The sequence below is a fragment of the Anolis carolinensis genome, chromosome 5 (assembly GCF_035594765.1).
Source record: "Anolis carolinensis isolate JA03-04 chromosome 5, rAnoCar3.1.pri, whole genome shotgun sequence".
In the NCBI taxonomy this organism is placed as follows: domain Eukaryota; kingdom Metazoa; phylum Chordata; class Lepidosauria; order Squamata; family Dactyloidae; genus Anolis; species Anolis carolinensis.
Window position 1 is genome coordinate 22,916,588 of NC_085845.1, and position 72,089 is coordinate 22,988,676.

General features: G+C 39.0%; 1 long non-coding RNA gene across 1 annotated transcript; it reads left to right on the forward strand.

Moving 5' to 3' along the window:
- Positions 1-26,200: 26,200 nt before the first annotated feature.
- Positions 26,201-59,563, forward strand: LOC134299113 (uncharacterized). Its single transcript, XR_010006247.1, has 3 exons — positions 26,201-26,417; positions 56,175-56,249; positions 56,638-59,563. It is a non-coding gene; the product is annotated as an uncharacterized LOC134299113 (long non-coding RNA).
- The last annotated feature ends 12,526 nt before the right edge of the window (positions 59,564-72,089 follow it).

Consider the following 72,089-nt stretch of genomic DNA (forward strand, 5'->3'; position numbering starts at 1 on the left):
GAGCATTTAAAATCACAAGCTACAAGACTGATAACAATGTTTCTGTATTGGGAGGAGGGAGGAAGATCATATAACAACAATGCTATTTTGATATCAATTTTTTATTTATATTATGTACTATCTCAGTTGCCAGGTCCTGCTTGCTCAGACTCATAGTCTAACCCCCTGAAAGGCTCAAAAGTTAAGCAGTCACACACTCTCAGCCATAGAGTAAGACACACACAGTCAGAATAAATATAAATCTTCGTTATATTCCTTATATTTCTTATGGTAAATATTGTGGCAGTGTCTTTCAGGGCTGTGCTTTTGTCTTATGCCCAGCCTTATTCATTTGAGGGATTGTAATCCCAAAAAACTCCATGAGAAAAACTTGTTTAAATACAATTTGTGATGTGTCCAGGCATATAACAACTATGATAATTTGTGCTTTTTAAAAAAAGGTTTATACTTCAATTTTCTCCTAAACTATCAAGTAATTAGTTACCAGATTAAAGGTATTTTATGTGGTTTCTAAAACTTTGATAATACGTATGGGTCACTGATCTTTATTTTTAGATATGCTAATTGGAAGTGAATATGTACACACACACACATATATAAGCGATATTTCAAAATGCTGTATCTCTGCTAAAATCACTCCATCTGATGAGGTGGTGAGTTTCTCCCATATCAGAACCATGGTGAGTCTACCAAATTTTAAAAGAGATATCCAGGGTATTAGGATAAGGTTTCATACCATGGATATCTCCTTTACTGTTTAGACTGAAACCCAGTGCAAGTCCCCTGTGCCACTGATGGGAGCCAACATCTGGGCAAGCAGATTCAAATGACTTTAGTTGATCAAATCTGTTGTATTTCTGTCCTATATCTACCATGTCAGTCACAAGGCATGTAACTGTGAATTAATGTACCAGAAAACCTAGATGTTGAATTGATTTAAGGTGAAAAAGAGCATCAGATCCTTTATTTTTATTATAAAAGTGGCAAGTGTGACAGGTTGACCTTCACAATGATGTGCTATTTCTGGGAATTTGAAAAACTAACTAGCCAGGTTTCAAAAGTCATTTTGCTTTAAATTCCTTGGATGTTTTTCTTGAACAGGGACCACTCGATCATTATATGGATTATCAGAAATCTCAGTTCTGTGAGTGATGGTTCTCATACAGTGAAAAGGAGGTTGCTTACACACAGGAGGGAAGCATCAGCAGAAGTATATGAAGTTATTGAGAAAAAAGACTTTAAAATGGTGGAAACCCTTAAGACAAACTAATGAGCACCAAGGATGCTCAGTAGCGCAGACTGCTCAATTATTGCATGATGGGAACACATACAAACTTAGTGGGAGAAGAAATGGAAAGGAATATTGTGGAGGAATATATGAGGGTTACTCACTGGAAGGACACAGACCATTTCTCACTGCAGTATTTTGCTGCAAATTCCTACTATATGAAAACTCTTTGGCTTCCTTTGGAAATGCCTTGTACAAAATCATAGAATTGGAAGGGATCTCATGGGCGACATAATCCAGTCTTCTGTCTTTCAAGAATGAACAACTAAATCATTTCTGGAACAGTCCAAAAACTCAATTGAATCACTTTCAAAGAAGGCACATCCACCAACTTTGAAGGAAGTCTGCTATACTGGTTGAACAGCAATTAATGTCAATTTCTTCCTGAAGGTAAGCATTGTTCAACAGTAACAATGTTGAATATATCAATGACAGGTGATATATTCATCTTTTTTGGAGGTCATGAATGTGTATCATTTCCCCGCAGGAACAAATTTTGAATCTGATGACATTTCTGTCTTAGGGTACATCTACACTGGAGTTTGACACCACTAACTGTTGTGGCTCATTGCTGTGGAATCATGTGTGCTGTAGCTTAACAAGGTCTGTAGCCTTTTCTGCCAAATAGTTCTGAGACCATACCAAACAACATATCCCAAGATTCCACCACATTAAGCAATAATGGTTAAAGTGGTGTTGAATTGCGTTACTTTTGCAGTGTAGGTACATCCTTACTGTGAGATGATCACTTAATACATAGCACTAAACAATCACCTGCATAATTTTAAAAAGTCTGGTCCAACATATATAACATCAATGTTTATTTATAAAAACCTGTCATGCAAAGATCGATTCAATCTTTAATTTAGGAACACATTTTTAATACTAGCAGTGAATTGTCATGCAGAATTATAGCATGATAGATAATATAAAAGAAGTATTGGACTTGTAGTACAATAATTACCTTGCTAATACTGAGATGGATACAGTGCAGTAATTCATTATTAATTAGACTCATTATTATCAACATTAATTTGCCTTTGATCTTGTAAAAACCTGATAGATAAAATTTAAAAATCTAGCTACAGAGGAGATGAGGACATCGCTCTTCCCAGAAATCTGCTTGAATGAAACTCTTTTTTCTTTTACAGACTCCAATGATAACATTTAAAGTGGTCAACTTTTGTGCTGCAGCACTTGCTTATTACCAAAAAATGACATGATAAGGGAATATTTACCTGTATTTAATCATATCTATTTTTATTTAATCTTGTTATCAATAATATTTGTTTGGTTCTACTTGTTTTTGTCTGTCTGTCTGTCTGTTTATTTATCTGATTTGTTTGATTGTAACACATTTATTAATATTTTACTTGGCAAATTTCTAATTTCACATGGAGAGAAATGTTGAAAATCATTCACACTTTGAATATTTTGGTGTCACACTACTTCCCTTTAGAAAACGTTATGAAATCCATGGGGTAACCATTAATCAACAGGAAATTTGAAGTCACATATACAGGTATGATGAGAAAGAAAATGAAAAATGTCTAATCATCCATACCTAGTATAGTACAACCCCCACACTTTTGGTGGATCCCACTTGAATGTACAGTGAGAACAGGAAACCATGGATAATAATGAATTCTATTTAAAAGAATGACTTACACCAGAAATTATCATTATTGTCTTTCTGGAGAATGTAGAAAAGAAATTCTATTGTCAGATGGATGGAGGGGGGGGGGTCATCAAAATGATGGAAAAACCCTTTACGTTTTGTTATGACGTACCTTTAAAATTTAAAATGGAGAAAATGCTGGAACTCCAGGCTCCATGCTTAAACTACACTTGTATTTATAAATTAATCATCTAGTAGCAGAGATGGAACTGAAGCCAAGTCTTCCTATATTTAAGTCCAATTTGCTTATGAGTGGATCACAGAAATGGCTAGCTTGCAATTACAATCTAACTAGCAGTGTGCTTGAAACTGATATCAGTGGGTTTGAGCCTACCAAACTCCTCTAACTTTGGATTAGACTTTATTCAGAATTGGTAGCTGAGAGGTGAAAGAAGCATGGTATTCATATTTGATTTCCAAAAATCCTGAGGTATTACCTGGCCTCTTTTCAAACCTCTTCAAGCACCAACAAGACTCAGCAAGTGTTCAGATTTATCCACTTATTAACATTTTACCTACTATGATAAAATACCCGAGACATTATATCTCATTTTCAGAATGTCCTTGGGTGAAAGTGGGAAAAATGCAGTCACATTACACTTGCAGCCAGTGTAGACCACTGCAATAAAACACTTGCCAGTACAGCTAGATGAATCACATTATGCATAAGAGTATTAATATTAAAAAAATCCCCATATACTATATATTTAGCTCTATAGTGCTTTGTCGAACTTTTTTCAATATTGGCTTCCAACCTCTTAGGCAAGTTGGGATTGAATTTAAGAATGACACTATTGTTTATTATCCTTTTATGACATTTTTAAACCATCTTTTTCAGTTTTAAACTGACATGCCAGTAATGCATACTTGGAACTGGATCTTCATGAACTCTGATATGAACTTCCTGGACTACTGTAAAGCTTGAAACTTAGTTATCCACAATTGTACACAATCATTCAATGTTTCAACACAGCTCTCAGTGCAAAAATGCATTAAATCTGAACTCAAAATACAATCAAACTGCACACATGCACACATATCTATGCATCTGTTCACCTGAAGTTATGGATGATATATGACAATCTATAAACCAAGATTATCTTGTATTACACAGCAAGGTTGACTGTGAATGCCTAGAACGCAGTTCATACTGTAGTGACTGGATTTTTCCTTTATGCAATAGCTACTTTTGTTAGCTAGCCCTTGGACTTTCACACTTCCCCATCATATAGTTCCTTTGTGAGTCTGAATATTCTGAAGAGTCATTGTATCTCTAATTTTCTTCATCAGTAAGAGGTCTATTATTTGCACAAGAGATCCATAAGGCATAACTCTTTCATATTTGAAGTGTGCTTTGAATTCTGTGAATTGAAGGGGCTCTATTATTACTACTCTAAATAATAGTTAACCCCAAATGCATAGCCTTCACTTCCCTAACCTTCAGCTTGACATCACTTTAGTAACATGGGATCTTTTCAAACATCATATTTTGAAATAACAAGAACAATGTATATAAAGGGCTGCAGAAATGAGTTTTAAAAATAATGCACATATTCACCAAACAAAAGTGCTTTGGAAAACTTTATTGACTAGCATTTTGAAGGTCACATGCATACAGGCATTCAATATAACTATCTTGTCTTTGTTTATAACTGTTATGCATAGATTTAATGAATGATTGTGCGGTTTGGGATTCTTTATGGTCTATAGATGTCCATCCTTTTATAATATTTTACTTCGGTTCTTTTAAAAATGGTAAGCTCAAATTTTATGTATTTCTGTATATGTATTTTTTATTTTATCATGCTATGTCATCATCCAAGTATGCAAAGATAAATGGCAACTATCAATTTGCTTCTAATAAGTTAATTCATTTTTCATGGGCCTAAATACTATGGCATCATACATTTCAAGTGTGTGGATCATAACTAGGCATAACTGTCAACTTCATATTGATATTGAGAAACAGTCACATCTCTACACCGTGGACTCACAGAAATGTCAAAAAGTCAGGTTATCCATGATCCTTCCAGTTGTTTTGACTACATAACTGCATTTGGCAGGTTATACCCTTGATGCAATTTTCAGCTCAGAACACACACATTTGTGGGTGGAAGTGATCAATACCTCTGTACTGTCACGGAGAGATCCTTTCCTGGTCAGGTCTAGTATCACAGCTACATCCTATCACTGCAGGGGTGGAGGACCTATTAAAATGGTCCACCCTCAAAGGCTAATGGATCCTTTGAGATTCCAGGAGGCCTTAGAGGGTTCTATGTCTGGCATCACTGACAATCCTGTTGAATCCCTGGTCAATACATGGAATCAAAACCTAGCCAGGGTTATTGATAAAAGTTCTCTCCAGCCCATTACAAATCAGGCTCCCTGGTATACAGAGACCCTTAGGGAAATGAAATGAGAAGAATGGCTAGAGCACAGATGCTGGAAAACTCATGGTATAAAGGCACCTTTGCTCCTATAAGATGGCAAGACATGCAGCGAAGTAAACTGTCTTCTCTGCACACATTGCATCTGCAGATTCATGTCCAGTGAGCTGTTCAGAATGGTGAGAGGATTAACCCAGGTGTTCTTCCCTCCAAATCCATTGCTAGAACCTTCAGTAGCTCACTATGATGTTTTGAACAACCATTTTGCAGATAACATTTTCATATAAGAGCCATCTTAGGCACAGTTATTGGAGGAGAAGCCAACAATGAGGTGCTTAGCAACTCTGTAAGTGGGATTGCACTGGATCAGTTTTAATTGGTGAGTACTGCTGATGAGGACAAGCTGCTGTAGCAAGTAAGGAAGACAACCTACTTTCTTGTTCCTGGTCCACCTTGACTGGTCATCCAGGGAGAAGATGGAATTCGATCTCAAAGGCATCAAATTATTAATGCATCTCTCAGGAAGGGAAATTTTCCATCCTGTTTAAAAGGAGCAGTAGTTAGACCGCTGTTGAAAAAGCCCTCCCTAGATCCCCTGGACTTTAATAATTACAGGCCAATGTCTAACCTTCTTTTTTTTGAGCCAGGTGATTGAGAAGGCAGTTGCCCTCCAACTCCGGGCAGTCTTGGATGATATACATTTCCTTTAAACCATTTCAAACTGATTTCAGAGCTGAATTCGGAGATGAGACTGTTATGATTACTTTAGTGGATGATTTCTGTCTCAACACTGAAAGGGAGGATGTATCCCTACTGGAGTTTCTAAATCTAAAAACCACCTAAAGACCTATCTCTTCTGGCAGGTTTACAGAACCAGTTTTTAAGCATAAATTTTAATTGTGTGTCCTTTGTTTAATCTCTATTTTGTGTATTTTAATATGTATTTTATAGAAATATGTTTTAATATCTATGTTTTATAGAAATACATTTTAATATATGTATTTGTGGTATTTTTACAATGTTTATGTGTTTTAATTATTTTGAAACCCACCTCGAGCCATGAAATAAAATTTATTATTATTATTATTATTATTATTATTATTATTATTATTATTATTATTATTATTATTAATGGCTATTGAAATTGGCTGGCTCCTGCATCACTGTCTGTTTATTTGAGATATTTGCAGTTTTACTGCCTTTTGTTAGTTAGTCAATCCATGTTAAGAGTCCAATAGAGTCCATCAACATGGTCATTAAAGATACCACATTTATGAACAACAATGCTGTCCTTATGAGCAGGCATAAAGTTTCCCTTTGAAATTTTAAGCATTATAATTACAAAACGTTTAATGCAGGTTGGCATTTTTTAACTGTATTTATTAACAATAGGAAGCCAGTAACATAAACCTATGGGGAGGGATATAGATTTCTCAGACTGGACACATTCTCATAAACTTAATATGGCATGTCAGGAATCAAATACTGTATAGCATGTTATTGGTGAAATCAAAACATTTTTTGTCTATGGGTGCATCTACATAATAGAATTAATGCCGCTTGACTCTATCTTAATTGTTATGGCTCAATGCTATGGAATCATGGCAGTTCTTAGCCTTCTCTGCCAAAAAGTGCTGGGCCTCACCAAAGTACAAATCCTAGGATTCGATAGCATTGAGCCACGGCAGTCAAAGTACTGCCAAACTGCATCAAATCTATAGTGTAGTTGCAATAGCTCTAACTTTTATGCATAAAAGCATTTCCGTTTCTCTACAGTATGGCTATGGAAATCTCCATATGATATGAAAGAAATGACTGACTGGTTTGAGAAGATGACATGATGAAATATGATTATGAACATATTTTGGAAAGGGCTGATGAAACTGATTACTAATAAAACCATCAATTTCTATAAATTTGTTCTGTTTTCTCCTCTCTCAGCTTTCATCCAGGGTGCCTAGCTAAAATAATCCTTTCTTTTGGTATTAATACAATGGCAAAGCTTCCTTAGGCTTTTTTTGGGGGAGTCCTGTTGATAGTCCCTGGAGTCAAAATAATTGGGAAACCATCAGGAAGGAAGAAAACAAAGAAGAAAACCCATTAAAATCCAGAGGCTAGAATTAAAGCTACAGAAGTACAACAAAACACTCTCAGTATGAAAAAAATGTTGTAATCCCTAAAGCACAGCAGAACCACAAGTTCAGATACAATATTAAGTATATGAGAATTGGGCAAGAAAATTGCTTGGATTCTTGCAAGCCAAGGCCAACATGAATCACCGATTATGGAGATGCAGTATGGTTCCTTGAGCAAAAGTTAAGATCTCTGTAGAAAAAATACAATTATTTTTTTTCTGTCCCAAGGGAGCGCTACAAAAGAAACTAGAAACACAATTACAGTACATTATGATGTTTGTTTTGTCCAATTGCTAGGACATTTAGTTCTCTCCTAAAATAGGATGGGCTATAGAGGCTGAATAAGCCAGTTCTGAGCTCTCAGCTTAACGTATGTCTGAGTAAGCTGTCAAACCAAATAATTTTCTTGGCTCCAAAATAATATAAAAAAATAAAATAAAAGCCTTCTTCAACTTGCTTGAGGATTTAAAACTTGAAGCCCATTTGATTCATCATTTTATTCTAGTGGAATAAACATTTGCTTTCAACATCAGTTATAGGCGAATTTCTTGTTTTTTCTCTTTTAAATCTTTCTCCCAATTGATCAGTGTTCACTGCTCACCTTTTGTATAAATTGAGTGGAGGCTACCAGCACATTACATACATTTTCTATAGATATAAGTAGATTTGACAAACTGATCTAAACTTACAAAATATGCTATCTAAACATAACATCTTGCCCACTTTGAATAATGTTTTCATATTATATTGCTTGAAAGAAAAAAAGAAAGAAAGAAAGAAAGAAAGAAAGAAAGAAAGAAAGAAAGAAAGAAAGAAAGAAAGAAAGAAAGAAAGAGGGGGAGGGAGGGAGGGAGGGAGAGAGGAAATTGAAGTCTATGTGTCCAGTTTTCTTTTGGAAATTTCATTCATGCAGCTTCAGTTGTTTTTGTATTTTAGGTTTACTTCCTTAAACAAAATTGACAAACTTCCTCTTTGCTATGGCTTTGTCTTTCAAATCCCTTTCCTTGTGCTTTTCGAGAAGAATTTCTTTCTCTTCACTCTCTCTTTTCATCAGGGCTACAAACCTTGGCAACAAGGGAAAAATGGAACAGCTATTTATAACTGCTGTGAAGCAGAGGTGCAAGATCTACGAATGAACGAATTAGCAACTATTATTTCATTTCACTAAAATTAATCTTAGGGTGGGGTAAGCAGAAAATGCACATTAATTCTGGTTTCTCCCAAAATAATGAATGTTGTATAAAAGATAAAGGGTATTATGTGACTCAAGCTGATTCTGTCAAATGAAATGTTATTGATGCTTCAATAGATAATCCACCCTAGTCAGTTAATCTCTGCTCTGGAAGCTGATGTTCAATGATATCAAGAATCACAGGCAAATAAAAAATAAGCAAATTCAGATTAACAGTATTTTATTCAAGAGGTATGCAAAAGAAGTAGGAATGAATAAAGAGTAAAATCTTTAAAAATGAATAATTATCTGTTCTCATGAGATATTGCTATGTGATTGTGAAAATTTTGAAATGTATGAGTGGCTTCATCACACATGTGTAGTGCTCTAAGCAACATACTAGATTCAATCCTGTAAACCAATCTTTAACAGTTTTAATTGCCATGCAAGCAACAAAAGCATGAATATAAATAACAACATGAGCATTTAAAAGCATCAGATTAAAAGCAAAGCCTCTATCATCAGGAAGACAAATGAAACCAAGCAAACATTAGCCTGAAGAAAGATTTACTAAATCAAGTATTTAGCTGATGTTGCAAGACAAATAGAACACAGTTCTCTTGGAAGATGCCAATCAGACTGCTACCACTGCTTTAGGTTTCTGACTTCATCACCACAAATGAAGAAAAGCAGCACATTTCCAGGTGCTTTGACACAGTACGTGACCAGAACTGTTTATCATTCAAAAGCATCTTGAATTATACAATTAGAACAGCCATTAATCAGTGGCAGAACAAATAAGTCATTATAACACAAATCTTGCAAACCAGAATATCAGGAGGAGAACCACAGCTGTTGCCAGTAGCTATGACATAACATTGTATGCATCCTGCTATTGATGTGCCTTTCCTGTGTGAATATAGTTCTCCTTTTAAAATCCATATAAAACTTGTCAATGTCTCCTGACAGGCCTGCCTTCCCATTACTTACTTCAGTGCATTGGTCCTTTATAATTCTGTTCTGATATGCTGGCAATTATATGTGACCAGTGGGCATGATTCCCGTCCGCTCCTCATACCTGATTATTCCCAAGCTGGTTCTTTTTCTTCTTCCTTAGTTCTTTTCCATTCTTGTAAAAAGTCCTTGCTACTATAAAAGCAAAGTTGCAGTAAAAATAAAAATAAATTATTAAAAACCACAAGTCACTTTGGTAGGGCATGGGCAGTGGCATTGAAGAGAAAATGTAGAAACACAGATTACAAAACTAGCACCAAAGATGTTTTCTTTCACTTAATTAACATGGACAGCAAACTAGTATGATAAAGTCCATAGTTTGCATGCATTTTAGTTCAGTTTTATATGATATTTGGACCACACATTCAAATAGGACAGCACCTTCAAACAGAGGATGCTTCTCTGATGTTCCTTGATATAATGAATCATACTCTGTAATGTAGGACATCTGGCCATCTTACTATAACTGGTGGTAGTAAGGATGCAGGCTGGAGAACAGTCAACGGAGGACCACTTATTGTGTGGGCATGGGAGATTACTTATCTCAAACACAGAACCCAAGAATAATAAACACTCAATGCTGGAATAACAAAGGCCACAACTTGTTTACAAATGAGAAACAGGGTTGGCTGGCATGCATGGGTCCTGGATCAGGGATCAGACAGTCCACTGCTGACTGATTTAACTATGCCAGGGGGTGCAGCTGTTTACCGACTGGCACAATACTGGGACACCGTTACCACAGCACCCAATATTCCCCCCTCCAATAGAGAGGGAATTAAGCAAGCCAGATCCAGTGCTCATGCCAAACACCACAAAAACATGGGGTGCTCCCCCGCCACCAACCCTGACCCCAATGCAATCAACAAATCCCCAACAGTCCAAGCAGTCCCCAAAATGCACAAACAGTCCAAACAGTCCCCAAAGTGCACCATCCAGTTTGCCAACATGGCTAACTCCTGTTGGCTGTACCCATCTTTGTTGGTTCACATAACTTTGTTGCCGTGTGTGAACCAGTGTTGTTGTGTGTTTTTGGGCTGTATGGCCATGTTTCAGAAGTATTCTCTCCTGATGTTTTGCCCACATCTATGGCAGGCATCCTCAGAGGTTGTGAGGTATGGAGAAACTAAGCAAGGAAAGTTTATATATCTGTGGAAGTTCCTGGGTGGGGGGAAGAACTCTTGTCTGTTGGAGGCCAGTTGCCCCCACCCAGAACTTCCACAGTTTCTCCATACCTCACAACCTCTGAGGATGCCTGCCATAGATGGGGGTGAAACGTCAGGAGAGAATACTTCTGGAATATGGCCATACAACCTGGAAAACACACAACACCCCTGTGATCCCAGCCATGAAAGCCTTCGACAACACATTGTGTGAACCACTGTTCCATTCGATGTGTCCCTGGTGCAGATGGCAGTCCTGTGTGCTGTCTGTGTCCCTTCTTGTTCAGAGCAGCAGTTTTGTGGGTGTATGAAAGAGAACACCCAGCAGTCTCTGTTCCTTCAAGAAGGAGGCCTAATCATCAAATGTAAAAGGCATAGGTGGAAGATTTCCAGTACCCCATTTTTTAAAATGATGTCCACCTGGACCCCACCTACATCAGCTGTGGTAGTTACTTCGATCCTGAATGAGTGCCCCCCAAATCTGGTATGTGGGAGGCCAAGGCCCATAAGGGATCTATGTAAGATAGCCATGAACTTGTACCTAATGAGGGGGCTCCCATCCTGATGTACAAACAGCGGATTGGGGGCTGGGCCTCAGATGCATAAGAACAGGCCAGGGCCTGAACTGGGCAAAGCTGCCATAACTCCAACCCATGGATGGTGAGGGAAACCCCCTTTCTACCCTGGTCTGTTTTGAACTTTCTCACATGGAGGTCCAAGTGAGTTACCCTGCATGGAAAAATCCCTGAGCTGCAATGCCCTTCTCAATCTGTCTGACTTGGAGCTGGCTACCACCTCCCGGTACTGTATGGGAGGGGCTGTATAGCATCCAGCTGTTTTGGTGTCTGACTGATCCATCTGGAGGTGTAGTGGCTGGGGAGCAGCCAGGCTGCTGGAGGATTTCCGAGGAGGCTGGCCCCAGCCAATAAGGGGGCGGGCGGGACCAGCCAGTGATTGGCCGGCTGGCCAGACCACAGGAAACTTGCCCAGCACAGGGGGCTCCTGGGAAGAAGGAGCCCCCCAGGTGCAATGGCGGGTGAGAGGAGGCTCACTGCTGCAACATTCGTGCATGGTAAGTCAGGTGGGGCATAGAATGGAGTGGGGAAGTGTCCCATGCAGCATAATGGAGCAGTCCTCAAATACAGGAAGATTTGCTATTTTAAAAAAGATTCTTAATAAGACTTCTAGTTATCATACAATCTCATCAGCCAGAAATATGCTACTATAATAGGAATAACAGTCAAACATGAAACAAATAAAATGAGGCAAACAGAGAGAAAAAATCAAAACTATCTGACTCTGCAATAATATTCCAATTTGTAATGAGCCAAGCTGGGTGATTAAGAAACTGCATAAAACATTCATATGCTGTGTGATTCATTCACAAATAGATTGATTTCTATGACTCCATTGACTATTTCCTAAGTTTTCCATGAAGAATGGTTTTAATAAGAGGCACAAAGTCTATGAATACTGAAACTAGAAAATAGCAAAGGAGGGAGGGAAGTTTTCATGAACATTGGCAGAACTGCTATTGCAACAACCTCAATGGAGGATGAAATGCAGATTGCTTTAAGCACAAATGTGAGTGATCTATAGAATTTATTTGCGATGGAGTATTCACATTGAATGAAAACGTACCAGTGATCAGATATAATAAAACCTAATATTGTATGCAGTAACTTTCTCTAACAAAACAGGAAAGGAATGAAATAACAATGGTGTTTGTTAATGGTGTGTGCACATGCTGCACTTTTCAATATTCAAAGTACTTAGTATAATAAACTCAGTAATCCTTATAATAGTTGTGTAATATGAGTCCAGACTGAATATTCTTTATCTGTAATGCTTGGGTTCAGAAGTGCTCTGGATTTGGACTCCCTCAGGCTGCCTCCCAGATTTTGGAAAATCTGCATTTTTACATATTGTACATAATGAGATATCTTGGGGATAAGCTCAAATTGAAACAGAAATGTCATTTATGTTTGATATGCACCTTGTACACATAGCCAGATAGTATTTTTTTTCCAGTATTTGTAACATGTTTGTGTACACTGAAACATCGGAAAGCAAAGGTTTTACTATCTTAGTCACCTATGTGGACAATTTTGGATTTAATATTATTTTGGATTTCAGAATGCCAGATAAAGGATGCTCAAGCTGTATTGGTGTTATTCAAGCTATAATGAAGCTACAAATTAAATTGCATGTTTGTACATTCATCATCTTCCCCTTTATTCTTCATTATGATTACACCCCATCAACTCTAACACTACCACTGCCATAAACTTTCTAACATTTCACATATGAAAAATTTGACCATGCAACATCAGAGTGTGGTCAAGATGGCAAAACTTATTAAGTAATTAATGAGAAGAAATAAACTAAGTAAGGTTGCAGAAATTTGCATTTGTTTGAGCCTTCAGAGAATATGAAGGTTCACTCCCTCCTTTCCTCTCCTCTGCATGGAGTTAATTGAGTACAGGCTAGTTTTGCACTTTGGCTTCAGTTTGCAGCAATTTAACTAAGCTGAGCATTAAGGGGTGAAAGGAGGAGGAGGAGAGAAAAATGGGACATTTTAAAAGCACCTGAAAACATGGACCAAACAGGACTGTCCATGCCAAACTGAGAAAAAATATTTATTAATTCATTTATAATATCTCTACCCCGCCTTTCTCATCCCGGAGAGGACTCAAGGTGGCTTTACACATAGGCAACTATTAGATGTCTTAAAAGCAATGTACAATTAAAATGAGCATTTAAAATAGAATTATAAAATACATTAAAGCAATTAAAAACATTTACAACAATACCTTACAATTAATCATGTGACCCACAAGCGTAATTGGAAGGTATGCCACAACCATCTTCTCTTCCTTCTCCTTCTTCTTTAAACAAGTATAAGAGGCCATGCTCTTCATTGGCGAAAGCTCCCACACAAAAACTGAAGAGAGGCAAAAGGTGAAAGTGCATTCCCTGGTGCATTCAATTTATCAAGGGTTTGGCATGATCAACACAAACAAGAATTTCAATCATACCTGGTGGCAATATAATGGCCATCGTATATCTGAATATCTCCCTCCCCAATCATTCCCAGTAGACAGCTCATGCCAATAAGATGTCTAGATCTTTTCTCCAAGACATTTGGATTCTATGTGCACAGAGTTTTAAATAGAAATCATTTTCCTTCTGGTGTTTTATTTTATATAGTCCAGAAAGACTTGTATCATATCATTTTGTATATACTAAGTCTATATTGACATCTTTAAGAATCACATCAGCACCAAGAGCAATGTACTTCCTTATTGGTTTTATTTTGTCTGATATACTTTATATCAAGTACTGTACTTTCTTATTTATTCTGTCTGATACTACACACACACACAGATATACACCATATTTACTCAAATATAATGCTCATCTTTTTTGACTAAATTACCTTACCAAAATTAGGGTGCACATTAGATTCATTTAATATGGTAAATACTTGGGTTTCAGGGTTTTGACAATTAAAGTGCGCATTAGATTCGATGGTGCATTAGACTCGAGTAAATATGGGGCATATAATCTCAATGACCAACATTTTGCCTGATAACACAGCCCCCAAAAACACATTCTTGATGTCTTGATTTTTAGGCCGGTTCCGGGGATTGAGGCACTGATTCAGAAAAATGCATTCTCTTCAAATTCTCTGTCTGACTCAACCCCAAACATTAATGCTTCACTACCCCTCTTAGAAGCAAAATATCACTGCCTAGTGACTGATTTAAATGGCATTTTGTGACCTTTTCCAGATCCAAAGTAGACATTTTCTGGAGAAAAAGAAGTACCTGCAGTCTTAGAAGGCAGGCTTTGGTTGGAAACTTTGTTTCATAGCTCCAAATCACACATTATGTGTGAGATTGTGTTCAATCTATTTCCCATCTCATCGTACCTGGCTGCTGAAAGGCAGCTATAGAGAGCTGCCAATTTCTTTGATGTAAGGAAAAGCAAAAGCTGTTTAATGTGTTTCCCTTATGCCATTTGCTTTTTATAATCAAAATCATCCTCTCTCCAATAGCTTATGTCCTCGGATTGAAAAAAAGACATGTACCAAAGTTTTGTTCTCTTTATGTGTAATGTATAACTTAGGCTTCTATTTTTTCTAAGATTTAAAAAAGAAGCTGCCAAAAAGGAAAAAAATGAAAGGCTGCTTCCATGCACAAATCTCACAATAGTCTTCTCCCAAAAACTACACAACAGGTTTATAATATGAACACAATAGTACTCCCAGTATGTAAAATGTTAATACTTTTGTGCAAAACTTTGATAGTTAGCTTTACTAGTCTAATCTAATTTCATGTGGGTTTTTTATATTACAAAACATGATCGAAATCCTTGAGATAAAATGGATAGGTTATACACCGACTAGTTTACTAATTGGTCAAAATATCAATTCCTTTATGAACCAGATAGTTCAGATTTCTTTCAAATGCAAGACTGGTATTTATGAATTCTGTTTTTCTTTTCTTGACAGCAAAGAATGTTAAAAGTGCACTAAACTTTTTTCTCTGAATGGATTACAACACACACTTTTTTGAAAACTGGAGGTTTCTTATACATTAGGGCTTGGAGTCGTCTGGCAAATAGCATTTGCAATGAAGAGGACATTCTGTACCAGCTTGTGAAATTACATTGGAGGCTGTAGATCAAGAAAAACAAGGTCAAATATTTCTTTGAATATGCCTAAGCACTTGACTTATGTATTATTGTTATGACTCTATTAATGTTGCTATTTAGGAAGAATAAAATAGTCAGTTGCATATTTGGAGTGTTTCACAAATAGAAGCTACAGATAATTTTCTCTCTCTCTTTTCTATGCTGGCCTTGTGAATTATCTATCAGGGTTGAGCTTGAAAAGTTTGTCATTACAGTTGCTTCAGTCCTTTATGGAGGATTGGGGTGCATCTACACTGCAGAAATGATGCACTGTAACACCACTTTAGTTATCATAGCTCAATGCTTTGGAATCTTGGGATGTACAGTTTGATGAGGCCCCAGAACTCTCTGACAGAGAATGTCAAAGAACTTGTAAAACTACAATTCCCATGATTCCAAAGCATTGAGTCATGGCAATTAAAGTGATGTCAAGCTGCATTAATTCTACAGTGTAGAGCGAGGTTCTCAACCTGTGCGTCCCCAGGTGTTTTGGCCTACAACTCCCATAAATCCCAGCCAGTTTACCAGCTGTTAGGATTTCTGGGAGTTGAAGGCCAAAGACATCTGGGGACCCCAAGTTAAGAACCACTGGTGTAGCGGCACCCTTTGCCATTGTATATAGTGGGACTTGAGCATCCACAGATTCTGGTATCCTTGAGGATCCTGCAACCAAACAGCAGCAGACACTAAGGGTCCACTGTATTTAATTTTCACTTTTGTGTTATTGCCATTTATAATTGTGGTGGATTTTTGTGGGTTGCCTTGCCAACTGGTTTTGAGGGGTGGGGCTAATCTAGGGATCAGCCAGCACCCTCAACTTCATTCATTTCTTGACCTTCAGCCCACCACGCCCACCCATATAATAGTATAGCTTCGTGGTTGCCATAAGGAGCTGGATAGGAATTTTTTCCCTCTTATGTTCTAGGGTTTTTTTTTTTTGCCTATTCTACACTGTTCTTGAAGGCAAATTGAGATGGTGTGGATGTTAATTAGGCTTCATGGGAAAATTGATAGAGGAATATACAATCTGGCGTATACCCAAGGCACCACCCCCTTTGGGATGAAGGCCATAAGCTAAAACACTCATCTGATATCCATCTTGAACAGGTGAGGTGAAACTAAATGCCCTTGGAATGGGGAAGAGTCTGGCCTCAACAACTTTGAGGGAGGCTTCTCTGACACGTTCCCCTTAAAGGTTGCTCAGGTTTAGGTTAACCGGGGACTAGGTATTTTCACCCTTATTAGCTGAGGGGTAGAGGCAGCCGAGGTAGATTCTCCACCAGAATAGAGTTACATTCAGTTTCAGAGTTAAATAGGTAACAACTGTAATAAAGTTGCCCATATTTTAACCAATTTCACTTGTGTTGTCTCATTATTTTGGGGTTTGGGCAGGCAAATCCTGCCCAATAAATTTATTGCTATTCCAATAAATAGAACCTTTGGGGCAGGCTGTCTTCCTCAAAGCAAATGAATTTGGGAAAAAGGTGAGGGGAAGGAGAAATAAAGATGAAAAAACTAAATATTTTCTGGTGCAAGAAATCCTGTGCTTCTAAATCCTATCAAAATTGATATACATAGATACTTCTGGAACTCAAATTGTTCACAAAAGAGAAAGAAAATCTGGCATAATAGTTTTCACCTTTGAAAGATTTTTTAGGGTTGCCAATTAGAGTGAGTAAAAAGCCAGATTCTAGCAAGTTATACCCACAGTTTAACAGGCTCATTTCTGGATCATTTCCAACATAAAATAATTTGTCATGACATGGTCCTTCAGCACCTGATTTCAGCCTCACTCCTGACATTGCTTATGACCCTGGTTATTCTGCTGAGGATCTAAAACAAACTTTTGAAATTTCTTGTGTTTCCCCAGTCTTTTTCTTTACCCTACAATCCCAGGAAGATCCTGAAATCTGAATAAGACAGGAAATGAATAAGACTGTAGAAATGATGAGATGGACACCAGAAAATTTCAGGAGAAAACAATGGGAAAAGTTAAAAGTACAACAAAAAGCAAAAAAGATATGACTTCCTTTATATGTTTAAAGAACTCATTAAAAGATAAAGACTATAGTAAATCCTCTGCACATTCTAGTGCTTGGGAAAATGTTCTGTCAAGCAATTTACATTATTGTCAGCAAGTAACTTCAAAACCCAGAACTATGAAATTTGATTTTGCTTGTTTGAACAATAATAACTCAATTTCTGAAGTCTTGCTTGGATATGAAGCTATGTTTGGTATAGAGCTTTTCTCATTTCTCTCTTTTTGTTTCTTTCTTCTACCTCGCTGCGTAGATGGAATGTCATTAATATTGTTGCAGGATAAAGACTTAATTAGTGCTTCACATATCCTGATTTCAGAAGCACAGAGTTGATGTGGATTCCTTGCTCCTCAAAATCTATACCAAGTAAGGGTAAAGGTAAAGGTTTTCCCTGACGTTAAGTCCAGTCGTGTCCGACTCTGGGGGTTGGTGCTCATCTCCATTTCTAAGCCGAAAAGCTGGCGTTGTCCGTAGACACCTCCAAGGTCATGTGGCCAGCATGACTGCATGGAATGCCGTTACTTTCTTGCCAGATCTACTCACATTTGCATGTTTTCAAACTGCTAGGTTGGTAGGGGTGTGCATTTCACGTAAACCCTGTTCCGGTGTCTGGTTTTTGGCCCTGTTCCATTTTTTCCAGGGGTTGCATGAATTTGGGAGGGCAAAATGCCATTTTTAGATCTGGCAGCTCAAACATCCATTTTTACTCTGGGAAGATTTGGCCCATTGGTGGCAATGGGAGAACTTCCCAGGTTCCCCTTTCCATCATTTTTAGGACTACCGGGACCTAAAATGGCCATGCTTGGAGGACACATTTACCACTGCAAGCCCACCAAGTTTCAGAATGTTGGGTCATGCACCATAGTTCTTAGGGTGTGTGATGATTTTTACTACATCTATTGCCCTATTAAAGACTACTGTAAGAATTTTTTTCCTAGAACTATAGAGTTTTAAGAGATCACCATCCAACCCCTAGCTATGCAGGAATGCTTAGTCAAAATGCTTTTGAGAGTTGGTCATGAACACCTCAGTTATAAGACTTCGAAAGAAATAGAATCCACAAACTCTTCAGTGTCAAATGCCTCTTATCAGCAAGAATTTCTTCTCAGTGCTTATGTGGAATCTCTTTTCTTGCAATTTGAACCCATTGGAACAGTAGAAAATGCTCTCTGTGTTCGTTATCTTCATGTTATCAGACACCCACCATTTGGCTTTTGAGTGGATTACATATAGGATTTTAATAAATGATAATAATAAAACTTTATTTATATACAGCCCTATCTCCCAGAAGGGACTCAGGGAGGTTTTCAATCATAAGAACAACAAGTGCATTACATAACAGAATAATAAACATATTATTAAAACAGATAAAACTATACAATTAAATAAGCAATAAATAACACAGCAACCTTGATCAAGGGGATGGGGACAATACCCAAGTATATTAACATAAACCATTTCGGGATAGATGAGTCATATGCAGTATATTCAGGTCCAGAGATCGGTGGTATACCAGATAAATTACTCAAAAACCTGGTGAAACCACCAGGTCTTCAGTTCCTGACGAAAGGTGGACAAAGTAGGGGATTGCCTGATCTCCTTTGGCAGTGCATTCCAGAGTCGGGGGGCCACTGCCGAGAAGGCTCGTTCCCTCGTCCCCACCAACCACATTTGAGATGGTGGTGGGAGCGAGAGGAGGGCCTCCCCAGCTGATCTCAAGACCTGCATCGGTTCATAGGGGGAGATGCGACTGCGGAGATAGGTAGGGCCCAAGCCATATAGGGCTTTATAGGTCAATACCTGCACCTTGAATTGGGCTCAGCAGTTTATCGGCAGCCAGTGGAGCTGCTTTAATAGGGGCGTTGTGTGCTCCCTATAACCAGCTCTAGTTAGAAATCTGGCTGCTGATCTTTGAAACAGTTGGAGTTTCCGGGCCGTCTTCAGGGGCAGCTCCATGTAGAGAGCATTGCAGTAATCCAACCTGGATGTAACTAAGGCATGGACCACTGTGGGCAAGTCAGACTTCTCAAGGTATGGTCGCAGCTGGCACACAAGTTTTAATTGTGCAAAGGCCCTCCCAGCCACCGCCGACACCTGAGCATCAAGCGTCAGCAATGAATCCAGAAGGACCCCCAGACTGAGTACCTGTGCCTTCAGGGGGAGTGCAACCCCTTTGAGTGCAGGTTGCCACCCAATACCCTGATTGGTCCCACAACTGACCAGGAGGGACTCTGTCTTGTCTGGATTAAGCTTCAACTTGTTAGCCCTCATTCAGTTCGACATAGCTGTCAGGCACCGGTTTAGGGTCTGGGCGGCTTCCTTGGAATTAGGTGGAAAAGAGTAGTAGAGTTGGATGTCATCTGCATAGAGATGGCACCGAACTCCAAAACCCCAGATGACCTCACCCAGTAGTTTCATGTAGATGTTAAAAAGCATGGGGGATAGAATAGAGCCTTGTGGGACCCCACAGGTCAAAGGCCAGGGGTCCGAGCAGGTATCCCCCAGCTTCACCATCTGGGTGTGATTCCCCAGGAAGAAGCTGAGCCACTGCAAAGCAATGCCCCCAAGACCCATTCCCGAGAGCCGCCCCAGAAGGATACCATGGTCGATGGTATCGAAAGCCACTGAGATGTCCAGGAGAACCAGAAGGGATGTACTCCCCCTATCTAGTTCTCTGCAGAGGTCATCCACCAAGGCAACCAAACCCGTCTCAGTCCCATGACCAGGCCTGAAACCAGACTGTGACAAATCCAGATAATTGGTCTCAACCAATAATTCCTGGAGCCGAGAAGCGACCATCCTCTCCAGGACCTTGCCCAAAAATGGGAGGTTAAAGATTGGTCGATAGTTGTTCAATAATGATAATAATAAAGGATGCCTTCTTTAATATGGGTCTCACAATTGCCTTTTTAAGGCAAGATGGAACATGCCCCTATTGAAGAGAGGTGTTGATGATACTCGTAAACCAATCAACCAACCCCCCCTGGCAAGTTTGATAAGCCAAGATGGGCAAGGCTCTAGGATACAAGTGGTCGCCCTCACTGCTCCAAAAGCCTTGTCAAAGTCATCAGGCTGAACAAGTTGAAATGAATCCAATAAAACCTGACAAACAGGTGCCTCAGTTACACCTCTAGATTCTGCACTAACGCCGTATTTGAGCGACTGTCTGCAAAGTGATGTGCAAACTCGCCACATCGGGTTGCCAGGTGATCAGAGGGCCCCTCACCCTCAGGGGAATGGAGGAGTTCCCTGACCACCCGAAATAACTCTTTTGGTCTATTGATTGCAGACGCAATATGAGCAGTCGAGAAAGTCTTTCTGGCTGAGCGCATTGCCGTGGAGTTGGCCTTAAAAGAGGCTCTAGCCTGTGTTTGGTCGGATGATCTTCAAGTTCTACGCCAGTGGCTCTCTAGCCCTCATCTCGTACACTTCATCACCACCAGCTCCCCAGTGAATCAGGGGGCTGGTTTGGATCTTTGCGACAAGAGGGGATGCTCAGGGGCGATCATATCTACTGCCCTAGAGACCTCCATGTTATAGAGGTCTACCAGAACATCGACAGGATCGTCAGCCAGCATGGCAGGAAAATCCCCAAGAGACATCAGGAATCCATTCGGATTTTGTTGAGAAATGTTCGTAACATGATAGCATTTTAAAATGTATCTTTAAATAATATATTCCTTGAAAGTGAACACTTTTTACGTATTAGAAAAACAACATAGTCAGCCAATGCATATAGACTATCAGTGACCAGATGCAATGGTATTTGCAGTAAACGAAAAACAAAGCCAGTTATCTTGAAGTTTATTCTATAGATTCTACAGAGCAAATTTCAAGATGGGCCATGCATAGAGGTTATCATATCCCATTTTCATTTATGCCATTCTTCATTTACTTTAATTTACAGGGCAAAGCGTGCAAGAAGAAAAACTAATATTTGGAAGTAATGAACTGAAAACTTCTACCATCTTTTCATTATATTCTTATGGGCCATTATTATGTTAATCAGGATGGGAGATGCTGCAAACCCATTATTGTATGGTGGAACTTCCCAGAAGGAATCACTTCTTGGAAAGGAACTTAATAAGGTTTCCTTTGTGGTCTCAGCTTTGATGACTCTCTGAAATCTAAGGTCACCAAGTAGCCATTTTCTTGGCTATTTTTCATGTGTCATTCATAGTTCAGATAGCCCATAAGGGATGGAAGGCTGAAAGGTCACTGAAAATTGAACAGGAGGAGTTTTGTGAGTTGCAAGATAGGTAGGAGACAGCATGATAGATGAAAAATCAGAAAGATCAAATTATAAGACAGTACTATCAGCCTATGCAGCAGTTTAAATCTGCCTATTATTATACATAGGACACTATTTAGGTTACCCATGTTGCCTCTTACAGCAAAAGAATATGTTTCTCTCAATGTACCACAGAAAAAAAGTTTGAAAACATGATACCATACACAGAAGGTCAAACACATTTTCTGCATTTATTTATTTTATTTTATAATGTTCAATAAAGAAATTAATATATTTACTCCACAATCTGGAGAGATTATTTTATAGGCCCATATACCTCTGAGCATGCCTGTTAACTTGGCCACTTTTCAAAGCTTTGTCTCCTTCTGTTAAGTTTGACACAATAACCTGAAGTCTCTGTGTAACTACCAGAAAGTGGCCAAAGAAGGGAAGTTCAATAAAAGAGTCTGCTTATATCAAGACGTCATCGTAGGTGAGTCAGTACTTCCTACTCCCTATACATTCTTCAGGCTTCCTATCTCGGGTGGGGATTCTGCTCTCTGACTGTGAAGAACCATCAACTTACTTGCTGTTGAACTAGAGCCCTGAAACACCTTTTCACCACAAACCACACTCTGTCCAGGTAACCCAGTAAGTAAAAGTTTATTAAGAGAAGAGCATATAAAAATAAGAAAATCTAAAAAGGACAATCAAGTTCAAAAATTTATTTCCAAGATAGCCAAGATTCCAAAATCCTTTCAAATACAGTCTAAAGAGTCAATCCATAGATATCCATAAACATGATAGCATGAATCCAAGGCAAACAACCTATGCCACACATAGAATTAGAAACAGGAACAAACTTAGAAACTTGAATACATGAATCCAAAAAACATAGGCCCAAGAACTGAGAGCTGTTCACCTGAATACAACATTACTCTCACAAAGGATTGTAAAAGGTGAAGGTTTCCCCTGACGTTAAGTCCAGTCATGCCTGACTTTGGGGTTGGTGCTCATCTCCATTTCTAAGCCGAAGAGCCGGCGTTGTCTGTAGACACCTCCAAGGTCATGTGGCTGGCATGACTGCATGGATTGTACCAGCAGAAAACCACTTCAAAGGCCTCAATCCTCCCATGACATCATTCCTCACACACGTGCTTTTCCTCTCCTTGTCTCTAAGTCACTGGTAAAAGTGAGTCTGTCTCTGTTGTACGCTCTGCTCTGCCTTGGGAGTTCCAAGTGCCTTGATCTGGACAAACATTTGTCCCCCACATTTCTCTCAGCCTGCACTTCTGGCAGATTTTCATGAGAACTGACATTGCTTTCTCCAGTCTCATGGGGACTGCCAAGAGATTCCAAAACAACTCTCTACAGACCAATTCTATCATTCTCTGGGTCCTCCAAATCTATCCCAGCACCCCTTCCTCATCTTCTGAGCACTCAGAATCTGACCAGGCTACAACACTTGCCTTAAGAGGTGGGCAAAACTTAGAAAATTGTTTTTTAAAAAGTATGTCTTTCTTTTACTTGTTTTATTATTTGCTTTCAAGTCAACTATGACATCATGAGCTTTTATGGCAAGATTTCATCACAGGAGGTTTCCATTTGCATTCTACTAACTTGCCCAACATCACCGAAGACACATCTACACTGTGGAATTAATGTAATGAATGTACACTTGCTGGCAAAATGGCATTGGGGGGGGGGGGGGCTGTAATAAGGTCAGAGTTGAAAGAGACCATGTTTGCCATCTAGTCCAAGCTCCGACCATGCAGGAAAAACACATTCAAAGCACCCCTGACAGATGGCCAGCCAGCCTCTGTTATAAAGCTTCCAAAGAAGGAGCTTCCACTACACTCTGAGGCAGTGAGTTCCACTGTTGAAAAGCTTTTACTTTATTGGCGTAACAAGTAACAGGTTTTAGGTAGTTTGAAAAGCAACAGGTGTTAGTTTTTATAGGCATTTGAATAGGAATTTTTCAGGTTTTATACTATTCTCTTATCAATTCCAATGATTTTTTTCCTCAACAGAAGAACAGAAAGAAATGAGTAGCACTAGAAGAAAATGAATTGCTTGTTTTCATTATAATAACGAGTAATGGAATGTAACTCATCACTTTCAGGCTCTAGAGCTGACATTAACAACCCTGAAGTTAAATGTATGAGTTGTTCCCTTGGCTCTTGCCTAATCCAATAGTCTGTGTTAAATTGTGTCCAATGCTACACATTTCTTGATGAATTTGCTTAGGAACTCTGGTTTTTTTCCTCTTTTTTTGCTTGAATTTATTAGGGCAGGGGTCCCCAAACTAAGGCCCGGGGGCCGGATGCGGCCCTCCAAGGTCATTTACCTGGCCCTCACCCTCAGTTTTAATAATATAATATATTGTATATACATATAATATTGATAATAATATTATGTTATACAATATAATACTAATAATAATACCATATAATAATATTAATTATATGTTATATATTACATATAATATTACAGTATAGTGGTATAGTTCAATATAGTAATATATAATGCTAATATTGTGCTATGCTAATAATATAATACATTGTATGTACATACAGCTGCTCTGAGTCACCTTTGTGGTGAGAAGGGTGGGATATAAATGTAGTAAATAAATGCAGTAAATAAATAATTCATTTTAGACTTAGGCTCGGCCAAAGTCTGCAATGACTTGAAGGCACACAACAACAACAGCCCTAATTAACTTGACTATCTCATTGGCCAGTAGCAGGCCCACACTTTCCATTGAAATCCTGATAGGTTTATGTTGGTTAAAATTGTTTTCATTTTAAAATATCGTATTGTTCTTTCATTGTTGTTGTTGCTGTTTTGCACTACAAAAAATAAGACATGTGCAGTGTGCATAGGAATTTGATCGTATTTTTTTTCAAATGATAATTTGGCCCCTCAACAGTCTGAAGGATTGTAGACTGGCCCTCTGCTTCAAAAGTTTGAGGACCCCTGTATTAGGGAATAAGCAAACTGAACATGATGACATTAACTTCTAAGCCAATCACCATAAAATAGCTTTTTAAGAAAGACAATTGTGAGATTCCCAGTTTCTTTTGTTTTATATGCTGCTTTTCTCCTGAAACGGAGAATCAAGGGTTTCACAAGATTAACCAATCATTGTTCCAATATGAATATTAGGAGACTTCTGTAACAGAAGATTATCTGATACTTTTTTACAATGAAAGCGGCATTTCTGGTATGCTGTATTTACTTATATGTTAGGAAGTGCATATGACAATTGACTTCTTCCTGCATCATGCTGCTGCTTCTTCTTCTTCTTCTTCTTCTTCTTCTTCTTCTTCTTCTTATTATTATTATTATTATTATTATTATTATTATTATTATTTATATGTTTAATCTAGACAATTGTATGGTCAGAGCATGCTAATATTACAGTGCCTGTGTCCCTTTTCATACTTAAATACTGACCTGTATATATAACTGTTGTTATGGAAAGTAGTTCCATATGGTAAAAGGGATCACTCCATTAAAAAGCTGTGCTGAATGGAACCCATATTTTATAACCTTGTTTAAATCTTACCTAAACCTATAAGAAGGGCTTTAAGTTACCTTCCACTTTATAATTTTAAACATAGATTCTTTATGGGAACAAAGAAGATCCTGGCTTTTATGCATTAAAGCGGATTTCTACCAGCTCCCTGCCACTCACTTTCATATCTAATTCAGGATTAGATATATGATTTCTTTAAAAAAAGTTTAATATCCAGAGTTATCTTCCTTTCTATTTTCTTTTACTCAAAAGATAATACAATTTCAAGGACTTTGAATTTTAAGCAATTCTGTGAGTGGGAGAGAGTTACATTTAGCATTATAAATCCTTATAATCTTTATTCGCATGCTGTTCTCCTTGCTTCTTATCCCCTCTACACACAAACACACCATTTGTGAGTTATAAGTTTCACAAAGAACAGATCTATCTCCCTTCCATCACCATTGTTGTTTGTTTGGCAAATTGATTATAACTTTGAATCCCTTCAACAAACACAAAGAAGGTAGAAGAATTATGAGGTGGTTTAGAGCATTTTGCTGCAATAAAAAAGTGGGGGAAGCTTTTAGCTCAGCAGTTTATATATATTTCAATTTGATTCTTTCAAATGCATTCTTCATGCCAAATCAGAGAGATAGTGCTTGCTTAACAGAATACAGCAACAACATAAGACAGGCTTAAAAGTACAATAGGACAACTTGGAAATTACTCTGCGTGAGTCAGTACCATAACTATGGGAATCTGACTAGTCTTTAGCCATTTTTGTTATCTCTACACCCAAAATCAGCTCCCACCTAAATATCCTGAAAATGGGAACCAACACAATTTTATGAAAGATTATGGAGTTTTGAAGCGGTTATTTTAAAAATTATTTTATTGATTATCCTTTAGGACATATCACCATACCGAACCAAACAACAAAGCTTGATACAACTTCATTTGAAGCTGTTGTTGCTGAAATTAGGGTTGGGTGAAGGTACTGGTTTGAGCATTGGACTCTGGAGACCAAGGTTTGAATCCCTGCTCAACTATGGAAGCCCATTGGTGACTTGGGCAAGTCCCACTTTCTCATCCTCAGGTACTTATATTTTGTAATTTATATTGTATTTTAATCATTTTTAACTGTTTTATGCACTGTTTGATATTGATTTGTATGGGTATCAAATTGTTGCCACTACTGTAAGCCGCCCTGAGTCCCTTCGGGTGAGAAGGGTGGGATATAAATGTGAGAAATAAATAAATACTAATATAGTAGCAGAGGATTGCTCGACATGCCCACAAGCAGACAGTACCATCATAGTCCAAGGGCTGTGTTGAAGCTCAAGCAGGATTATTTATACATGCAAAGCCCCACAGTCTATGTGTAATTTTAAGTGTCTGTCATAATTACTGCAGCTGTACGACTAAACTTTATGACAGGTCATCCATCACACTTGTCATTGAAAATCATGTTTTCAACTCATATCAACTGTTCTTTGACATTTCCCCAGGTGCAGGCATTTATACCAGCTGAAGTCTAAGAAAGCAAGACTTTCTTCCTAATTTCATACGCTTTTACTATTCTACTAACTGACAATTATTGCCAGACATTTGTAAAAAGGCAAAGGTGGAGATGAAGCACACTTCTTAATTCCTTGTTACAATAATCTTCTAGTTTCTTTCCCATACAACTTTTTGGTGTACTGTTTTATGAAAATGTATATATTTTTAGAAATGTTCTGATATGTTTACAAAACCAAAAATGGTCAGAACAATTAGGAAGGTGGGAAACTAAGGAGAAGATACTATCTGAGCCTGGCAAAGCAAAAAGTCCTCACAGCATATATATGTGGCGATCCAGGACTAAAGATTCAGGATGAAGGCCAGTTGGTACAAGGGAGTTTCCCAGATACATTACTGTGGATAATTCTGAGAAGTTTGGGTCAAGGGCAGAGCTGTACTGGGGGTGCAAACTAGCAGCGATTGTACTGTCTAGCAGAATTGCTATATAAAGAGGTATTGGATGAATTTCCACTAACACACGCCCTGGTATGCAAGCATAAAATTATAAAACAATGCCAGTCTCTACTCCTATTTTCACATTAGTTTGAGAAATAAGATCATTTGGATTATTACTCGAGTTCTTCCAGTTTGCCCAGCTTAGTCTGCCTCTGATGTACACTTTTAATTTGACTTATAGCTACATAATTGGTTTGTACTGGAATAAAAAAAGGATTGTACAGGAGGATACTGCAGATAGAAGACACTAGTGTTTGTCTGTCGGAACAGCATATGGACATGTTCCTTTTGTATTTCTTTCTGTTCTTTTTAATCTAATCTTCCACCCAAACTTTTCTTCTTGATCCCTCACAGTGTGAAAAGTTTGCTTCTTTTTTAGGGCTCTGTTTTCTATGATGACTTTGATATTGAAAAAGGTTTAGCTAAATTTTGTATGACTGCAAGCATAAACTTATGTAGCCCATGGAATACTATGTGGACCTTCATGTAGTCTATTAACTTCCCAAATATGATGGTACCTCCTCTCTTTCCCATCTTTAAAACTTTTTTATCTGAAAAACTCACCAAAATACTTTAAAATGGAGTTATTGGAGTGGACTCCACATTCTGAAACAGGAAAAAATCCAAAATCATCTGACTGGTTACAGTGATATGTCATCCCTTCTGATCACCCAAAATGATTCTAGACCAGTGGTTCTCAACCTGGGGTCCCCAAATGTTTTTGGCCTTCAACTTCCAGAACTCCTAACAGCTGGTAAACTGGCTGGGATTACTGAGAGTTGTAGACCAAAAACATCTGGGGACCCCAAGCTGAGAACCACTGTTCTAGACTAAGAACTACAAGCAGATGTGCATCTGTATATCAAGACATGCATGATATAAAAACTAAATATATTGTATAGGTTTCAAAAGCATGCACATTCCCGGATGAACATTTCAAATGAGTTTCTTTTTTCTCTGCTCAAACTCATCCACTTTTACTAACTGACACATATAGGTCTCATACTTGTAAGGCTGGGACAGATAGCATATAGAGAAATGAATGAGACAAAAGAAAAATTGAGATTTTAAAAATATTTTTGGCCATACCAACTCCAAAATTTACCAGCCGCTATGGTGTTACAAAGATTGTGTTTCTAAGCAATTGCTTCATATCTGCAGAAGAGTAATTCTGTATTATAGTGATAAACACTTTGGCTGCAAATATGCTTTCAAGTCTCATTGACTTCCATGGATTTTAACCGTACATGACTTTGCATGGGAGTGCTGCCAAAATGTTTATCACAAAAAGCATGCCTTCATTTTGTAATTCGTGATCATTCCAGTAGCTTTGCATAGACGATCATGGTTAAGCTTAACTCTCAGAGTCATGGTTGACCACAAAATTGGCCCCTGGTGGCTTATTGGGTCTCTTATTGTCATTTTAAATCAATTGATAATTTTCAGTAATGCCTAGCAACAGTTGATGAAAGGTCTTGTGTTTCCATATATATTCCATTTTGCAAATTTCCTTTGAAACTGCAGTAACTGGTAGCAATCCTTGGATTTGTTCTTCATTGAACAAAATGTGTTGGTTAACAAGACAGACTAGACTCAAAGAGGCAGCTATCTACATGCATTTCCAAGCTGCAACAAATCACTCTGACCAAGAGGTCATGAGTTCGAGGCCAGCCAGGTACCTGCATTTGTCTCTGTCTCTGGCATTGAATGTTTGCCTTATATGTGTAATGTGATCTACCCTGAGTCCCCTTTGGGGTGAGAAGGGTGGAATATAAATACTGCAAATAAATAAATAAATAAATAACATATAAAAGAGTGCAGCTATTTTTGCTACAGGGAAATAAGGTCTTCCCACCTTATCTTGCTAGGTGATAATACTTTGATCATTTTCTTTCAGCTCAGATAATTTTTAACCATAGCTGAACCTCTTTATTTCACACTGTTATCACACTACACTTTCATTTTCATTACAATGGCTTCATCCAATGGAGTCCTAGGATTTGGAGTTTGGAATTCTCAGCCATATTGCCTTTTTGTTTGACTGGGGAAGGATCAAGAAAGAAGTAGACAAGAAGGGCAAAAAACATGGTCACATGTTCTCTCCTTGCCATCATATGACAAAGTTAAGTCATTTGCCCCATAACTTCTTTTATGTTCTCTGCAGCTGTCCATGTTGTGTTGGACATTTACAGCAACATGGCTACTCTCTTATTTAGGTTACATTTGCAATTTAGAACCTGGGCTTTCCAGGCTTTAAATCATGCAGAAACACTACATGTGTTCAGAAGGCTGCAGAAGTTAACAAGAATAGTGAAGAAGAGCTGGAGTTAAAAATCTACCTTTCTGTCTCATACATCATTTGAATTATAAGGTGAGAGTGACAAGGAGGACTTAAACCAAGAGAAAGTTCATATGCCTGTTTTGTGCTTTAAGTAAAAAAAAATACAGAAGTACATATCAATTTTACTCTTAACACACACTTTACAGAGTGCTGGTACTGAGAGTGGAGAAGTGATTAGAGCAGGGATATTTTCTTCCATATGCCCACCACACGTAGAAGGGTTTTAGACATTGAGATTTCAGGATGAGGGTGCCATATTGATATAATTCTACATGTCCATGGAAATGAAAATCACATTATGGACATTTTGGAAGCTTCAAAGCTACATCTGACAGTAGCAATTATTTACTGAACATTTCAATGAGTACCAGTGAAAATAAGCTGAAAGGAAGCAAGGATTCCAAAACATCATGGAGTTATAAAGAGAAAAAGCAGAAGTGAGAAGATAAAGAAAGGGAAAAATGGATCGAGTAAACATGATGGCAGAGGATGCATTATATGAACTATATATAAATTCTGTAAATACTAGAATTACAAAATATACCTAAGACAAAAGCTATGCCCTTTATATTTTCTGTTGTGTAAGTTCAGGTCATTTCTGACTTGTGGTGACCCTGTCACAGGGTTTTCTCAGCAAGCTTTCTTCAGAGAGGAGTTGTCCTTGTCTTCTCGGAAGCTAAGGAGTGTGACTTGGCAAAGATTCATCAGTGGATTTCCAGGACTGAACATTTAAGTACAGCTTTCCTGGAGTTCTAGTCCAACATGCATACCATTACACCCCCTTTTTATGCCTTATATATCTTCATTCCTGATCTTCTCAAATTCTCAGTCTTGTTTTTTTAAAAAACAAGCAGTGATGTTTAATATCTATGCTAACTTGGAATATTAGATATTAGTTTAATGTTCCTTTTTATATGCTTGAATTTATGTTATGTTTTCCTGAGTACATGCTACTTCGGCTTAATATCTTTTTGCTCTTGGCTTGTTCCAAGTTCTTAGTACACTTGAAGTATTGTCAGATTCTTGGGGAGAAAATATGTTAGGCCTGCTACAATAAAACAAAGAGTTACATGATCAGAAAGAAGCAGTTAGTGATGCATTGCACAGGAGAGGGTCGACCTAGATCTCAAGGGAAGTTACTTTTCTGTCATTAATGGAATTGAATTGTTATTGTTTGTATTTTACTGCCCTTTTGTCCATGAACAAATGGGGGAGTAGCCTCTGACAGCATTGAGATCCCCCTGGAAAAATTGAACTACAACAGAAACATCTGATAGAAAATGTAGGCTTATGATTCTAACATCATCACTTTTCAACCCCTGAATTATTTTTAGCATCTTTTGGTGAAGAAATCACTAGAGGTTTGAAAGGTTGCATTTTCTGCATTTTGGTTGGCCAATAAATGCATTGTTCTTTTGTAGATTTTGGATTTTGTGGTATTTTACTGCATGGCCAAAATCCATAGCTCTCTTGTGAAATTGGTATTTTGTTGTATTTTGTTGCATGGCCAACACTGCTTGTCTTGGATTTGTGGTCTAAGAGAGAAAGTGATGAACTGGCGATGTCTCTGTTTACACACAAATGCCACTTTTAGTCAAATGAGAAATATGTCCATAGATCTGCAGCTGGTAACATTTGACTCTTATGGAATCTCTACAGAACTTTCTGTATGAAAAAAGCAAGCAACAGATTTCTGAACTGGACCCTAGAGCTGAATTTGGCTGATTTATGCTGACTTGTGAATGTTTATATACTACTGTAGAATGGATTAGCAAATTGTTAGTATGGGGGTAAATCATGAGTAACCATACCCCAGTGTGATGATGATGAAAAGGAAGCTCATTCTAAATATTCAATAAGAATGGCCTTCCAATTGTCAGGATGATTAACTAAATGACAAGAGGTAAATTAGACAAGCAGCCTAATTCTTAATGAATGGCATGACCACCCCATGTGTGACAATTCCCCATTTAATTGCATTGGTGTTTGATTTGTAACTCTTTCCTGCTCTGTTTTAATTATATTTTGGTGGTGGGAGTTTCCAGCAGAGGAAGTAATGTACTGAGGCAAAGGCTTTGGCTGGAACTGTGATAATCTCCATGGGATGCATGTGCTGTAGAGACTGATCTAAGAATGGAACAATGCTGCTAATCATGTCCACATTCTTGTATTACATGGAAAGGGATAAGAATGCAATAGATAAATTATACATATGATGTCCCTGGGACCAAAGGCAAAGAAAAAAAGAATAAGAAAAAAAAACTCATCAAAGTATGCCCATTATCTTACAGTAAGCTGGAATCTATGCCATTGGAGAGGAAGACATCCTTACACTTTTTTCCACATTATGAGTTGAGTGTTGTTCCGTCCCCCAGGACGATGGTTTGCCTTACCTATTGGTCATTTGTTTGTTTTCCCTCCTTTACATTTTGTTTGAGCCTCTGGCTGCAAAAGCCTAGGAAAAATGGCTTGGAATCTGCAAGAGCTGGCTGCAGTTTTCTTTGCAGTGATTGGTCAAAGAATGCAACATCTTAGGACCGCCCTTTTTACCAGGGTCTAGTCTCCATTTTGGAGCTTCATTCTGGCTATAGTCTTCCAACGTGCTGGAGCTGTGCAAGGCTAACTGGGACAAATCATCCTCAAAACCAGGCCAATCTAAGCCTATCCAAATTAGATAAGTATTGAATTATATTGATCTGGAATAGGAAATCTAGTTGGAGGAGCAGGGTTATTCTGTCGCTTCTAGAACTAATCTTTGCTGTAAAGATAGGGAAAGAAAGAGTTTCTCCTTCTAATATAGGCAGCGTGATTAGGGTATAGTGGTTTTATAATCACCTTTGCTTTCTGGAACCAGGGATAATTCTGTACCTAAAACCTATAGAAATTTGTTTCATTTTCTGCAACTTTAAGATCTGTGCCAGGTTTACAACCTTGTATGAATAAACATCCTTTTTGAAGTTATCCAGACTCAGTCGTTCAATATCTATAGGACAGCTTATAGGGATTTGCAGTTCGCCCGGATAAAGGACAGCACGTTTCAGTTTTATAGTTTTTTATTGTCCGGCGGACGGCACAGTTTTGAGGTAGATCAGCGGTTTTTCCGCTTGAGCTAGCTTGCACGGCTTATAGTTTTTTATAGTTTAGGAAGTTTAGTTTAGGCCGCGGCTTTTCCGCCTGAGCTCAGTCTGCATACCTAAAGACTCTACCAGCGTCTGAGGCAGTGGAGCCCGCTCTCAGACCTGAAGGAGTCAAATAGTGGGGCTCTTTTTCCTTGCTATTTGGCTCGCGTGTGCGCACGTGGCCCAGTGGCTTTCTGGGTTTGCACAGGCTGTGCAGTTCCCAGCAACGTCCAGGGCTCCCTCGGCGGTAGACCTCGAGCCGCGGAGCACCAGCGACAGTTCTTTGGCTGGCTCTGAGGCATGAAGCCCACCAGAACCAGGCTAGAACCTGGACAGGCCTGGCAACGCTGCTGCGAGTTCGGCCGGAGCACTCGGCCGGCTTCGACCTGCCTCATCGTCCTGCGGTGGTGACCTGCCTCATCGTCCTGCGGTGGTGACCTGCCTCATCGCCTGGCGGTGGTGACCTGCCTCATCGTCCTGCGGTGGTGACCTGCATCATCATCCTGCGGTGGTGACCTGCCTCATTGACCTGCGGTGGTGACCTGCCTCATCGTCCTGCGGTGGTGACCTGCCTCATCGTCCTGCGGTGGTGACCTGCCTCATCGCCTGGCGGTGGTGACCTGCCTCATCGTCCTGCGGTGGTGACCTGCCTCATCGTCCTGCGGTGGTGACCTGCCTCATCGTCCTGCGGTGGTGACCTGCTTCATCGTCCTGCGGTGGTGACCTCCCTTCACAGCGGGGAGGAGGCGTCTTTTCTCTCCTCCTTTCCAAAGCCAGCCTCGGTGCTCCTTCGGCGGCAGGCCTCGAGCCGCAGAGCACGAGGTGCTTGAAAATTTGGCGAAGTCGCCATTTTGGCAGTTTACGTCACTCGGGCAAGGGAGGTATCAAGTGGCAAGTTGCTGTCAGTTGGCATTTTGCAGCTTGCCCACTAAAATCTGGCGCCAAAGGTCACAATCTTTGTAAAGTATAGTTACTTAGTGATATATATTGCTATGGTTAAGTGTTGTGCATTGTATTATATATTGTATTTGCTTTTGTTGTAAATTTACTTGCTATTAAGAATACATAATGTCTATGCAATTTCAAGATGATACAGATGGTATACCTCCTTCTGAGGCTGAAAGTAGGAATGAAAGGCCCCGAAGGATAAAGCACCCTTCAGCCAAGATGCTAGCCCATCTAATAGATGAAAGGGAGCTCCTCCATGTGAGGTTAGGTTCGGCATGGGAGCGAATTGTAACATTGATGGACAGAATTGAGAGCTTGGGTATTACAAGGGTGCCATCCATATTACAGACCGACCTTGAAGAGACCTTCGGTCTCTGGAGGGGTTTGGTGTCTAAGATAGTCCAGGTCCTCGAGCGCATTAACGCCAAGGATTCAGAGTTAGAAATAGTGAGTGTCTTAGCTGACACTAATGAGAAAGAAAATAAGGTGAGGGCAATTCTAGATGCCTTGGAATTTAGTTCTCCACCTGTTAATCTAAGGTCTGAGCCAAAAGGAAATCAGTCTTCCTTATGCAGCCATGAGACCAATCTTTTAAAATCACCTGCTGTGGCACTTAGTCTTAAGTCCAACCGCTCTAGCCAGGTATCTAAACTAAGGGAGTGTGCATCATCTAAACATAGCCACTCTAGCAAGTCTTCTGCTGCTGGGAGTGCCATCTCTTCCCTAGCTGCCTTGCACATTAAGGAGGCTGCACGTCTGGAGCTAAAGAGCAAGGTAGCGGGGGCGGAGGCTGATGCTAAGGCAGCTGATCTCACCCTTCCCTTTAAAGAAGAAGAGCAACGACTGCAAATAGAACAGGCCCGTAGACAAAGCGAAATGCAAATAGAACAGGCCCGTAGACAAAGCGAAATGCAAATAGAACAGGCCCGTAGACAAAGCGAAATGCAAATGGAACAGGCCCAAAGGCAAGGTGAAATAGAAATGCTTAGAATAAGGATGGATGCTACTGCCAAAAAGGTAAGGGCTGAGACTTTGGCCAAGGCCCTAATTGAGCCACTCACAGAAGAAAATGTAAGTCAGTTGCCGAAGCAGGACCCTTCTTCCAAGGTGCTTGTGCATCTTAATAGCTTAAACAGCCAGTTTTCGGATGAGGAACAGGAAGACTTCTCTCCTTACCCAGAGCAGGGCCCCAAAGTCACTTTTGAGTTTCCTGCAGAGCAGAGCGTCATAGCGGGGAGCTCACCCTTGCCCGAGCTACCTGTGCCTCCTGCTAAATCCCTAGGTCAGTCAATCAGGGCCTCAAGGCCAAGTGCTAGTTGGCCCTTACAGACAGCTGCACAGGGAGCCACCGATTCGTCAGTGGTCGATGTCATCCCTCCAAGAGGCCAAAGGTTGACGCAAGGTGCACGGTGGGAGTCCACTCCACAACAGCAAACTCCTCAATTGTTCCCTTCGACGCCAGAGTCCCAGCTTGTCTCCATCATCAGAAGCCCCAGAAGAGATCTTAAGGACAAGGGTGTCGAAAAGTTTTCGGACAAGCCTGAGGAATTTCTTCTCTGGAAGGCCACCTTCCAGAGAGCAATCAGAGACTTAAAGTTATTGCCTGAGGAAGAACTGACTCTTCTGGCTGCATGGTTGGGCCCAGCCTCATCCTCACAAGTTAAGAAGATCTACGCAGCCCACGTAGCCGATCCCGACAAAGCCCTGGAAAAGGCCTGGGCCAGGTTGCAGCAGAGGTATGGGGCCAGCACAGAGATTGAAGCATCTCTTATGGACAAGCTCCAAAGGTTCCCAGCTTTGAAACTCAAAGACTTCAAACTCTTGTGGGACCTCAGCGATCTCCTTACGGAATTAGAGTCGGCCAAGGAGAATCCAGAACTGCCCGGTTTGAAGTGCCTCGATCAGCACCTGTCCCAGAGGCAGATCTTGACCAAGCTGCCCTTCACTTTGCAAGAACGCTGGGGACAGGAGGTCTTCAACTACAAGGAGGCCCACTCCCAGGCATACCCTCCATTTTCTCATTTGGTCCAGTTCATCACCAGGGCGGCCAGAGAAAGGAATGATCCGCAGACGGGCCTCCCCACCTTATACCAAGGGACCCATCCAGGGAAGGCATCTGAAATGGACAAGAAACCACCTAGAGAGGCCAATAGACCTGTCAGCGTAAAGGCAGTCGAAACTCAACACAAGACTGATGAACCCAGGTCGGAGGTAAAAGAGTTGCTTTGCCCTATCCACCAAAAGCCTCACAGTTTGGCCAACTGCAGGGAGTTTAGTAGAAAGTCATACAAAGAGAGGCAACAGCTAGTTCAAAAGCAGGGAATCTGCTTTAGATGCTGTGGAGCAACTCCACACTTTGCGTCCAACTGCAAAGAAAACGTCAAGTGTGAGAAATGCAACAGCCTCAAGCATTGCACCGCAATGCACAACTCCAGTGTCATCTCCCACCCCAAAGGGAACGTTTCACCAAAAGAAAAGTCAGCAGTCGAAGACACCGACAAGCCAGTCGCACCAGAGATGCAGGTGGAGGTTTCAGCAGTCGCCTGTACAGAGCTGTGTTCTGACTCGCACCAGTACAGAGTTTGTCATCCTATCTGCCTAGCGGATGTATATCCAGCCAAGAGCCCTTGGCTTAGAAAGAGACTCTATGTGGCCCTGGATTCACAGAGCGACGCCTCCCTGGCTACTCCAGAGTTCTTCCGCACGTTTGACCTTAAAACCAAGATGGTTGACTACACTATGACTACGTGTGCAGGAAAAAAGAAGTTGCAGGGTCGCATAGCATCTGGCTTTGTTGTCTCCTCTTGCGACCAGAAGAGGCAGTTCAAGTTGCCAGACCTGATTGAGTGTTCCTCCATCCCTCGGAACAAAAAACAAATTGTAACTAGAGAAGTTGTGGCGGCTCATCCACATTTGCGACGATTAAAGAATGCCATACCTGCTTTCCGTCCAGATGTGGACATTGCCCTTCTGCTTGGTGCGGACTGTCCGAACTTGTTCTATGTGAACGACCAAGTTAAGGGACCTCCAGGGGCGCCCATTGCTCAGCTGCTACCACTAGGCTGGACAGTTACAGGCCCAGTGTGCATAAACAAGATGCACCCACCATCGTCGGTGGGCACTCGTCAAGCGCACGTGCTTCAAGGCAGTCGCCCCACACTAATGCATAGCTGTTTGAGTCATATCTCGGTCTATTGTCAGGGGATAACACCAGAGTATTCTTCCATCTTTGAAGTCTCCGAAAGGGATGAAACTACAGCGCTTTCCAAAGATGAACAGAGGTTTTTAGAGATCATGAACTCTCAAGTTTCCCGGAGTCCCGAGGGAAATTGGATAGCCCCTCTGCCTTTTAAAGCAGAAAAACCCACTTTGCCAAACAACAGGCATGTGGCAGAAAATAGACTCTGGTCACTGAAGAAGAAGATGCAGAAAGACCCCAAGGTGTATGTGGCTAATAGAATCAACAACATTCTATCCAGTTCTACGCCTAGCCAGTGGCACCATGTCGCCACCAGCGACAACCCAGCTGACATCGCTTCCAGAGGAGCTTCAGCTCAACGAGCGTTAAGTTCAAGTTGGCTGACAGGCCCCAGATGCTTGACCGAAGTCAATTTTCCATCAGCCTTTTCTCCCACCGAAAATACAGAATTGCCCGAGTCCGTTCCAGAGGTGAAAGTTTGCAAGATGACCACAGAAATCAAGATGGGCCAAAGATCTTGCCTGGAACCACACCGTTTTGAACGTTTTTCGGAGTGGCACAGTCTTCTTAGAGCAGTTGCTAGGCTTATACATCGTTTAGCTTGCAAAGATAGTGAGCCTTTACAGGTCCAGGATATGATAAAGGCTAAGAGCGTCATATTCAAGTCAGTACAGAGATCTGCTTTCAAGCAGGAAATAGCTAGGCTAGAGCAAGGGCTCAACATCCCTAATCAAAGTCTTCTAAATGAGTTAAACCCATTTCTAGACAAGGAGGGTATTTTGAGAGTTGGAGGAAGGTTAGCCAAAGCTAAACTCAAGGCGTGCATAAAAAACCCCATCATCATACCCCCTAATAGTCACACTGCATTGCTGCTCGTTCGGCATCACCATGAAAGGATCCATCATCAGGGTAGAACTCTAACTGAGGCAGCCCTTAGAAATGAAGGTCTGTGGGTAGTTAATGCCAAAAGGTTGGTCAACAGTTGTATTTTCAAATGTGTTAAATGCAGGCGCCTTAGGCGAAACTGTCAAAGTCAGTTGATGGCAGAACTACCTCAGGATAGGACTTTGACAGACCCACCCTTTTCCCATGTGGGAATCGATGTGTTTGGTCCTTGGGAGGTTGTCACTAGGAAAACCAGGGGTGGTGTTGTAAATAACAAGAGGTGGGCAGTTTTGTTTACTTGTTTAGTAATACGAGCTGTCCATATAGAAGTCATAGAAGGGATGGACACTTCATCATTTTTAAACGCATTGAAAAGGTTCATAGCCCTCAGAGGGCCAATTAAGTCAATTCGGTCGGACTGTGGCACCAATTTTGTAGGTGCGACCAAAGAACTCAATTGTGTGTCTAGGTTTGGGAGAGACCCAAAGGTTCAGAACTTTACGAATACTGAACAAATTATGTGGACTTTCAATGTTCCTCACGCCTCCCATATGGGTGGTGTTTGGGAGAGGATGATTGGTATTAGTCGCAAAATCCTTAATGCCATGTTTTTGAGTCATAGGTCATTGACGCATGATGTTTTGGTGACACTTATGGCGGAAGTTACCGCAATTATCAACAACCGGCCGCTGGTTCCCCTTACCAGTGACCCTGAGAACTTACAACCACTGACTCCTACACTTATTTTGACACAAAAGGTGCCAGGATGGAAGGACATCATGTTGCCAGTTCCGGACGGAACTCACCGTGCCCTGTGGAAACAGGTGCAGTCCTTGGCCAACCACTTTTGGAAAAGGTGGAAAGCCGAGTACTTAAGCCAGCTTCAAGCTAGAAGAATCTGGCAAAGCCCACAGGACAACATTGAGGTTAACAACGTTGTGTTGTTAAAGGACAAAGACTTGCCCCGCCATGCGTGGCCCATGGGCATTGTATTAAAGACCTTTCCTTGCCCGGACGGTAAGGTCAGGAAAGTTCAATTAAAGACTTGCAACAGAGGCAAAGTGTCCATTTTGGACAGACCAATTAGTGACCTCGTGTTGCTTATTGGAGATGTTTAAAGTTCTAGTGTTTGTATTGTTGTGTATACAAAGGTGTTTGTATGTTTTTGATTGGTAAATTCCCACATCCTGGGAATTTAGCGGGGAGTGTTCCGTCCCCCAGGACGATGGTTTGCCTTACCTATTGGTCATTTGTTTGTTTTCCCTCCTTTACATTTTGTTTGAGCCTCTGGCTGCAAAAGCCTAGGAAAAATGGCTTGGAATCTGCAAGAGCTGGCTGCAGTTTTCTTTGCAGTGATTGGTCAAAGAATGCAACATCTTAGGACCGCCCTTTTTACCAGGGTCTAGTCTCCATTTTGGAGCTTCATTCTGGCTATAGTCTTCCAACGTGCTGGAGCTGTGCAAGGCTAACTGGGACAAATCATCCTCAAAACCAGGCCAATCTAAGCCTATCCAAATTAGATAAGTATTGAATTATATTGATCTGGAATAGGAAATCTAGTTGGAGGAGCAGGGTTATTCTGTCGCTTCTAGAACTAATCTTTGCTGTAAAGATAGGGAAAGAAAGAGTTTCTCCTTCTAATATAGGCAGCGTGATTAGGGTATAGTGGTTTTATAATCACCTTTGCTTTCTGGAACCAGGGATAATTCTGTACCTAAAACCTATAGAAATTTGTTTCATTTTCTGCAACTTTAAGATCTGTGCCAGGTTTACAACCTTGTATGAATAAACATCCTTTTTGAAGTTATCCAGACTCAGTCGTTCAATATCTATAGGACAGCTTATAGGGATTTGCAGTTCGCCCGGATAAAGGACAGCACGTTTCAGTTTTATAGTTTTTTATTGTCCGGCGGACGGCACAAGTGTCTTGCAGCAAAAGAAATAGGCCACAAGAGACTACTAAGTTTTAGTACTCAAACTAGCTCCAGCTAGCAAACTAATGTTAAAGATCTAATGTAAACACAGGCACCATATCCTCCCACTTCATATATTTACATTTCAGAGTGTGTGAGAGAGTTCATGGATTTAGGATTTAAATTATCCACAATGTGTGGCAGGTTTGGTCTAAGACATTTTGCTGCCTAAGGCAAAATGACAAATGGTGCCATCTACTACAGTACCTAAGTTAAGGTACCTAAAATGAGCCAATTTATTTGGGCAGAGGAGGGAAAAAACCCCAACCTTCCATTATTTCTATGTTTTGATAGTGACAAATCCCAATTTTTAATGAAAAACACATATATTTACTGCTTTTTCCAACATCTATTGCCTAAGGTGAGCACATTACTCCATGTAATAGCAAAGCTGTCTCTGACCATATATTATGCACTTGACATAATGATTATGGATGACCTAAACACAAATCTGGTCCATTTTACCCATTTCTTCCTTGTGCTTTGCATTTCCTGGCCTTCCAGGTGTTTTGTATTTCGGCTCTGAGAATTCCTGGCCATTGGATAAGCTGGCTAGGGTTTCTGGGAGTTAGAGGCCCAAACATCTGGAGGGCCACAGGTTTGATACCTCTACCGTAGATGTAAGGGATGGCTTGTCCCTATGTTGCTGCGTGCAACTATCCATCCTCAGCCACAGAGCCACATTTGAGATGGAGGATGCTTTATTTCCCCACTGCAAAGAGAGGCCAGAATCTCCTGTTATGCTTTGGTTTTGAATTGCAAGGAGGAATAGAAGACCTCTTATGGCTGCCATAGACTGGCTGCTGTCACAGGCAAAATTTGGGTAAAGGGATGGGAGCAAAGGGTACAGGATCATAAGGAGTTTGGTAAGTTTTGATTAGGCCTTTGAGAAACTTGCAGTCAAAAACAAATTTATTTTCAGTTCTGTTACACTTTTGGTGTTTGGGCTTTCAACATTTAAAATCTGACACAGAAAGGTTAATTATCTCACATGTAAAAGAAGCCAATTTAAAATTAAGTTTAAAAACATTCACATCCATTATTATATGCAAATATCATCAACTTGCAATAAAAACCATGAAATGCTATAATCTCTGGTGAACAAACTTGCTGTTAATTAAAGCCAAATCTCACAGATATCCTACAGTTAAATACAGAGCATTTATACAGGAACAATTACTTTCAAAATGCATTGACCCTATTTTGATCTAGAGCACAACTTGCAATAGATGGAGATTAATTTGGAAACACAGTATTTCAAATTAAGTTTCCATCAACATGAGGGATACAATGAAAATAATCAGTTGTGGAAGAATAGTTTAGATAATTTGGAGAAACAGTGAGTGTAAGTTGGAAGTATCTTAACTTTTTTTAACAGACAAGTTGCAGTGTTCAGCCCTAAAGGTTATTTCATGAATTGTAAACAGCACAGAAGTCCAATAAAGAGGAAGAAAGGAACACTGGCATTCCCAGTAGAAATCTTCAGCTGGTTAACATTATCATTGGCAGTGATCCAGAATTCTAAACTCTCAGAGATTCTGCTTGTTAGCCATAGGAGATAGCTGCCTTACAATAGTCTATAGCAGGAGTAAAAGAAAAGTACATGCTACCTCTTTCTTTCTGTGTACTGTATTGACATGAGCCTTGTCAGTTTCTCCAGCTGGATTTTTTCTGAAAAGGAATCCTGATCCCATTTCCCAAGGTTAAAGCCCAACTGCGAATTTAGTAATACATTTGCTTTTGCACTTCCAAGATGTTTAAAGAGAGTTGATAGACAGTTGAGAGAAAATTATTCAGTAATGATTATATTATGCATACACTTTACTGTGTAAATTATTGGCCATTGGTTAAAAAAACTTGTGTATGAATTAATGACCTATAAGAGAGCACATGTGAAAATGACATAGATCAGAAATACTACACCCTGTTATAATTTGAGTTTGAGAGTGATAGTGGTTTGGGCACTGAATTACAGCTCAAGAGACCAATGGTTTGAATTCCTGCTCAGCCATGGAAATCCAGTGGGTTATCTTGAGCTAGTCGTACTTCCTCAGAGGCAGGTAAAAGCAACCCCCTCACTGCACATATCTTACCAAGAAAAACCCATAATAGGTCACCATAAGTTGGATATGACTTGAAAGCACACAACGATGATCTTTACGTTATTGTGACACATCTATGCTCGACCTCTCAACTGCTACAAGCTGAAGACTTTTATCTTCTCTTCTTGCCACTTGACATTCAAGGGAAATGCTGTATGCATTTGTGAAGTCTAAAAATCATAGTCCTAAGTTAAGCAAATCTTTGCAGGTTTCATTATTGTAGATAAAAACTGAACATTTTCAAAGTTTTATCTTGTTGTTATGAGATTGCAATAATTTACCTCATCTCTCCCCTAAGTGTGATGGACATATCTGGAGATTTAATCAAAACAATTTTAAGGAATGAGTCTCCACTCATTTAGCTTTTAAAAAGTAACAATACTATTTGCACAGTGTGTGCTTTCCCCACAAACTGAAATGTAGGGCACTTCCACACATGACTTAAATGTGCACTGAAGCAAGTTTAAGCCCACCTCCCCCCCAAAATAAACTCGGGCTTTCCTGGAGGGGTTTCTACATGCAGCCAACTCAAAGTTTCCCAAAAGAAGCCCAAAAATTGAAAAACGCTTAGCTGGCTGCCATTATGGTGATCCTCACACCCTCCTGGCATGAGGAAATGATGTGAAAAATTTGAGCTTCTTTTGGGGTTTGGGGAAAGGGGGTGGGTGCCCTCTCAATTTTTAGACTCCTAGAACCTGAAAAACCAAGATGGCTTTGTGGATTGGGCACAGGGATCACGTGATGGGATTTCTGGGCCCAATCCACACAGGACTCTCACTGGTAAGACCCAGATCTTACCTAAGATCTGGGACTTACCAGGCGTTTAATTAATTCAGTTTTACTGGAGGCATCATTTGGACTCCTCCAGTAAAACCGTGACAGGTCCCAAGATATGGGCCTGTCTAGATGGGCCCCTTATCTTCTTTGGTTCAAAATTCTTTGTGTACTCAACAAAAGTTTTCTTCTTAGGCTTTTGGGAACCAAATAAAATTATCCAAATAGGAAAGGATGCCATCACTTTTCAAAACTCTAGTTCGGTTGTTTACAACTCATTGAAAGAATCTTGGGACCTACATAAATCTGTAAGGTATTTTGTAGAACTGAAGAAGTCCATCGGGAAGACAGATGTATTTCCCACCTGACTCTGATACTATCCAGACACTAGTTCAAAAGCTGCTAATATATTTTGCTCCAGACATTTTATACAGTGTGTCTGTCCCCTCCAACAAATTGTTTATTAAATCTTTTCAAATCAGCACATACTCGCAAATTTCATTAGTTTCCTTTATAATTACATCTGGAAATGCCCAGGGAGGTGGAGAATGTTTTATCAGGTCACCGCGCTGTCTTCATTTCTCTTTCATAGTAACTGGTATATTAAGAAAGTTTGATATAGTGATTGTATCATTGAGATAGTCCCTGTTTTAAAATAATATGATTAAAGAACAATTCCAATAAAAAAACTTCCAGGTTTATGCACTATATGGATGCTGAATTATTTCACATCTTGGCTATCTTTGGGGGATTTTAGGGTTGCAAAGATGTTATCCTTGACATACCATACAATATACAGCATATACCATACACATGCCTATTCTGATTGTCTTAGTTACATTTTTGATGCGTGATTCTGCCTAATCAGCACCCAATTGTCATATCCAGTGAACTGTAATTTAACTTATTTTTCATTTTTTAAAATTGTTCTCAAATTCTAGTTACTGTGAATACTAACATGGGGGCTGGAATTTGTTGATGGTTTATTCATCCACAAATTCCCATCTAGAAGTTTTTGGATATTTTTATGTAGAATAGTCAAATTCAGACCATGATTGTAAAAGTTTCACATGTACAGTACATGGTTGTGCATTGCACATCATGGTGCTGTTTCATGTGTGCAAACTGCATACGGTACATGTTACACATTGTTTCACATTGTCCATCAAAATATCCTACACATTTCATTGTGCAGTCAGATGTGCTATGTCATAACATACTAATGAGCTAGCAGCCACATAACACCATGCAAATAAGATTATACTCTTGCCTGCTCATTGCAGGATTTCTGCATTGAGTTTATAGTATTCCCAAGAAAATGTATCTCTTGATCAAGCTGAATCCATCTTTTTAGTTCAACTTCATTAAAGGTTTTGCTGTCTGAATGCTACATTTTGAACAACCAGTTCAGTAAATTACTTATGTTCAGTGACGCCATATGGTGTGGTGTTTAACAGTCATAATCTACAAGAGGTTGCTGATGGTAAAATGCTAGCACATCACTATCTAGAAAATGACTTAAATATTGTGTTGCCTTATGACCAGTCCATTCATTCAAAGAAATTGAAAATAATTCTGTATTCATTTGGAGGATCCATAATTTTTCTTCAGGTCATAATACCTTGGTTATTTTGAATTCATAGGCACTTGTGGTAATTCTTGCTTAATGAAATAAGCTTTATTAAATCCTTGCAATTCACCTAACAGAAGTCATATTAGTACATTGATCAACTCTAATATTCACATTTAAATGAACAAGATTGAAACATACAGAACACTTGGTAATCACTCAGCAGAAAGTAGATGTACACATTCATACTATAACAAATGAAAACGTGGAATGAATAAAACTCATTTAAAATTGTTATTAGTTAAGAAATGAATACAAGAGCCATGAACGAGAGGGGAATATCACTTAGTCATCTGTTAGTTCAAAAAAGAAAACCTGATTCATTTTTGTTTCATTTCATACAGACTAGGTCAGGTGGAGGTTACAAAGAGGTGTTCCATTCATTGAAAGGGAGCAGGAGACAGAAAGAACATGAAAAGAGTGTCTGTCTCTATCCCTATTCAGTTATTCAGTAGGAGAGCACATAGTAGAAAAGAGAGGCATTTTGCATTCTAGCCCATCTTTGCAGTGCATTCCAACTTTTCCTTAACCTTCCTAGGTTGAGTATCAAGGCCTGAAAGATTATTAGGAATTCAGCATCATATTTCCAAATATGTGGGCAGAAATGTATGTTTTAAAAAATACAAGACATCACCAGTCAGAATTTCCTACTCAGTATAAGTAGGTTAGAATGAGAACAAGCACACAAAGGGGATGGAGTAAGGATTTATTCATTTATTTTATTTATTTATGGGATAAAATGCTCATCTCTACAGTTACTTAACTGGTAGAAATAAAGAACAGTTGAACAGGACAATTGTGAACTTTCTAAACTTTAGGTTATGTTAGTGAAAGTGCTGAACATTCTGAAAAAAAAAAATTTTTTTAAGATGCCCTGTCCAGGTGTTGCTCATACCATTATGAGAGCTGCGCTCATCTATCTTGCTCACTTCATTGGATTTTCATCATCTCCCACAGCATGTGTTGGAAACTGAACATCATGCGGTAAATTTGTGGGTCATAATTATGCTTGAAAAATTTCACGCAAAGATGTTAAAACAAAATACATAGTCATTTGTTTATTTTCTTAGTAATAGCTGTATAATAATAATAATAATAATAATAATAATAATAATAATAATAATAATAATGGAACATAACACACCAGACCTCACAGTTGTGGAAAAGAAAAAAGTTTGGATTATTGATGTTGCCATACCAGGTGACAGTCGAATTGATAAAAACAGCAGGAAAAACTCAGGACCTCAAGATCGAACTGCAAAGGCTCTGGCATAAACCAGTACAGGTGGTCCCGGTGGTAATCGGCACACTGGATGCCGTGCCAAAAGATTTCAGCCAGCATTTGGAAACAATAAACATTGATAAAATTACAATCTGTCAACTGCAAAAGACCACCTTACTGGGATCTGCGCGCATCATCCGAAAATACATCACACAGTCCTAAACACTTGGAAAGTGTTCGACTTGTGATTTTGTAATACCAAATCCAGCATATATATCTCGTTTGCTGTGTCATACTATGTTTTTGTGTCAATAATAATAATAATAATAATAATAATAATAATAATAATAATACTTTATTTCTATCCCACCCTATCTCTCTGTGGGGACTCAGGCCAATTCACAACAAACAGTGGCAAACATTCAGAAGGGGTTCTATAGGTTATCAAGTCCAGCCTATGGCTTAATGCAGGAGCTCCAGCAATTAGGTCTCTAGCCTTTTTCTGCAGAAATCTAGAGAAGGAGACTCCACTATTTCTCTAGATAATTGCTTCCCTTAATGAATGAGGAAACAAGAAGTTTCTATCCAAAATCTTGTTGGGGTTCTATATTGACAAACATAATAATTGCATAAGCACTTGTACTTCCTGAAAGGTTGGATAAACACAGTTTTTTAAAACAGCCAATCATTTTAAAGCAAGCATATGTCTCCATTTCCATACTTTTGACATTATTGGTATGAACAAGGTGAACTAAAACACTGGCATAATTACATAATCAAGTGCAGCTGTGAGATCAAAAATATCTTGATCTCAGATTTCCTGAAATAAGGTTCTGATTTGGACTCAGGATCAATTTGATCATATCCAAAGTGGTGGAGGCTGTAATTGTCTGCCTTGCACATACCCTATCATTATAATCTAATGGTGATATGTTTCTCGACAGATTATGGTTACCATGTAACTTGGAGCATCATTGAAATAAATGACTTCCAATCCTAACATACCATAGAGTTGCCCTTTAACATTTAGAAATTTCTAGTAAGGTATCCTTGCTAAGCATTGGCTAGGTTCTCTCTAGTGTGTCTCTATGGTAACTTCAAGGGAAAGAATATAATAGAATCAGCAAATGTCAAGAGGGAACATTTTCTCTAGTTGCAAATAACTGAAGTTGTGGATATGGGTTCTGTGTTTATTGGGGATCTTACTATATAAACAACAACATAATAAAAATATTAACAATAGATAAAGAACAACAAAATGGAAAATAGTGACAATTTTTGCAGTGCGAGATTGTGATCATGATCGCATTTTAGGTGGATTTTACTACATTTAGAATAAGACTTGTAATCTTTCTCATTTGCAATGTACTACATTCCATACTTGAAATTGTTTTGCTGTATGAATCAGTTACTGTTCATACTGTCTGTCCCATCCATATTCCCAGGAAATATGAAAACAGGAACTAGGGCATTGATTCTCCCACCTCTTTTTATAACTTTTCCTCTTGTTGTGTAAAGCTCTTCTTAGCAGCTGTTTTGAACTGTGACATTGATATAGACCTCACAATATTGTATTTTGGAAGAAGGTAGGATAAAACAGAACAGAAACAAAAATGATTTGACATCTCTTGTTTTCTTATGCTATTCATATGAGTTACTTAATGTTTGTTCTTTCGGATCAAGTAAAAAATACACAATTTCAATAAATTGTTGAGAGCTACCAACACAATATTTAAGATATGGTTCATTGCAAACAATCTATAGTTAAAAGATATGGGTGATAGTTCTCCTACAAAAAAAAAATCATTAGTATCCAACTTCATTTTTTTTTCGTCACTGGCTTTCATATAATACAGTGGTTCTCAGCCTTTAGTTGCCCAGGTGTTTTGGACTTCAGCTTCCACAATTCCTAACAGATGGTAAGTTGGCTGGGATTTTTGGGAATTGAACTTCAAAACACCAAAGGCGTTAATATAGCACAACAGCCTGAATGCTAAAAGAATGCATTTTATTTTTTTTAAATAATTTTTTATTGAAGCTTTTAAGTTACAAAGGTCGCCCTAAAGGGAAGTTGGGGAAGGTTTAGTCAAGGTTGGGGGATCTAAACTACGACAAAGGGAAAAACGGGGGGTGGGGGTGGGTAAGGGGTGTGGGGAGTGGGGGAAGGTAAATTCCCTAAATCAGATCGTATGGGGAGGAGGGAGCGTAGGGGAAGGGAAAGAATACACTAATGATTGGGGTATAAGGGAAGGGGGGGTGGGGGTGGTTGACTTCCTTTCTTCATTCTTCCAGTTTTCTGGTTTCTCTTAAGCGTAGTTTTCCTTTAGGTAGTCTTCTAGATCTTTCCAGTCCGTTTTTTTTGTTCTGATACCTTTATTTTCTTTAACTAGAAATGTTAATCTATCCATGTCTTTTATCTCAATGATTTTGTCTATCCACAAATCTTTTGTAGGTGGGGTTTCTGATTTCCAATATTTGGCAATTATGATTCTCGCTGCCGTTATAAAATAAGTGAAAAGTTTATCTTTACTTACATCCAATTTTTCTTTTGAATCTACGAGGCCTAATAAGAAGGTTTCTGGTTTCAACTCAAGGTTTATTTTTAAAATTTTGTTGCATTCTTTTTGTATTGCTTTCCAGTAACGAGTTAACTTTTTACAATTCCACCACATATGAAAGTAGGAACCAACTTGATCCCTACATCTCCAACAGTGGTTGTTAACATTTTTCCACATTAGTGTGGAAAGTAAAAGTGTTTTTGTCTTATTACCTTCCCCTTAAATTATATGCTTTGTTCCTACCTTTCAAACAAAAACTTAGATATATTTGATTAACTAGGATCTTGAGCATTAAAATTACCTCCACCTATACCTCACAGTTTAATGCTTATACATGATAATATGGTGGCAAATGAAATTAATTATGAAGTCTATGGACAAAAAAATCTTTCTGAGACAAGATGAAAGGCAGTGAAGATACAGGTTTTGGCTTTTCTTAAGGAGTGATACAGTCTTTTTGAGGGAGAAGGACTTTGTCTATGGCTAAGATCAAGAATACATGGTTTCGAACAAAAGTTTCGAACTCCAATCATGTTTTCTTGAAATGGAAATTAGTAAATGTAATTGACATTCATTTATTTTATGTTTTTCACATGATTTCATTTCAAGTAGCTTAGTGTTTCCATGCTGCCTCTTTACTTGTCTTGGGTTGTAGAAGTCTCTCGCATCATATGTTCTATTTTAATCAGGTTTAACACTGTTTACCCTTTGAGGAAGACAACATAACAGATGTTGAGAAGTTCTGCTTTTCCATTGTTACCCATTAGCCTTTTCTCCTTCAGCATGCAGTGGCCCTAATACTTCTTTGTTCTTCCTTTTACTTCAGACATGCCTAAAAAATCCTTGTTTCTTCTAAATCATGTTTCCTGTTGATTTAATTCCCTTTCTCTGTTTTAATAATTCAAATGCATCTTATTTATTTTGCATGCTTTCTGTGTAAGATTTTTTAAAATATGGATCATTTCTTCTAGAACCTCCCTTCTTGGCCATTGTAAGATTTCTGTAATAACATACTAGGTTGCTGTATCATGGTTCCCAATAATTGGTATTCCATTGTTTCTTAGTATTTGAAATCTCCTGGCTCTCTTCCCCAAATGTGTCCTTCTTGATCAGTCTTGTAAGATGGCTGACATACATGTTCTTCAAAAATAGTGACATCTTCTCTCTTCCTAGAAGTTCTTTTTCTTGGAATCATATACCATAGACAAGAAGTCAAATCTGCTTGAAAGCTTTTTACTTCCGGTATTATTATTTCTATTCCTCTGTATTCCCTACCAGGTAAGAGTAGTGCAATAATCACTTGTATCCCAAAGTCATTTACTTTTCTTCCAAGGTCTAATAATTCCTTACAACACATTAAAGACTTCATTTGGTAGTATCACTTGTTCCAATAATGGATCAGAAGGAAAGGTTTATGCAATGTGGGTTTGATAGGTGTTGGCAACATCTGTTATTCCTTGGATCTCACATCATGAAAACACACTAGACAGATCCAAAAGCCACGCCATCTGTTTTTCTCTGTTGGGAATCATCTACCACTACAACACGTCTGCCTCTCTTCTAGGAAGTATCAGTAATTCTTCATCCACAAAATCCTGCATGGCCACATCTGTCTTCTCTAAGGCTTTTTTTCCTGTGATTCAGAATCACTTTCAAAAGGGTGTGTCTAGGCCAGAAATTGATTGTATAGGTCCAAGATACAGCATGGTTCCTTAGAGTCTTGATTCTGACTAGTCCATTTTCACCTTCTAATTTGATAATCTTCCTCCTAGAGGGACGTACTCCCTTGCCCCAATTTTCTTATAGAGGCTTCAGTTAAATACTGTCTTAATATGGAGTATGGGACACAATTTGTGTGATGTTCATTGTACTTCGTGCACATCATGAGATAAGTGGAAGACCTTATTACAGGTGACTTGGTTTCATCAAAGAAGGCACAGACCTTGCAAGGCATTTGCAAGACTTGAGAAGGGCTGTTCGTGATCCCACAGTCTCAGTGTCACCATGGAGCCCCCGGTGGCATAGTGGGGTGAACTTTTGTGCTGGCAGAACTGATGACTTGAAGGTTGGGTTGTTGACCTGAAGGTTGCCGGTTCAAATCCAACCCAGGGAGAGTGTGGATGAGTTCCCTCTATCAGCTCCAGCTCCATGTGTGTACATGAGAGAAGCCTCCCATAAGGATGATAAAACATCAAACTATCCGGGTGTCCCCTGGGCAACATCCTTGTGGACGGCCAATTCTCTCACACCAGAAGCAACTTGCAATTCCTCAAGCTGCTCCTGACACACACAAAAAGTGTCACCATAAGTTGAAGGGAATTTGAAGCAAAGAACCAGCAACCTCTGTTCATCTGTAATTTTTTGGGGTAGCCACTATCTATTTCAATAAGTTCACTTTAAAAAAAAAAGCCAACATAGCGAATCCAAAAACAGTATCCCATTTCCTACTTCCTTAATTCTGCTCAAGGGGGCTTTTGAATAACCATTATTGTATCAATAACATGGAAATAGAAATCACCATGCATTTTTGTTTCCCCACATGCCTTGGTGAGTCAGCTGGCCTCATTCATGCTTTGTTTTATGGAATTAATAAGTGACGGTCAGTTATTATATGCCAAGCAATTCCGCAATTTAATGTGTGAGTAGAAAGCCTAATTCTTAACAATTCGCCACCTACCTTACCAAATAAAAAACACTGTCTTTAAAGGTACCAATCCCACTTCTTGAAGCATGCACCTCAGAACCATGCTATTTCTTGGTATGTCCTAGGCTGCATCTACATTGTAGAAGGAACACAGTTTGATACCAATTTAAATGCCATGACTCAATGCAGTGGAATCATTAGCTTAGTGCTTACACTTTATTTATTTTTTTGTTATTTAATATGTCATATTTATTTTACTTAAGTAATATTTGTTTTTACTGTTCTAATGTAGCAGAAATCCTATGTAAAATCATACTACATATTTTTGACATTAATATTGAAATCTGAAATATATACAGAAAGTGCCTTATCAAATTATAGATCTCAGAATTTCATAGCATTGAGTAATGGAGGAAAAAGTTGTGTCAATATGCATTAATTCTACAGAAGTAGATACACCCTTAATTCTCAGGAGCATTTTTGTCTAGGGACATATTTAAAATTGTATTAATCAAGGCAGATAGATGAAAAAATTGGCCAAATGAGGAATCTTCCCTGCAACTGTCCATTTCAAGAGACTTCTTCATCTCACCTTTTTGCCACCATAAATGATAGAAAATAACTGGGGCGGGGGCAGAACAAGTTAACTATGAGCATATAACAGACTTTGTTAGTTAGGAGCTGCTGTACAGCATTTCAGAAAGCAGTTTTGTTTAGCTTGGTTGTGTTGACCTGTACACTGTCAGAGGAACAGTTAATTGAGCAAATACATACTTGAGCCCACTGCAAATATCTAACAATATCTTACCAAACACATTTGAAAAATCACTTACATTCATGCTTGTATTTACATTTGATTTGCAACTGGTCAGAAATAGCAGAGAAATATTACCTTGTACCTTTTGAACAAGGCAAATGTTTAGATTACCACCACCTGTTCTTAGCTGTGATAAAATAAAGAGGTCTTTGCCAATTGATTTGATAATATTTATATTAGATAAGTTAATAAATATAAGAGTGTAAAGAATTTTTCCTTAAAATATATTTTCTTGCTAATCATTAATATTTTCTCATGTAAAGGGGTGATTCAGTAAAATGTGGGTGTTTCTGGAGTTGTTTGGAAGATCTTCTGTGTCTTTTTCCTTACAGAAGTCCTTTACAATAATTTTTGTAAAGGTCAAAGACAATTTATTTGGAGCACACTAAGACTGGAAAGAAAATTCAAAATTACTCAAAATATCTATTTCAAATGTCAGGAAATTCTTGAAAGAACATCTGGGCTTGCATCTTGGGACATAATAATTGGAAAACTTGCATATTCATTTGCAATTTCCCCTGCAGAAAATTATTTTGCACAGAATATGTTTCAAAATACAAATAGTACTGTGATATTCAAAGATATTTTCATAAGAGGAAGAAAAATGCTAAAATTACTCATGGCTTGCTTCAAGAAAAATAATAATTACAACCCCATTCCATACTTATCAGTGAACACATGCAGATGACTGTGTGGCTACAAATGATGTCATTTTATACCACTGGGATTATGGGCAGTCTTGTTGTCCCTTGAGAAATATTCATGAGAGGTGCTCTGACCTCCTTATATCTCTCTATATTGGAAAGAGATTTATGCAGTGCTTCAGGTGTCATTGAGCTGCAAGTTGCAGTAGCTCTAGTTAGCAAAACATACCATAAAGAGAGCATGAGTATAAAGTCCACTGATATCTGAAGCAGCAATAAGATTCACACCCCTGTTCTACATATACATCCCTATATATGGAGAAGTGGATTTTGAACATTCAGTAGAAAAATGAAGACATTCTGATTCCACTGGTCTCTTTGGCCCTCTCTATACTTTCATTATAGCCTTATGTGCTTTTTTTGGAAATGAAAAATAAGTGATAGATGGCATATAAGTTTTGCATTGATTTTTCCACCATAGAGCAAAAGAATGTAGAGTTAACTGAGAAGCATGCATATTTGGGGTGGGGGTTACCTACTAGTTTTGTTCCATACTGTCAAATGGATAGAGAAACTTTGTACTGTTTCTTGCATACTTCTCTTTCTTTCACTTCACTCAGTAATCAAGTGGTCCAACTCCTCACTCATCTTAACCAGTTCTGAATTTATTTGGATTCGATTTTGTCCTTATTTTGGAAGTAGTTTTTTTGGTATCCCTTAACATTTTTCATCTTCTCTGCTTGACTGCTGATACTCCAGCATCCTATTTTCTTTTCTTCTTTTGGTAAGCCCTGTGGAAAAATGGTTTTGGCTGTGACTCTTTCTATTTTCAACACTCAGTTGCCTTTCATATATCTGAATAACCAAACTTCCTAGATTCAATGTAATTCCTCCAATGTAATTGTAATTTCTCTTGACACCAGTTTCAATTTTCTTGGAATTCCTAGTACCTCTGAATGCTTGTATTTCCTACAGCTCCAAATCCAAACACACTTGTAAATCAATGTCTCAATGGGTTTGGGTTAATCAGCATTGCAGTCATAATAGCTCCTCAAGCACTGCCCCAAATCTATTCAGCGATTGCTAATATTGGCATACACCTACTGATGTCAGTGGGACTACTAATGTAAGTATAAGTGGTTATTGAACCTGAAGATGGAGAGGGGAGTTTAAAAATGGTAAATTACCTATGCTTCTCTTTATCAGCAGATAATTATATTTGTATATACACAATTCTTTGAGTATTTGGAAAAAAAGTATTTTCTCTTTAATTTCACTTTCTTTGTTGGCCCACAAATGTTTCTATTGTGATTTGTGTGTAGGAGGGGTTCACAGAGTTTCTTTTATTCCTATCTCCCTCTCAGGATTTATGTTTATTCATTTTCCCACTCATGTTCTTTTACTCCCTATTTAATACTCCAAAGTGTTGTGTATTCATTAAGTTTGCATTATAAAACAAGGCTGTGCAATATAATAGCAACCAACAACCAAATTAAAGTACGTGTTGTATAGAGTTTCATAACACAGTATGACCTATTCAGTTCCTCTGTTGATGATTTATGAAAACTTTCTTCTTTTCTCTGATTATATAATACACTTTGCCTGAAGACCTCTGTCTTGTGTACACAATGGAACTCTACTTATGTTTCTGAAACTCAGTATGGGCAAGAATCCTGCTAATCCTGTCATCTCTGATAACAGGCATATTTGTATACATAGCCATTATTTTTCTGTCTTGGCTTCAATTGGGGCCTTTCTAGACTGACCACCAATATGGCCTGATATGGCACCCCTGCTACTGGATCAGACTCACATGGCATTCAGGTAGGGACTCCTCAACTAATTCAAAGGGGGAAGGTGCCCTGACTGCCCAGCTTCACTGAACATGGTTTTTATTGCCATTAGATAGGCTCAAGGAGTCCCCACTGTGCTCCATGTCACAGCTACTCTAGCTATAACAGCCCCACCTGCCTTGCTCTTCAGCACTCTGGCTGATGGGAGACAAGGGAACTGGGAGTTGAAGACATCAGGCAGAATGTCAAAGACAAGGTGGATGAGAGGGGAGTTCACAGTTGTGACATGGCAGAGAAGGGAGACACACACAGGGAACTGCTGATCCGTGTCCCTGGCCTGCCTGAGTCTGGAAATGCAGGATTGCAGTCAAGACATCTGTAGCCAGTTCTAGTTAGAAACTGGTCTAGCAGTCTTAACAGCTGTAAAGTCACTTGAAAGCCCAAAAAGTGAGTCAGGATTTGGGCTATCTTGTGGTTTATCTTAAAGCAGATTAGACTCAGGTTGGCTAAACAGCAGCATGGGGCTGATCTGATTACATACTGACCAATGTGGTCAGTGTAAGTGAGCCCTTGGACAGCCTTTGAACACAGACTGGAAACTTCAGGTGGTTTTCAATGCATATTCAATATTATTGAATAGGATGGCTCATAGTAGTCATCATAAAACATAATCTGCTATGTTTTTCTGTTTCATGCCACATAGCAAAGGGTTTCATTCCTGTATCCAGTCATGCTGTAGATATTCCAGGTTGCATTGCTCTGTGTATTCATCCATTCATCCAATGCTTTTGGGGTGCTTTCCCCCAAAAGGTGCTTTCCACCTATGTAACCGCGAAGCCAACAGGAAACTGAAAGTTACTTGGGAAGGCCAAGAGTTTCCATCCTAAATACCTTGGTGTCACATTAGACCGAACACTAACATATAGGAAACACTGCATGAACACCAAGCACAAAGTAGCTGCACGCAATAACATCCTGTGGAAACTGACTGGCAGCACATGGGGAGCAGACCCACAAGTAATAAGAACATCAGCCCTGGCCTTGTCTTTCTCAACTGCAGAGTATGCCTGTCCTGTTTGGCACAAGTCTGCCCATGCAAAGCAGGTGGACATAGCACTGAATGAAACATGCAGTATCATCATGGGATGCCTTAAACCTACACCCGTTGATAAACTCTACAAGTTAGCTGGCATTGCCCCTCCTGACGTGCGACGGGAAGTTGCTGCTAACGGTGAGAGAAAAAAGGTTGAACATTGTGAAAGCCACCCACTGCATGACTATCAGCCTCCTCCCAGTAGACTCAAATCAAGGAAGGGCTTCATGAGAACCACCACTCCTCTTGATGTTCCTCCAGCAACAGCAAGGGTGTCCCTCTGGGCAGCTAAACCAGGCAACTCTAACTGGATGGCCCCCCAAGAGGGTCTTCCTCCAGGGGCAAACCAGGAATGGGCAACTTGGAAGTCCCTGAACAGACTCAGAAGTGGAGTGGGCAGATCAAAAGACAACTTGGCAAGGTGGCACTACCTGGAGGAATCCTCCACCTTGTGTGACTGTGGAGCTGAACAAACAACTCAGCATATGTATGCTTGCCCACAATGCCCTGCCTCATGTACGGAGGAGGAGTTGTTTAAAGCTACAGACAATGCAGTTGCTGTTGCCCGCTTTTGGTCCAAAACTATTTAGTTGCCTGTGATTTCTTTTCTTTTCTATTTTATTTCCATTATTTGAAATGTATTTGCTGTACCAATGCTTTTGACACGAAATAAATAAAATTGCTCTGTGTGATGAGCAGTCCTTCCCTTTCTGTCCCCCCCCCCCTCTGTAACATGTCTTTAGGGACCACCCAGATGTAGTGTAGTTCAAAAATCATCACAAGAGGCAATCCTTGTCTGTTTCAGGATGATTGCCTGTGTCAGAATCTCTAGATTAATTAAATGTCTCCTCCCCTGGGTTTCAAAAGTCATGCTAGATCTCAGGACTTCACCAGAAATAAGATGGACAGGAAGTACATTGATTGGATATGACTGTGTTGTGATTTTTTTTATGTCATCACCTAGTCTTTAAAAGTTTCTACTAAAAGTTCTTGTTTAGGTATTCCTATCAGGTGAAAAGCACTGGGTGGTAACTCTATAAAATATCTTTTTAATAATATGTCTCTTCATCACCATGTCAATTTCTCTCCATACAGGATTTCACCTCAGACCTACATAGAAATAAACACATGAACAGGAATGAATGGCTGCACCTAAAGCAAGTAAAATAGGTATGTCTTGAATAATGTGTTATTTAAGGTTACAGACAGAAAAGAAATCCAATTGGTCAAAATAGGTCAATGTAGTTTTGCTTCTAACTGGAATACTGCTATTTTGGGTTCTCCATCATATACTGAAACCTAATTTCATGACAGTCTCTGACATTACATTTTTTTTAGCTGTTGCTTTGTCTCTATATTTCAGGAATACGGAATGCAGTCAGTCCTCACTGGGTTATTCTTTAAACGTATTTTGTTTCTTTTATTTTTAAATATAAATTCTTCTAAGAATATGTGATCTCCCCCTCCCAGTTTATTGATACTTCTTGCTTTTATGTGATATTGGTTTGGCATCATTGTCATTGAGGTAGCTAATAGAAGAATTTTCTGAATTTTACAGAAAATGTTGCAGTTCTCTGTAGTGATGACAAATATTGGTGTCCGTGCACTCTCCTTGTACATGCACAGTACTGTACCATATGAAGGAGAATTACTAATGGGTTACAACATGTGGCATAGCAGGATCCACCACAGGAAGAACAAGAGACCCATCAACAATTAATACGCAGCTTGAATAAACCATACTGGGGAACAAAGGAAATAAAGCCTGATTGCGCATTTTGAAATGGTGTTCAATTTCCATGCCATGATACAATTGCAAGTGCTGCAGGGAAAACAAAATTAAATTTTAAGGACTTTTCTCCCCAATCTCTCATCCCTCCCCCCTCATTCTTCCTCAGTTTTTGTCTTGAATTTTTCCCTTCCTCCCTTCTAAATTGTCCATTATTTGTCCCCTACCCACCATGTCTGTCTTTCAGAACTTGGCGATCTTGTAGTTTGCATTCTCTTCCATATCTGGAGATTGCTCTCAAAGAAAAAGACAAGAAATGTCATGTGATGCATCCATCCCTAGATGAGGCCATATGCCCCAGCAATAAATTGACAGTGGCTATTACTTGTTGTGCTTAAATGTTTAATATGATGCAAAAACTGCTCTATTATATCGCCAATTTTAACATCATTTCACTATCATTGACAGAAAAATCTAGTGGATTAGCATAATGAATTTATTTTTAATTTGGTGATTCCAGGATCTGACTTTGAGTTTTTCAGTTAATGAAAAATAAAGTACATACATTTAATTAATGAATTACATTGTTATATGTACATTTAATAATTAGATTATTTGATTAGTTTCATGGAATTAGTTTCAGAGCAGAATGCCTGAATGCCAAATATTTACCTAATTTTGCTTGATTCTTTTTTTTACCTCAAAGACAGGGCGACTATAATTGGTGGAATAAAGTTTACTTTTGGAATTTAAACCACAAAATGTGCTGTAGCCAATGAGGAAAGAAGGTAAATGCGTTGCAGTTTATAGCAGAAGCACTTTAGTTCCTTAATAGCCAGGTTCCCTGTCACCAACATATTACTGTACTTTAAAGTCAATTTAAATTTTATAATAATCAGGTATAAATAAGGCATTTTCATGTTTTAATGAGCTGAGCAAATTTTAATGAATTTTTATGTAAAATAAATATTTAATTAATTTGAATGACTTTATGTAGTGAATTTCATGTATTTCGAACTAAAGAGAACCTAAACAAGACCATCAAGAACTTCAGCATAACTCTTGATTATTTGTCCAACCCGATAAACCTCCATAGCAGTTGCCCACCCCTACCTTATTTATTTACATATCTGAAAATCCTCTTTTGGTGGACCACTCTTTTGTTACCAGCATATCAAGAATAAAGGAGGATTAATTTTCTTTTCAACTCATTACAGTTTAAGAGATGGTAATGGAAACGCTAGAGCCTGGGCAATTGGCTAAACATCTGAGCTTGGTTACCCTTAAAGATGACCCACAGAGAATATTACATTACACTATCTTTCTCTAGTTTCCAAATAGTGGTATTGATATACTAGTCAGCCTAAAGGTATCAGTCATCAAAATGCTTATTGACTCTTCAGAATAGCTCTATCAATATCCAATTTGCTGTCTGATCTAATGCAGAGTCTATGCAATGTCAGAGTATCGATGCCTATTTTTCAAAATCATGAACAATACTTTTTTCTCCTTCTGCTTTGTGGAGGGCTTGTATTTTATCCATACTCTTTACAATATTTACAATTGTGATATATTTATTTTTCTATTTTACTAGAAGAAAGCTAGTTGCAAATCACATTAAAAAGTAAAAGTGAAGTCCTAGTCCATCAACATATGCTTAAAGATAGTGTACACTGAAAGAATATTTACTTTTGAGGTCAGGTCACATCTTCTGATTGCAAGAAGGATGGCTTAATAAATACTTTTGGAGTGTAGTGATTAAACAAGCTGTGTTTTCTTTCCTTTGATTGATGTGATTAAGCATGTAACTAAAACTGATTTAGAACTCAATTGACAGACCGAGGCTTTTAAACTTGAACACACCTATCTGTATTTTATAATGCGTTTTATGAATGTCTTATGTAAGTTATTTTTTTAACTGATGTATAGTGTATTGTACAGTTTTTATATGTGTGTTTTATTATAAGCCACCCTGAGTCCCCTGTTGGGTGAGAAGGGCGGGATAAAAATGTTGTAATAAATAAATAAATAAATAAGTAAGAGAACGTCCCATAATAGAGATGAACTAATACCATGGAGACACCTGATAGGAAAACAAATTCTTTTCATGCATTGCTAGTTATGTGTGCTGGATGGGTGTAAGTGAGCATACATTTTATTTGGTTATTTATTTATTACTTTGCCATATGGCAAAACAGCTACTCAGTCTTCAAGAACTTTTACAGTGTGGTTTTAGGGAATTTAATCTTAGAGAAACATACATATTATAGACAGGGATCTATATGGAAAATGAATTAAATTAATGTTAAAAAAATAGAATATATTAAGCAGTTAGCTTTTGACTCAATAACATCATGGGATGGTTTTCGTGGGACTCTTATGGTGCTTAGTTTTGTAAGCATATAGAAATGAAGTCTGAAGCCCATAGGACAAAATCCTTAGAGTTGTAGACAAAAACCTATGCAACTGATTGAATTTTCTCATGGCAGTGACCCTATGTTTCATGCTTCAACTCTTGTTTTCCCATTCCCATGTCTGTTTAAATATAGGATACATACTTGGATGATGTCTAAGAAATCATTTGGAATATAATCTGAGGATAATTGGCCACTAGTACAACTTGGCATGCAATAAAGTCTAACTGTAGTTCTGCAGCCAGGAATGAGTGGTGGCTGCCCAAACTTCTCTGAGTATGCTGAAAATTGGGGAGAAAGATGGCTTTTCCCCCTCCTGGCTGCAGGCAGATATTGGCTTGGCACACTGTATTATCTCTAACCAATAAATAGCTGAGGTAGTACACACCTGCCCTTTATAGTAGGCTTGTAGAAGAGCTCTTTATCTGGTAGATTTTCAAAGATATATGCACAATTTTCATGTGCACTGCACATATAATACGGATTGTGGACATTGCTGTACTAGAACTTCTATCAACTATCCCCATTTCTTATGATGGCCAGGAGTGGTATGAAATGTAGTTGAACAATATGTAATATTAATGTTCATGTCACCAAAATGATTCTGGACATGGTTGGACTGCATCTCTCATCAATTATCAGTACTGATTATGATAGCTAGGACTGGAGTGTGATATACTCCAACAATCTGGAGGGCTCTGAGTTGGTCATATCTTCCTTCTACAATACTTCCTAGATCCTGATTTTACTTACTTACTTTTACTCTTTTTTCAATTTGCCAATCTCAAGTGCTATTCTTTAAGATATTATCATGTTTATTACATAATGTATGGACCATTGAATGCATATGTATGTTAAAAGTATATTTATGATTTGCACTGCACTCTTCTTAAATAAAAGGAAAAAGAGATTATATACTTTCAAAACTGCACAAAGACTCTGTAAGGATGGCCAACATGAAACTGAACTACAATACCAAATTTGTCCAACTGCAGGAACATCAAATGTGACTAACAGAATCAGTCTATTCATGTCTAATAGAGTTGTGTGTGGAACCCATTTTCCTTTATTTCATCAGTTCTTTTGTTACCTTTGGGAGTACAAAAGAGAAGACCCCTCCCCCCATGAAAAACAGCTCGAAACGAAAGCAAGTGGGAACCAATCATTGGCTCCTCCTCTGTTTTCATCAGCATTTGGCTCTCCATGTCTTCTCGTTTTGGAAAGAGAGAATGCATATGTGTCGTGCAGGCCCAGCGTGCATGCCTGCCTGCAACTGAGCATCTCCTCTAGAGTAAGAAAGTCAGAACTTACATTCTTGCCTTGAGAGAGTGCTTGTGTTGCATACAGGCCCAGCTCAGGTATCTGCCTGCAGCTCAGCGCCTCCACTAGAATAAGAAAGTCAGAACTTGTCTCCTTGCCTTGAGAGAGTGTGTGTGTGTGGTGTGCAGGCCAAGAAAACGGGTGTGCCTGCCTGCAGCCAAGTGCCTCCTCTAGAGTAGAAACAGGTAAGAAGCTTTCTTAAAGCATGTGCCTGCCTGCAGCTGAGCACCTCTCCTCTAGAGTAAAACAGATAAAAAGTCTAAAAAGATGGGAAGGGGAGCCTGGGAAGCCCCTCCCCCAATACTGGGCCAATAGAAAATGAATTTTTCAGCACCTCTGAGCGAAAACAGATATCTGCCCTCACAGTTTCAGGAGGCTCCCAAAAAATGGATCTGGGCCCCCACTGAAAGCTGGGACATGAAATGGGTCAAAGTTTACCCTGACAGCACAACTTTAATATCTCATATGAAATAACATCATTCAGCTCATTAGGGCTTATTGGCATTGGATTATGACATATAGACTAAAAAATTTGTAAGAATTGGATTTTGTTCGTATCATTTTGAAATGTTGAATCCCAAATACAGTAGAGTCTCACTTATCCAACATTCTGGATTATTCAACGCATTTTTGTAGTCAATGTTTTCAATATATTGTGATATTTTGGTGCTAAATTCGTAAATACAGTAATTACTACATAGCATTAATGTGTAATGAACTACTTTTTCTGTCAAATTTGTTGCATAACATGATGTTTTGGTGCTTAATTTGTAAAATCATAACCTATTTTGATGTTTAATAGACTTTTTCTTAATTTCTCCTTATTATCCAACATATTCGCTTATCCAACGTTCTGACGGCCCGTTTATGTTGGATAAGTGAGACTCTACTGTACTGTATATATTTTGCCAATGTTTTTGATAATTTTTCATTTAATTTTCATTTAATTTCATTTACAAAAGAAAAGAAAAGACAGACAGACATCCTGGATAACTAACATAATAGAATACTGCAATAATTAATTCATAGTGTTCTGAGGTGAACAATTATTTTGTTTGTTTCAAGTACATTTATATTTTTTTAATCATTGGTTGGAAATGTGAAGATTTTGAGTTGAAATACAGATGAGCCTTTATTTAAGTTCAGGAGGTACAAACAGGGTAATCCCCTTTGAATTTCTCCCATCTCTATAGACACTGCTATGCTGACCATGCTTCTTGGGAATCAAAATATTCTGCTAGAAAAAGGAGATGTTGTAAACTTTCTGTGTTTATAGCATGTAAATTGAATTGTTCCTCAAGCAAACATCATTTAATCAAGCATGTAATGCAGATTCACATATTAATTCACCCTGCCCTTTCTTCTTACTTAGATCAATGGGACTTAATATTGTTTTAACATTGTTTCATTTTTTCCCTTTAACTGTCACCAGAGCTACAACATTTTAGGATAATTGTTTATCCCCAGTGGCTTCTCTTGTGAATTAAATTAATGGTTTTGCGCACCACTCTTCTGGCAATGTAAACTCATGGGGAAATCAACTCTCAGTGATAACTGGATTAGCAATGGACAAATGAAAGAAAAGTGAGAGAAGGAGATAGGGACAATAATATCCTTTTCATCCCTGCAGCATTTTCTGAAAGTTTTAACCCTAAAATCTGAAGTAAGTATGATAAATTACACTGCCTTTTCTAGCTAACCATTGGAATAGCAATGGTAGGAAAGAAGAAAGGAAGGAAGGAAGGAAGGAAGGAAAAAAGAAAGAAAGAAAGAAAGAAAGAAAGAAAGAAAGAAAGAAAGAAAGCTTTGTGACAGATTTTGTCACAGAGAGTATTTATTAATAAAAAATAAAAATAAGAAATTAATTGGAAAAGAAATGCTGGATAAAGCAAATCTTTCTGTTTCATTTTCTATAGCAATTACAGTTTTTCCCCAATCCCTAAGTTTATTCCATTCTACCTTTGTATCAGTTCACATTAAAAAAAAAAGAATTCACAAAAATGATGTGCATTTTAGTGCACTGTATCCTCTAATATATGGTTTTTTGAAATTCTTCAATGCTCCAGGAAGGTGACTTTTGCAGGTGACCCAAAATGAATAAGTGAATAAGTGAAAACATGGATAAGTGAAATTGTGTATATTGGCCCATGGATATGGAGATCATACTGTACTGAAATGCATGTAAATGCCTGACAAATCATCAATGGACGATGTGAACGGCATGTAGTGCTTATGTGCTATAAATATGGTATAAGCTGATATTCTTTACCATTGCAAAGTACTGTAATTACTAGTCATGTGCACGAAATTCGTTTTTCCCGTTTCATCTGTTTATTTTGTTTCTTTCATTCCTTTGGAGGCATGGAACAGGAAGGTCCCCCCCAGTATGAAAATAAACTTGACATGAAAGTAGGCAAGAGCAGGTACAGGCTCCAAGTCTGCTTTTTGGAATGATAGTTATAGAGGAGAGAAGAGGGATTGCACTCAAGGAAACATACCTTACACCACGGCTGAGGTCTAGGGGCAGACTCGGGGTTGAAACACGTCATGTTCACTGGTGGCTTGCTGGGGCTTGCCCTCCATTGCATTTGCCAAGGGCCTTACTCTAGAACCATGCAGGCGCATTTGGAGTGCGTATGTAGTGTGTAGGCCCAAGCCATGAATGCCTGCTGCCAGGGCCTGCAACCAAGCATCGAGTAAGGAGCGCTCCTTACTCGGTGATTGGCTGCAGGTCCTGCGAGCTTGGCATATAGGCCTAAACCACAGGCACCTGCCAGGGCCTTTGGGCCTGCACGGTTCTTGAGCAAGCAAATATGATGGAGAGGAAGCCCCGGCAAACTGCTAGCAAACACAATGCATTTCAGCATCGGGTCTGCCCCTAGACCTTAGCAGCGGTACAAGGTAGAGAAATGGAAACAGCCCTAAAACTGAGGGGAAGGGAAGCATTTGTATAGGATCACCCACTCATTGCCACTGATGGAACGAAAATATTCATTTTTTGGACCCAGGACAAAAAAGCTCATTCAGAATGGCACCTGTTTTCAGAAGCGGCACTTAAAAATGAAAACTGGGCCATACAAATGAAACAAACTGAAACGGATAGTGATCCTATACAAATGCACAAGACTAGTAATTACCATCTCCATGTACTACAAGTATGACGTGTCTTTGAAGTTTGAAAAGTGTTCCTTATGAGAAATAATCTGCATAATGTGGCCTAAAGAAGGAAATGTCTAGAGATATTTTACTTGATAACTATACAAAATAAAAATATATGTATTCATTCCTCTGTCATATAATTCCCTGAACATCCAAAGTTGAGGAGAAACTGAAGTGTTCTGTTAATACCATTCTACGTCCTTAGACAAGACATTTGTTTACAACATTGGGAGCTCTGTTGATCAAAATGGCAAATTCGAAGAAGCTCTAGTTTAATACAAATAGAAAAAACATAATACAAAGCCATGCCAGTCCCTCATCTAAAAAATGCGGCAAAGAAATTAAGTCTGCTATGACCACAGGAACCACTTGCACAAATGGAAAAGGCAATGCCACTTTGCTAACAAGGATAACTTCTGTCATTTTACTTTGATGTAAATCATATAATACTCCGACTTTTTTTGTAATGAAAAAGATAATGCAACCAAAGCTCATTTTACTCTGATAGTCTGTATGTAGGTTTTGTACCCTTTATAACTCAGTTTAATGGAACATGTTTACTGCTGATTTAGGGAAATGCCTTTATATTCACTGTGAAATATGGACAAATCCATATTATGTTACTGAAAGTCACATGTGGCTGGCCAAGTCTGACCAAATAAAAAAATAATTAGATTTCTTACCCTACAGATTGTTAATCAAGTGAGGGACTGTTTTTTAAAAACATTATGAACTTGGAAAATACTGAGTACTAAAACATTTGATTCTTTAATTAAGATGGGAGTAACAAGATTTATTCACACTTCAAAAACCAATGGCATCCTCTAATTGGTAACCTGTACAAATGGCTGCTATTAATTTGGCCAGGATAAATTGCTGGTATTTATAAATTACTGAATATATTTATTTATAATTACTGGGATTTTCTACTTCCAGACTATAAAAGAAGGAGGACATTATTATCATTTATGCTTCTTCCATACAGTCTCACCTGAGACTCACCTGAGACAGCTCAATGGTCGAGCACATGGTTTTCATGTGGAAACTGCAGAAATACACTAGCATCTTTGGTCAAACATTCATATAGAAGATGATGAGAACTATCATTGTAAAGTCTGGCTGTTGACCAGAGGAGGGAGACCAATAGACCAAATAAATGGAAAACTTCTTCATATGATCATTTGATAAAAATTAGTGGTGGACAAATTCATTTATGTTCCTTGTCAAATTTCCATTTGTTTAATTCCATTTGCAAATTGAAAATTGCACTTTAAATTATACACATTTTCATATCAAACACAATTTTTGTATATACCACACAGTGTGCAAAGCATCCAGTCGAGAGCTCTGGAGACACAAGCCTATCATGAATGTGGTGACCCAGTTAGGGTAGGAGAGATTAAAAAGTAACCATTCTGTCCTGTGGTCATAAATCTTTCCTTAGCAGTTTTACTAGACATGAGCTACACAAGGACAATTACTGCAAAGTCCTCACTGCATAGAATGGGATTCAATAGGAAATGTTACACCTAGAGTGGGCAACTGCATGGAGCCAAGAGCCAATTTTCCCATTCTCATGCATTGTACCCAAACACACATACACAAATCAAGCCAAAATACTTTTTTTTACAGCTACTCTCAAAAGAGTGAGAATAATGCTCTATCACTTCTTTCGAGAAGAACTGTGGAAAGAATGAAACTATTTCCTTTGGAAACCTCAGAATGGCTCATTTCTTTCAGTAGGCTCATCTCATCCAGTAGCCACTTTGAGAGTGGGTGCAGAAGACAATAGAGCTATTTGGGATTACATTGGGCTCTTAGGTGGTTGTGTAGGTGGTGCATTTTCATGTTTGCATGCAATTAACTGGGTTTGTAAATAATTGTAGCGTAAAAATTGTCCAAAAATCATTTTGATTTTAAAAAAACAAAACAAAAAAACAACAACAGGTGATTGAGAATTTTGGGAGAGATGTGTAGTCATCAGACACCAGAAAAAAATGGGCTATAATACATGGCCTGTGGGCTGCACTTTGTCTACTCCTGTGTTGCCGAACCCCAGTGTATCTGTGGACAGAATACACAAACTGGACTGTAAGCATGATACTCAAAATGGGTCTGTAGTGGATAATTACTTTATAACTTGGCTGAAGGGTAGCTCAATCTATGATTTTCCAAGAATGTAGGAAATAAATCAAGATTTTTTTCTCAGTCACTGGAGACAGAATAAAAAAATACTGACTTGAATACTGACCTGAGTTTATTTAATTTCACGGTTAAGAAAATCAAGCCTTGTTGTATTGTGAACATATGAACACGCACACTGTGATTTCAGAGTATTAGATATTTTGGCAAATTTCCTGCATAACCTAAGGGGATAGACGGATGTTTCCCACAGCTGTGTCTTTGGAAGCTGTGAAGTTTCCTTCTAGCGTTTTTTAGGCTGAAATAAATCATGGCATAACTTCTGTTAAATTTGACCTTTCCATTCCTGAATAGGCCCATGACTATGTCTGTGTCCCAGATTTCAAGGTCAGTGAATTAATGGTAGCACATTATTTGGTAAGGACAGCCAGTCCTTTAGTCTGCAAAGGAAGGGTGTGTGTGTGTGTGATGTGTCTAAAGCTGTTCATAAACTAAATGCAACTGTTTGATCGTGCCAAGCTAAAATGGCCCCATCTGGTTTATTTTAGTTTCCTATCTGTAGAGAAGACCCTTCTCAGCTGAGCTAATGGGAGATTTTAACATCCAGCAAGCTCCATGGCCGAGTTTGAATTACTTTGCTATTTTTTTCATTTGAGAAAACTCCATGTTCCTCATGCTCAGATGCCTGACTTCTCTCTGCCTGCTGTAGAAAGTTTACTCAACGCAAGCCCTTTGCTCAGTTCCATTTGCAGTTTCACCCCTGGACTGTAAATTTAATTAGAGGAACTTTTGATGCTAAGTAATTGCTGACAGAGCCACAAAGAACGGGAATGTGCTCATGTTATTGGCACACTTCAGTACTTCCTAGTGGCTGGTGTCATATCAGTCATCAGTCTGGAGAGACACTAAAACTTTAGTGCTTAACAGAGCTTGAAATACACACCTGTTCCTTTGTTCACCTTGCAATTAGACGGATAAAAGTTTGACTGTTGTGCTGATAATATGGATGTCTGAGTCCATTATAATTATTAATACTTCATCACTCTTTGGTTCTAATTGTACTGTATTGCTGAATTATTTACATATATTTCTGCAAGCTTGAGATACTAGCTTGACTTCAAAAACCTAGTCAAGATAGTCACGATGCACCAAATAGGAATGGAGTTGGGAAAATGCTTGAACACAAAAATATATATGTGACTGTTGGATTTCTTGGCGAAAATATAGTTTTACACATACACATAGACTCCCAAAAGGCATGTGTGATTTTTTTTTCTGTTTCAAAATATGCCTGTTCACATTTGCTCATGTGTTAGATGCTCCCATCTGATATTTTGATCATTTACTTTTTTTTTTAAACTGTATTACTCAGAAGTGAAACATGTTAAAATTATTCTGCAAAATTATACTGTGCTTCACTAACTTTGTTCTGTTTTTGTACTGTGTTCATCTTCATGTTAAATTTAGTAACCAACGATTTAATTGTTTTATGCCAATTTCAATCTAACAATATCTGAAATATTTAGTTGCCCCTCCCTTGAAATTTAGTATTGATTTTTTTGTGAAATAGCATCCTCCATCCCCACGCCAAATACTAGATATGCATTTGTAATTTAACAGACTGGTTTCTTAAATTAGCACTTTGGGAATTGTCCAAGAGAAAGAGTCACTCAGCACTATGGATTGTCATAACATGTGACATTTGTCCATCTATAGTTTCAATATCTATGGAGATTAGCTTTTCACTAAGCAGGCTATCTGATACTACGTCTCAAAATCTGATAAATACTAATTTCGACCGAATAGCAGAATAGTTTCTATCTATCACTCCCTTACAATGGAAACTCATGGTATGACTAGGACACCCAAATCTAGGGTGGTACATGTTCCCTGCTTACCGCATGAGTAGTATAGATTCACATTAAGATGCCATATATACTTGTGCATGTCAAAAACATTTTGACCAAAAAGTGACTGCAATTTAAAAAATGGACTCTGTGGCTCACAAAGTTTGGAGCCAGTTTCCCCTGATCCACCAACTAGTCTTTTTGGAACAGGCATAACTTCATCACAGTCGTTTTTCATGTTCTTGTGTCCTCCCTAATGCAATGTAGAACATTTTTTATTGATTTAAGTTTTAAATTGTTTAAGCCAGAGACAGCCAACTCTGAGAACTGAGTACTGAAAGCTGATTTCTTGTAATCCCCATGAATCTCCTGTCCAAAGAAAGATGAAATACAGATGATGATGATGATGATGATGATGATGATGATGATGATGATGGTAATTACTTAAACTTTAGTGTAAGCCAGCAGAAATCGGACAAGCTATAGATATTTTTTAGAAATAAACGAATAAATATTTAATTCTAAAATATCAAAAAACAATTCTTAACACATAAAACCATTGTCTGACCTTCAAAATGACCAGAATTCAAAAATGTTATTGTATTTTTGGAGGATGCCTCCTCACATCCCCATGTTTGCTGAGAGATTCTAGGAGTTAATTTTACAGTTCTGAATATGACAGTACAACGAACTCTTCCCTGCTCTCAGAATGTCTTCATTTTTGTCCATTGCTGTGAAGTGAATTGGATAGTAGAGACAATAGCAAGCCTTGAACTCAATTCAAAGAGGGGTTTTAGCCCATTGAGCACCAGCTGAAAATATATGATAGAGTTTTACTCTTCACCAGTTGATCCAGTGCTTGAGAGATGGTGATACTCCATTCACTTTTTGGCTGTTAGAAGTAACCCATTCATAACTGCCAGTCTGCCAGCAGATGGTGAAGAAAATCTTTCAAGTAAATACATAAGAAAAATAGGATATGTTTCTTTCACCTTTGCTGCTCTGTGTGTCTTTGAAGCTTGGGAGATTGTTTTCATGCTGTTGAAATACTTTATAGAAAATAACATACTCATGGCTTCCCCTCCCAAAACAAGTGCATTCCAAACACATTGGGCTATGACTTCCATAATTCTCAATCAGCATATAACAGTTCTTATGATCCCCAATCAACTGACAGAAGATTTTATATATTCTCTTAAAGAGCTTGTCTGTATTAGTGAAAAACTTCCCATACATTACCGGTTTGTATTTACCTTGCAGTGATCCTCTGAACACCACATACAATGAGGTGAAATCACTGTAACCGACCACACGTTTTCCCCTGGAAAAACTATTGTACTATTTGGAGCAGTCCACATTTCCAGTCTTCACATTATTTATGGCAACATGCATATCAACATATATACTTTCTGTTAATTAGGTGTATTCTAATACTGATATACAAGTGTATACACACACACACACACACACACCAGATAGAAATTTTATATAAAATTCAACCGGGAAAAGCACTACTGCCTGGTGGGAATGCTCACTTCCTACTAACTGGTTCCTCCTACAAATTTCTCCCATGCTCCCCCCAATTCCACAGTAAAGTGATGCCACTTGGCAAGCCAGCTAAATGTCAAAAAAATTCTGGATTTTCCATAAAACCACAGATAAAAATGTAAGAGATTTTAAAAACTGAATTAAAGCCCAAAGAATCACAATGCAAGCAAATCATCAAGAATCTTGCATGACACACCTACCAGGTGAGTAAATTTGTTTTCTGTAGTGTAGACCAACAGTTTCTCAAAGCATGCTCTGCAGAGCCCTTGGGGCTCTGTGAAGCATACTGAGGGGCTCTGTAGTCCTCCCGCTCTAAGCTTTACCTCCTCTTTTCTGTTCCTTCCCCTCACTCCACCTCCCTTGTCCGTAAAAGCTTTTTTTCTTCACCTTCCTCACTGCCCAGATCCTTTCCTCCTCGCCTTCCTTGCTTCCAAAACCCTATTTCCATCCCACTGCTCAGGGGGTGCTTTGACTGTGCTTATTCTACAAGGAAGAAGGGAAATGAACTGGACGGCCCCTGAAATTTCTATTATTATTATTATTATTATTATTATTATTATTATTATTATTATTTAAAAGTTTAGGTGACCATTTGTTGGGGGTACTTTGATTGTGCTGTTCCTGCAAGGCCAACTGGATGGCCCCTGGGGTCTTCCACCGAAATATTGTTAAGTTTATGTCAAAAAGTTTGCCTATGCCTGATATAGATACATAATAAATAATATATAATATAATAAATATACTATATAAGCATTTATTGGGGTTCCATGAGAAACTTTTACTTCAAAAAGGGCTCCATGTCTAAACACATTTGAGAACCTTTGGTGTAGACAATCCCAAACTATGGCTTTATCAAATCATATCACAAACTAGCAGATCATTTCACAGTATAATAGTCAATATTTTTACTTAAAAGAAGATCCTCTAAGCTCAATGGGTGTCAAGACCCAGGCTGCAGAGCACCAATAACCATACACAGAGGCCAGAATCTATCTAATATCTTTATTGTAAGAGTATATAAAGTTAATAAAAACAAGTGTAGAAAATAGTCCAGAAGTAGACCTTTCAGGAAAGGTCAAAATTAGTCCAAAGAAACAATGTCCAATATGAAATATTAAGGTCCAAAGTTGTAATCCAATAACCGAAACACTCACTTTGCCAAGCAAAGTGAGGGGAGATGACAAGGTCCTTTAGTCCACGAAACTTAAGCAAGGCTGGGAAGTAAACTTGATTCTTGGAACACTAGGCTTAATTCAAGGCAACAAGAAACGAGGAGCAAGAACAGGATCCGTGGTAAATTCGTGGCGAGGTCCGGGAAGCAAGGCAATGTCCGTGGAGCAAGACAAGGTCCTGGGAAGCAAAGCAAGGCTGGAAACGGGAACGAGGGCTTGGAAGCGGGAGTAGCGTAGTCCACACACAACCTACTCCCGTAGCTGACGAATTGACTCCGCAAGGTTCCTACGTGGGCAAAACACCTAAATAGGGTCTCGTTTCCCCGCCAAAGAACAATTCTCTGGGGAACCAGAACCGAAAGCCATTCTCTGTGTCCAGATGCATGACTCCCTAAAGTTTCCCATGGGAAGCAGGCTTAATCAGCTGAATGCCTGGCAGCGATCCTAGCGCTCCTGCGAGAAGCCTCCTGAGCGCTTTTTTGTTGTTTATAATAATCGCGGCGAGAAAATGGGGGAGATTTCGGCTCAAGGCTTGTTTGGCAGACTTCTGGAAGGCAAATCTCCTGCAGGTGCAAGGGCTCCAATTCTGGCTGAAACGGTGGGAAACCGAAGTTTTCCTCTTCATCTGTCACAACAGTGTTAGGAACAGGACTACATGGCCCATGAGTCATCACACTATCCCCCTCCTCAAGGCCCCACTCAAAAATGGGCTCCCTTCCCAAGGTGCGGGGCCGCGGCTTGGCGGGGTAGGCCTGGTGGAAGCGGCGGGTTAAATCGGGGGCATGGACTGTGGAAGCGTCTTCCCAAGAGCGTTCTTCAGGGCCAAAACCTACCCAGGCAATGAGATACTGAAGGTGGCGGCGATGAAAGCGAGAATCCAAAATGTCCTGAACCTCGAATTCCTCCTCCCCATCCACCAAAACAGGAGTGGGGGCCGGCCGGTCTGCATCAGGGCGCACACCATCCGCCGGAAGGAGCAGGGAGCGATGAAACACTGGATGAATGCGCATAGAGCGCGGAAGTTGAAGTTTGAAAGTCACGGGGTTAAGTTGCGCCACCACTGGATAGGGACCAATGAAACGGGCATCTAGCTTCCGGCAAGGGCGGTGGGAGGGCAAAAAGCGAGTGGACAGAAGAACCCGGTCTCCTACCTTGATTTCGGGGCCCGGCTGGCAATGTTTGTCAGCGTGGCGTTTATAGTCCTCCTTGGCTTGGTCTAGTTGCTGGAGCAAAAGTTGTTGCACCGCTGTGAGTTCTTGCAGCCAGTCCTCTGCTGCGGGAACTTCTGAGGTTTCAATGACAGAAGGAAAGAAACGTGGATGGAAGCCGTAGTTTGCAAAGAACGGGGTTTCTTTAGTTGAAGCCTGGACACCATTGTTGTAGGCAAACTCCGACAGCGGTAACAGGGAAGCCCAATTGTCCTGCTGATAGTTTACATAACAGCGAAGGTATTGTTCCAAAGTGGCATTGGTGCGCTCAGTTTGCCCATCCGTTTGGGGATGGTGAGCCGAAGATAAACGAGAGTCTATGCCCAATAGTTTTTGTAGTGCTTTCCAGAAACGAGAGGTGAATTGAGTCCCACGGTCTGTGACCAGACTCTTGGGCAAACCATGTAGTCTGAAAACGTGCTGAAGGAATAAATCTGCAGTCTCTTTGGCCGTGGGGAGGCCATCGCAGGG